Genomic DNA, 60,948 nt, shown 5'->3' on the forward strand with positions numbered 1-60,948 from the left:
TTATATACAGCGCCTTTACTCAGCATAAAGCCGTATAAAGAGGGCCTAGAGAATGTTTACATTTGCACTAAATGTTAGTTGGGTTTTCTTCTGGGCGTTGCAGTGAAATTGTTCGCGGAATGTGTGAAACCGAATTTGTTCCAGTATTTCAAAGTTTTCTATACAGATAGTTATGATAAAGGTGAGCTTATGGTAACGTATAATCGGTTAATCTATAAACTAAAATTATTTTTTGCAGTCCTGTTGTCAGCATCCGATGCTCTCTCGCAGTTTCCCGTGCGCATCTCGCTTTGTATTTCCATAAAAAAAATGTGGCATCAATCTCTTCAGCGGTCATGTCTCGTCAATATATTATGCTGTTTCATATTACTGATAAAATAAAGAAGAGTTTTCACGAAAGTCCATCTTCGTTGTTCTTGTTCCTTTCGAGAAAACAAGGCTCCAAGGAAAATAATCTGTGAACCGTACCTACAGTTTTTCGGTAAAGGATTACCGACAGTTCGGTTGTTTTGACAGCTGAGCTCAAAAATACAGATTCCCGAAAGATCTGTAATCTTCTCCTTTACCGAACTGATGACCGATCGTTCAGCTGTTGAGATTTCGGTAAATGAATTACCGGATTCGGTGATATGAGCTAATTGTGTATTTGACATTTCTTTCCTACCGATTTTAGAGCTATATCTTTGTAGGCTGTTATTTGAGAGTGCTGATTTAATTGTCAATTTTTTAAATCAAAAATGTATTCATGGTCCAGAGTATCTGCAAACGCCAAACGCCAAACGCCAAAATTCAAATAATTTAGTTGACTGAAAGTAATTTAATTGAGTTTGCAAAGTGTTCTGCTTTATCAACATATCGGATTCTACCCCATTACCCAGAATGCCGTTAACTCGAATGCCATTACCACGAATTCCAATATCATGCGGAAATATCATCAATGTCATCATGTCAAGATAATAGGGTCCTAAAGCCATGTCCCAATTTCAGTGCCAAACGCTTAAGTTTAGGCCAAGAACACATATTTACTCATTTTTTTTAATGTTTTCCGGTAGTTTTAAGTCCAAAAAACATTTTTTATGTTTATTTTAGATTTTGTCACACCCCTTGGCTTAAACTCAAATTTTGGGTGTATTTTGTTTTCCGTGTCCCTTCCGAAATGTCAGATAGGAACAACCCCAGTGTTAAAACTAAAAGCCCTGTGGTGTTTTGGTTAATTAAGCGAACGTCAAACATGATCTCAAGTGTCAAGGTTCATTTTTGGTCCCAATTTTTAAATAAAAGTTTAAATATGATATAGCCGTTATTTGAGCGGGAAAAATTGCTGAAGTAGTTGCAGTAACATTCTCTTTCGTGTTATTGAATAAAAACAAGATTTCATTAAACATTTAAGGACCCTATTGTGAATTCGGGAAAATTGTGGGATTCGGGGCAATACCCAACTAACAATTCAGAGCCACAAACAAGCATGCATGTTTAATTATTGTTCAATAATGGTAATGGCAGCTGAATAAAAAATTTGCTCTATAAAGAGCTGAGAAGGTGCTTTTTTAACACAAACTTAGATGAATGTTCAACGTTATGCATAAGCATAAACAAAAGTTGAATCGCCACTTATTAAACGTTTCCAAAGATTCTCATTCGACTAGTCAAAATTGTTTTACTAATGAGCTGAACAAGACATGTTTCCCCCAATTAAAAAGCCAATATTCCACTAAACAAATGTATATGTATAAAAGGATATTCAGAAGACGAACTAACGTTTTACTTGTGTCGCACTTCAGTTATTTCCACATGTTTAACACAAGCATGAATAAGAGCTGAATAAGAATCTTATAAAATCCTAACTCAGCTTCAGTATATTATAAGAATAGTTGATCTAATAGAGGCCAAAATGATGATTAACAAACACATTGTTCAGCAATAAATAAGCCTTGTAAAAGCGATCACACTATAGCTAAATTTCATAAAATGGACAAAATATCCGAAATTCGTGTTGAGTTCCGAATGCATTTCAAAGCTCATAACTTATACTTTCTCGAAACTTTTTAAATAGCTGTTCACAAAATATACATGGTCAGCCTCCAGAAATGTAGGATTAATTTGAAAAACAAAAAAAAATTAAGCTAAGTATTCCTAGTAGGAGCGAAGTACTGACAAACAAAGCGTGATTTTGACTTGATTGACATAAAAGATCTGAAGAAAACATCAAATTTTTTTTGTTCTTTGTATGTAGTTAATTTTAGATGTCATTTCCAGATCTTTTATATATTATATCTATAAAGTTAATATCACTTTTAGCTATCCATATTTTAATTTGCTATTGACAAGCTTTTTTCGCCTGCTCGGGATGTTGTTCCGTACAACAAAAGTTGAAAATTCTTTGACAAAATTGATTAAATAAATTTGGCCCTCAGAACACTTCAAATGATTTAAATATATTCATACAGAAGACTATTTATTTAATGCATAATAGGTTTATGAAAAATACAAATCAATAATATAATTAATAATTACAAAAATAATTTATAAAATAAATGAACTTCAATTTGAGTTGATGAATCATTCAAATTTAAGTTTTGAACAAACTGAAATTTATTATGAAATTAGATTGAGGTGAAGATGCATCGAAGCCAAACCTCAAATTTTCAAGAACACAAATCTAGAGAACTAAACATCCGTTCAAGCTGAAAACTTAATCGATTGGTTACCACCAGCGTGTGACCAATCGATTAGGTTTTCAGCTCGAACCACTGCGCTGTCTGGTTCTCTAGATTTGTGCTCTTGAAAATTTGAGGTTTGGCTTCGATGCATATGCACCTTAATCATTTCAGACTGATTTCACTTCGTGTAAAAAAAAAAGTTTTGACCATCATTGACATAAATTTTCTCACTGTGCGCTAAAAATAGCCGACTGAACTCAGCTTGGATCAGCACTAAACAGCAACTGAATAATATGCTTGTTCAGTTGTTAATTAGCATACCATGTGTTGATTAGACGATGTCGAATAGAAGTTCAAACATGATCAATATTCAGCTATGAGAGGTTTATATTTTGCACTGGACGATTTATCAATCAATTCTAGGATGGCGCAGATGGCAAGGCATACCGCTGACGATTGGAAGGTCTCGAGTTCGAATCCAGTATCCATGCGATTTTTAAAAATGGTTGTTATATCATGATGAATGTGTGCACTACATTTGAAGCGCCTAGAAAAATATCGTTTTGGTTTTTATTTGTTTTTAATTATTTTTGGACCAGTCGTATAAAAGCTGAACTAAGTTCTTGTAAAACGTTTTAAAAGCTGAAAAATAAAGTTGGAATTCAACGACATGCTTTAAAGTTTCTCCAAATTTGTGTGAACAACGCCTGAACAAAGGTTGGCCATGAAAATTATTAAAATGTTATTAAACATGATGCTGAATAAAACTGCTAAAATGGTGTTTGTTAAATGAGTGAATGTTAGTTGGGAGTTGATCAGCAGAAGTTTTCTCGTTTTATTTTGTATGAGGGAAGGCATATAACTTCAAATTTCTCGTAAATGAAAGTATTATTCGAAAAAAATATTATCATTGCGTACAACCGGTACCAAATATTTTTTCGAAATATGTTCCCAATTTTGAGAAATAATTCGTTAGATGCATTTCACCATACTTACAAATATTTTTCGCGGTAGGGTGATGTGCTAGTATCCATCGTATTTAGCATTGATCAGTGATAACTGCAATTTTCCCAGTATTGCAGTGAATGACACAAACCGATGCCAAACAATTCTTTCTCAAAACGGCTTAAGCATTGTACAATAACATTTTGATAAATCTTGATCTCTTTTTGGAAATAATGCAAAAAAAATGCATCTTACCGTATTCTCAGTCCGTCGTATAGTTTTCAACTCCGTCGCAATCAGTTTCCAGATTCGTCTCACAACTTACGGCTCACTGTGTGTATTGACTGGTTAAAACACAACATATCAACGCTATAATAAAATGTTTTACTAGAATATATAGATCTACTGGCATCTCCCTCCATTCCTTCAGCATGATGGAATATACTAATTTCCTTTAAAATTCATTGTTCGTTATCGAAATTCAGCCCAAACATATGAAAAAAGTAAGAGGTTGTTTCCGAGATACGACCGCCAAAGTGACGTTGGATAACTTTAGCTTCTTCTATTTCCTGGTTTGAGACCGTCACGAATTTATGAAAGATTTCTAAGAGAGCAGCACCAATTTTCGAACCAACACTAATTTTCGATCGATTTTCGACCAACCGATTTTCGATACGGTTTTGGCCTACTTTGTATGAAAATCCGAAAATTGGCACAGAATTCTTGTAGGTCGAAAATAAGTGCTCTTCTAATCAATTTTCACATTATTTGTTGCATGTCAATTCTGACCTATTAGGAACATTTTGTAATTGGTTCGATTAACACTTCAACCGGTCGATGGAAGAAGAAGCATGAGCGGTAACTTTTGCTCAACAAACAAATATTCCGCTTGAAGGTCCACGCATGATCCACTAAGATTGATTGCTTAAGTGGGTTCCGAAGCCTTTCGATACTCGTCGTATCAGTGGCGAACGCGCTTAAATTGCATTGAAGCACAATTTCAAACAACTGCCCTTTTCAGGGCCACAATTGGATAAATAATTTATTTAGTTATCAATTATAGTTTCGGATGATTAGTTTTCAACGGAAATAAATGGCAAACAAAGTTTAACATAGGCGGCGGTAGCATTTTCGCAGTCTTTTCTGTGTGCGTATTTCTATTCGATCGACAATGTCTTACCAAATCGAAACGTCAACAAAGCTGTTGCTGATTAGTTTTGCTCTATGTTCGACGAGTTGATATTGTGCATTCAGATTAACTTTAGACCGAAGTTCATAAGAGAAATGAAATATCACCAACAATAGTTCGCCGAAGTTCGGCGTCGGCATTCTACCGAAGTGCTACGCCAAAAAGGGCATTCCTCATGCGTCGGCGAAGCACTAAACTAGAACGCCGACGCCGAACTTCGCCGAAGTTTTGACTGCCGAACTTCTAATTGTCACTCGAATTGTCAATACTGATTGCTCTAGTATCATGTAGGTAGCGACGGCGACAACGGCATTATGCGATCATCTCTAAATGCGAAACAAACCGGGAGGGATTCTTCATTCAAGTGCCGTTCGCAATTTATCCGATTCATGCACACACTGTCGACGATTGCCCCGCGCGCGCACAATGGGAAATTTATTTCCCATTTATGGTTGCGTGCAAATGACTGACCAAAATCTGAATCAATCACATCCAATCATCAGTAATGTCGCTCTTCACGGTGGAAAATTCTCACAACTCTTTTAAAATGAAATTGACGTCCTGAAAAGGACGGTTGGTGGTAGTCACCGTCGATCAAACTGGGTTTTCATTCCATTGTTAGACAGAAACACACCAAAAGATCACCGAAGACGATTAAATTAAAATGCGGTCGGTAATTTTGTGCTTTCTTGTCTATCCTTGTATTCGATGGTTTGCTCACTCCTCCGACGGTAATTATCAAGGTTTCTGGACGCATTCTCCACGAATTCGATGGGCTAGCTGGATGCCAAGGGCCATGATGAGCGATTACACGGAACCCGCAGCTTTTAACTTGGGATCAAAAAGCAGCAGCAGCAGCGACGAACGTGTAAAATTTATTCCGATGTGAGTCCTTCTCTGGTTGCTGGTCAACAACTGACTGATGCGCGCGTGAAGTCGAAGTTGGCTTCGACTGAACACGAGATAGGGGCGTTTCCCTTTGAATGACGAAAGTGGCTAAGATATCGCGCAATGATGTCTGTGTTATGAATACACAAGAAAAATGTGCTTTTCTATGAAAAATAAGACATGCTTCGATATTTCCCAATTTTTTAATAGTTTAGTCATGAGAATCAATAGTTTTCATTATTGGAGTAGATTCGTAGAAAGATTTCCAATCGATTGGTGCAAGAATCTTGGAAATCTATCCGGGCGTTAGTAAGTTATTAACAGTCAAAATCTAACCACTTTTCGTGACGTGAGCGATTTTTCGTGTTTCGAAATTGTACCCCAGTATGTTGCCGTAAGACGTTATCCAACGTCAAAAAATTCATTTTGACCGTACAATTATGGCATTTGCTCACAGTACAGCGAAAACAACACAATCAAAGAAACCGTATTTTTACATCGAGCGTCGCGCACACATTGATGCGCACAACCTTTTTTTCTCAGTACGACGGATTGAACTTTGTTTACATTCTCAATTATAAGCGGCGGTTGAGGAAATTTCGTAAAATTTAATGATTTATTGAAGTTTTACGGAGTGTGATTGGAATGAAATCCTTCAGTGAAGAAGTACGAAGGTTTTCCATAGTGAAAATAAGTGCCCGGCGAAGTAAGTCACCCACGGGGGCGGGAAGAAACTTGTGTTGGAAAGTGGTGTGGCTCAGTCGATCGCTAAGCATTTCTCTCAAATCGTGTTCGTCCATGCGGTTTCGGTGAAAAAGTGCAAAGTGGATAATTGAACTGAAGTTATTTACCGAAATACAGTAGTTTTATTGCATTTTAGGTGTACAAGTGTACAAACCATAACTCAGTTCGCTTTCTTCTATAACCGAGTCAAGACGTGTGCGCGATGTGCTCCTTCAAGCTGCTTTTGCTCCAAAGATTTGATTTTACTTTTAACGCTGTAGTGTTGTGAGGGCATGAAAAGGGGTTGTGGAATATGACTAAGTGGAAAGGTGTAAAAATAAGTGAAACGTAAAAAAATAGCAAATTTTGTTCGAAAGGAATGGAAAACTGATTAATTTTATAACAGAGGAGATGTGTCGGTGTGAAGAAGAAACATAATTTTTCAATTATTGGTTCCGCAGATGCTACACATTCGAAAGCGATGTATGTGTATGAGTGTAAAACGATATATACAATTTTAAAACTACATAAATGTGTCGGTTGGGTTGCATGATGACAAGAAAAGTGATGTGATGTATCTGTACATGTTCATCGTACGTAGCGGCGTTGGTTTCAGCACCAGTGCCGATCGTGTAGAGGGTAAAACAGCAGGGCGACCAGTAGCGAGGGCATGAAGCTAAGTATAATCTTAGATGTTTTATTTTTAATAACCTTTCTCACAGATAAAGTTGTCAAATTATTTTCCTATTTTTTATGTGTGTTTTTTTATTATTTAAAATTTTAATTTATTGTGATTTATAGCAGTAATTACCGCAAGCAATAACCATTTGCCATTAAGTTGATTCCATGTTTATTTGAATTTGATGTTAATATTTGCGTTTTTGTGATTTCGATGTAAACTTCTTCCTTTATCAATAGTACATTTCAAATTGTTTCATTGCACGGTGGTTTAATATTTGAACAATCTAGGCAACTCGGACGAGAAACAGCAAAAAAAACTTTTTGGCATTCTTGGTGTGCTTCCCATCACCACCATCATTAGCGTCATCATCTTCATCGGCATTACTAAATCTACACAGCAGTACATACGCGGGAATGTAGTGGTGTGCGTGAAGCATTGCTATTTTCATTCAAATCGATGTAGGGTGAGGTTGTGACAAACGCCGTTTATTTTTTGTGCTGTATGTGTGCTTAGAGATATATTGGTCGTTGGTTATGGATTTTACTGAGGTGGCGCGGACCATTGATGCGTGTCACTGGTTCTCTCTTTTACTCTCCCGCTGTTCTTGTGTAGAGCAAATAGTTACGTCTCTATTTGCGTTGCATAGAAGCAGCGGGGGTGGGAGGGAGAGCTGGTGACATGCGTCAGTGGTCTGCGCCAGCTGAGTGAAATCCATAATGGACCAATGCACGAGTTCATTATTTGACGTTTGAGCGATGCCGTGTTATTTATGTGACCATGGAAATGAATGAATTTGGCACCGCTAAAACGTCAAATTCGTGAACTCGTGCATTGGTCCATAGGAATTGGCTTGAACCCAGTTGAAGTGATAGTGAAAGGGATTCACGGTGAAGTGAGGATGAGGGGTTCATTCACAAATTTCATACCGGCATATCATATACACCGTTCTTTTTATTTTCATACAAGGGCTACTTATTTAGAGCTAAATTCTAGTCATACATACTTTCTCAGGACGCATTGAAGGACATCATAATTATTGTATTTGCAGATTAAACTGAGTTAAATTAGAAGATTCAAGTATTCTAGGTTTTATATAACATAAGTACGTTCTTTAATATTGGGTTGTATAGCATTATATTATATTATAACAGTTCATACTCCAAATCTCGATATCGAAGGGACCAGCGAAGAAGATCGAGACAACAAAGTTTCAATGAAAGCTAGATTTAAAAACATTCCGTTCATCTGACAAATCATCATCAAATCGAAATTTGTGGATACTTCATTGACAGAATATTTCAATATTTCCACAGCAGTACAACGTTGGTGCCATTTTTTTGTTAACGATATATCAACTGCATATTATTTATTATATCATATTACCAACTGTCGGCTAAACACGGAAATCTATCACACGCTGTTCTACTGAGCGGCGCGATTTAGATAATCTTTTGGTGTGATAGTGAGAAATATCTTCTTGATTGCCCTTCTTTATATACATATACAGAGTTTACAGGGGAGGCGTCGAATGAAGCAGTATTGTACGGGACATTTGAATGAACCGATGCACGAGTTCACTAATTTATTGTTTATTTACTTATCATGGATTCATTCTTTATTTGTTACATATACAGTATAGACCTGATTTTGTAAGCCCCCTTCTCTGTTTTTTTTTTTGTTTTCGGCATAATATCAATCATATCAAACGTTTTGCACCTCTACAGTCTAGTTATCGCCCATATTGTGCAAATTGATGTGACTCGTGAAACCAATATTTATTAAAAATAAAATAAACAAGCCGGGCTGTCAAAATCTAGTTAACACTTTACTAAATATTATAGTTCGATTGCATATTGATTTGCACATTCAATTGCTAATTTTAACCATTAATTCAAAAATTGATTACAGATTTTCTAAAACATCTCCGCTGATCATCGAGAAGGACCTGTAAAAGTTATTTTTAATTCATGTTTTTTTTTCAGGATATATAAGCAAAATATAACTGCAGGAAGCCGTCGTAAACATTTAGTTTAAACATTGTCATTGTGTTTTTTTCAGTCTTGTTGGAACAATCTGTTATTATATATGTAATATTATTCATCTTTTATTCAGGGATTCTAGGTCAAATCATCGAGTTATTGCATGATTTCTTATATTTTAAATTATTGTATTTAATATTATTACATAATTATCATATAATTGAAAGGAGGGTGCATCAGGGCATCATTGAAGTTACAGCTGGACAATGGAGTGGAGTGCCAGCTGGATTCAAGGGTTGAAGCCACATCCCATTTTGCCCCTTAATACAATGGTATGTTGAATTCAGATTGATAATGAAAATTGACTGTACTGTTAAGTGGAACCGCATGCAGAGCAAGACTCAAGCTAGGATGGTGGCTACCTACCTACATACATACATACATACAGTATAGGAATACCCACATAACTTGACGAGAAAGTCGTTTTTACGTCATTGTTATTTTAAATTCTTACTATATGCCCTGTACAGCGTACGCTTCTAAATTTAGTCATTTTCAGTATACCAAAGTCGGCATATTATATAACGTAATGTTATATTTTATTTCATTACATATATCTATCTTATATTATATTATATTATATTATATTGTTTTACATTATTTCGTATTATACCATATACTACATAGCATAATGACTATATTGACAAAATACTGGGAAAAGAAGGAGCATCAAGGGAGTTCCTGAACGAGAAGCGAACTTCGTTTTTCAGCATTGTTATTTGGAATTATTACTATCGGCCCTGTCTAGCGTACACTTCTAGCTTTAATAATTTTCAAGATGCTAGGATTGGTGTATTGTATACTATTATATTATGTTTTCTATATCATATTACATTCAATTGTATTAAATTATTTCATATTTTAATACTATATACCATATAATATATGTACTATATTGCATGTAATATATTGGACAATATATATGGGACGGAACATCAGAGCATCATTGAAGGTGCAACTGGACAATGAAGTGGAGTTCCTGAACGTGACGTGAACTTTGTTTTTACAGGATTGTTACATGGAATTTTTGATATATGCCGTGCACAGCATAATTTACCTCGTTAGCCTGAGTCGAGAGTTTATAAATACTATATTATATTACATTATATTATGTGTCATTATATTACATTACATTTTATTATATTACATATTAAACTATATATTATATTACATACTATATTATATAACATTGTCAATATATTGGGACGGGAGGGAGCATCAGGGCATCATTGAACTTACAACTGGACAATGAAGTGGAGTGCCAATCGGAGTCAGGAGGAAAAGTGTTAGTCGCTCGCGATTAATACTTTTCTCTCCAACAGTTGTAATCGATTTGACGCGCCCTTCTTCTAATAAACCATCCCGTGGAAAGCTCGACAAGTACTGCAAATTCCAATACTCAATCTGTTGGATCATACTGTTGGAAGGAGATTCTCTACTTCCCGCGGGTTTCGCGTAAGTGTCTCTGCTTACGGGTCCGCCACCCCCTTTTTGGCCCTTCATACAGCAGTATGTTGAAATCAGGTTGGTAATGAAATTTGACTTCACTGTTGAGTGGAACCGCAAGCAGAGCAAGACTCAAGCAAGGATGGTGGCTACCTACATACATACATACATACAAGTGTACAAACCATAACAGCTTTCACAAAATTACACTTGGATAATGAATCTATGTTGCAGGTAAGTTTAAAAACCTGGAAAGTCAGGGAATGTCAGGGAATTTAGTTTTGACCTGGAAAGTCAGGGAAAATCAGGGAATTTCACTTGAGGTCAGGGAAAAAATATCAATAGTACAACATCAAACGAGTTTATTGTCTGCAAAATAATTGATCATGCTAAATCAATACTCCTTCAGCATGGCTTTGCTTTATAGCCGCGGACTCTAACCACTCGACTAAGGAACCAGGACCCAGAAAATTCTCCAGAAATTCTGAGCTTGTCCCTATGTTAATGCCAAACGCTTAACTTTAGGCCAAAAACACATGTTTACTCAATTTTTTAATGTTTTTCTTTTGTTTAAGTCCAAAAAACTTTTTTTTTTAGATATTGTCACACTCCTTGGCTTAAACTCAAATTTTGGGTGTTTTTTGCTTTCCGTGTCCCTTTCGAAATGTCAGATAGGACCAACCCCAGTGTTAAAACTAAAATCCCTGTGGTGTTTTTGTCGATTGAGCGAACGTCAAACAAGATCGAAAGTGTCAAGGTTCATTTATGGACACATTTTCTAAATTAAAGTTTAAATATGATGTAGCTGTTATTTGAGCGGGAAAAAATTGCTAAAATAGTTACAGTAACATGCTCTTTCGTGTCATTAAATAAAAACAAGATTTCATTAAACATTTTAGGACCCAATTGTTCAGTTTTATCACATCAACTTGAATAAACGTTCAAGAATGTCATCTGGCGAGTACATATATCTCAATAAAGTAAAAATTTTTGATCAGTTTATTCATACGACCTATAACATAAACATCATAAAAATCGTCGAATATGTATCTTGTAAAAATCGTACTTATTTCGGTTTAAATTAACCAACTCAGTGGTCTGGTACTTTTCTGGAAAATGACTGGAAGGTCAGGGAAAGTCAGGGAATTTTATTTTCAAAATTGAGTCGACACCCTGAAGAAGAACAAAACCCTACCTCTTAGCGATTTTTCGTGCATAGACACTAGCCAAATAACATAAGTGGAACTCGGGCTCAAAAAGTGGTACCCACTTTTCTGTATGCATGCTGGTATAAGGACATCGAAATGTCATAAGAGTTATACCACCAATACATCAATCGACGTTGTATTGAAATGAACCAAAGATAACATGTATCCAGAGTGGCAACGAAGGGAATGGAAATAACTTTTTTTGGTACAACTTTATAATTGGATTTACGCCACTCATATCCGAGATAATTGAGTCATTTTATAAGGTATTTATGTTATTTTTTGAATATTGTATTTTTTTAGGTGAACGAATGGAAGGATTTTGGAAGACAAACGCTTTTTAACGGGAAGTTTTTTTAATAGGAAATCATGTTCCCTTAACAAATCACACTCTATGGTTATGAAACATGGATATTGGAGAGTATGGCATAAAACATTAACATTTTATGTTAAAATAAATTTGTTTCATCTTCAGACATTGCTTCCCAACGTTGTCGAACGTCCACCGATCTTATAATGTCTGCAATCTCTGTAGCAACTGGTCTACTGCTCGAATCATTTGGTTTTTGTTTAGGGTAGATGTATTAGTTTTCGCCCTGCTTTAGTTTTCGCCCCCTTCATACAAATTTAGACTTTTTTGTATGAAGGGTCGAAGAATACTGCAAATTTCTTGGGGGGCGAAGAGTAGATTTTACCCTACCATTTGCAAAAACAGTTCGATGTCTTCTATACTAGATATACCACTTGCCAGCAGCTTGAAGTGGGTACAACTTTTCAACTCGCTTTCACTTCTAAGTTCCACATATGTTATGTGCACTAGCGCATGTGCGTTACTATGTGGCGAGTAGCGAATCAGGGCATGCATGTAACCCATTTTGCCAGCAGCTTGAAGTGGGTACAACTTTGGTAAAATGGGGTAGAATCCTGAAAAGATTCGCTGCTGCTTTATCAATCTTAAAAAAAAAACATTGCACAAATCAAAACAAAGTGCGCGTCGGCAAACTTGATACGAGGTCTCCTGCGTAAGAGGTGGGCATCTTACACAATTCCTCGCAAGTTAAATGTAAGTAGATTTGTGAGCATTACTTGAAGTCCCAAGTTACCACAAGCAATAAGGTATTACCGTATTTTAACTTTAATTCAACGAGTGCAATGCATCATTGCTTTTGTTCTGCAATATGCATGCAGTTATGCTGTAATTCCATTTTATGAATACAATGTAGCATTGCTTCATTGCAATGAAATTTGCATTAAGAGAGCAGGATCCATCATTGATTTCGGAATTTTCAAAAGCAGTTTTTTCGTTCAAAATCGTCGAAACTTCAAAAGCAGTTTTTCTGTTCAAAACTGAAAACTATTCGATGAAAATGTGTTCATTGAGTCTCGGTCGGAGATCAGAATACAGTGAACATATTTTCCTGTACATTTTCTTGATTGTGAACGGAAAAACTGCTCTTGAAAATTCCGAAATCAATGACGGATCCTGCCCCCTTAATGGGTGATGTACAGTTGCCATTCAATGCTTCATTGCATCATCTTACTCAACGCATCATTGCAACAAAAACGGCAAGATTGCAATGCTCTGTTTATCGCAAATCCTTCCCTCACTCAGGCAAATAGAATATAGATTTGCTTGAAAATAAAAAGGGGTTCAGTTCACAGTACCCGGGTTTTATCACAGATTTTTTCCCGTGTAGTTTTGGGTTTTAATATTTCTCCGTGTAATATGATAAATATCGAATTTTTTTTCAACTGGATTTAAAAAAAACATGGTTCTGCCAGCACTGGTCATCAAGATCGCCCTCGCGCTCGATGAGTTCTGAGTTCCGAGTGCAAAATAAACCAAAACAAACGGTTGAGTTGACTCTCTTCATAACGAAACTATTAGTTCTCGAATGTATTTCCGCCGGCTAGTAGAAATTTCGGAAAACTTTTAAGATTCCTCGCACCAGATTCGACGCAATGTTCGATAGTTTATGCCGGATTTGTATGGAAAATGTCGCTAACTTGGTATCGGTGTTTGCTCAGTGAGAAGAATATTGTCATTTTGACGCTCAAATCATAACCGAGTGCACTGCAGTGCAGGTGAGTGCTGAGCGTGCTGAGTGACTTGTTGGTAAATATTGGGTGGGGGAACGTGGGGCTGGATGGGCATTCGAAGGCAATCATACTATAAAATCATCTCTTTATTCAGGTGATTGAGAACGACGGTCTTCCAACAAATATATTGACAATTCGAGTGACAATTAGAAGTTTGGCATTAAAAACTTCGGCGAAGCGAACTTTCGGTGGTATTTCATTTCTCTTATGAACTTCGGTCTAAAGTTAATCTGAATGCCAGAATGTGTCGATCAGCTGAAAAAGGTGGACGAATTCATTAAACAAGCTAGACAATAAGCTTTTTATGATGAAATGAAATGACTTTTATAATAAAATAATACAGCATTCACTCTAGAATTTCAAAAAGATTTTCGAATAGAGTTTTCAAGCTACATTTCAAGTCAACACTCATCATGTTAAAAAGATGTTAAGCTTTGACCAAGGGGCGTTTAAATGGAGGTTCGTCAAGGCGCCATGGTGACACGCTACGCTACACGCTCTGGCTAGAATAAGCCCAGGAGGCAATATTGCATCGCAGTCATGCGCTCTGAACTGACAAAATGCAAACAAACTAAGGAATGATAAAAAAATCGATTGTGTTTCTTACGCCCTTATTCTAGCACACGATTGAGTTGTGCTTATTGGGCCATATCGAGATATCTCATCGCTTAAGTATAGCAGAATTCTGATATAGCCATCAAAAATAGGAACACATACAGCGTTGGGCAAATTTGACCAAACCGTTACTGAATCGAATTAAATTCGATACGACAGCATCCATTTTTACGTAATGCAATTGCATTTGATTTTTAAATTCCTTCAATTAAATAGCGTTTGAAACTAACAATAGGGTCCTAAAGGCCTGTCCCAATTTTAATGCCAAACGCTTAAGTTTAGGCCAAAAACACATGTTTACTCAATTTTTAAATGTTTTTCTTTTGTTTAAGTTCAAAAAACATTTTTTTAGAGTTTGCCACACTTCTTGGCTTAAACTCAAATTTTGGATGTATTTTACTTTCCGTGTCCCTTCCGAAATGTCAGATAGGAACAACCCCAGTGTTAAAACTAAAAGCCCTGTGGTGTTTTTGTCGATTAAGCGAACGTCAAACATGATCTTTAGTGTCAAGGTTCATTTATGGACCCAATTTTTAAATTAATGTTTAAATATGATGTACACGGAGAAAATCGAAAATGCTAGTTAGCGTGGTTTTTATTGCATTCTCAATATTTTTAGTTTTTAAGCATTACAAAGTATATTAGTTTATACATTTCAGTGCATTTCTGAAATATAATTTTCACAGTGCATTTTTGGCCGCATTGCTTACTTTCGGGACTTAATCAAATTTCTCTCAGTTTTAGTTGCAACATTTTCAATCTCAGCCGCTAACTTTTTGTTTTTTCTCAAAATACATTGCCACAAATTTGGATTGGTTGAATGCCGGTTGAAACTTGTTAATTTGTGATGAGATTCTTTGCAAGTTATTTATGTAGGGTAACTGGGTGTAATACGCCCCCCCTTAAGAAAAAATGGAAATATCTTTTTGTTAAACATTAGATACAATGCGATTTCCTTTTGAATTGATCAATAAATCAACACGAAAGTTAGAAGTGGACAATTGGTTCTCAAAAACTACGAAATTATTGAGAAATATTATCTTTTTTACCATGCTTCAAATCTTGAAATACGAAAAGAGGTAGGACAATATGCCCCTACTGCAGTATAATATGCCCCACAACAAATGGATAGTACGCCCCATAACAAATGGATAGTATGCCCCACAACACATGGGTTATATGCCCTAGTATTACTATCCACTGACATACAACACAAAGTTGTGAAGAATGTGCTCGGAAGCATGAAGAAATGAATGAAACGCATTGAATAAATAGTTTTATAACAATTTATATTCATTTTCGAAGATATTTTTTTAAATTTATCCATACGGACAATCAAACAATATTGTTTTAAACACAACTTTTTCTTTTTCAATTCAGTTCAATACGGAATTCAAAATAAAAACAAAAAAAAAAACGCGAAAAAACAACAAAACATTATTGGCAATTTTTAGAAGTCGAGTTGAGTAGAAAATGGGATTTATTTCACCCTCACTGAAAACAAGTAGTTGCCTCTATCACAGCATATATTCTACTTGCTCAGTTCAACAACAGCTGGGACTCAATTGACCACTCGACAAAACAGACCTTTAGATGCAGATATAGCAAGTCAGAGAATCAGCAATTGAACACTGACACTCGGCATGAAACCACTCGGTGCATTTAATACATCGTTTCCATCCAGCTCCGTTCAAAGAAGAACTAAATGACGAGCCACAAGTCGGACAGAGAGCATCTTCCTGCTTACTGTCTCCCTTCGATTTGCGTTTGCGACCGGGTTTCTTCTTGATGTTTTTTATGTCCTTGAGTGCCTGAGCTTGCTTCACCTGTTTCCGGTGCGGAGACGACGTCAGTTCAGCACACTCCTGCGTCCTATTAGTTGTCTTGCGTTTCCTCTTTTCTGGTATTCCGGTGGCAGGGTGAAGATCGGTCATCCGTGGAGGAATTTTGAAAGTAGTTGATTTGTCTTGCAGCTTCGGGAACCCATGATCCCATCGACAGCGCTTCGAGGCCGACGGTGTAACGGTTTTAGATGGTGGAACGTTTTCTTCGTTTTCGTTGAAGTCCTCGGAGATTTCCTGGTAGGTTTTCTTTGGCGCAGCAGTCGGTGGGTTGATGGTAGATTGTAGTTCATCCTTAACTAGGCTTTCATTGGCCGTCATCGATGTTTGAACCAGATTGTCAGAACATTGGTTTTCGTCCAGAGTATCCTCAAGATTTGCAAGGAAACTGTAATCCTGATCGTTTTCCTGTACAATAAGTGATGTAAGGGTTCCGTTCTCATCAAAGAAGTAAAAAGTTGAGTTGGCCTCCATTGTAATTACATCAGGGACAGTGATAAAATCTTCTGGGCTACCTGAATCACAAGCAAAGATACATTCTGTTGTGGTAAGTTATGAATAAACGAACAGAAGGGTTTAGGAATTGATGAATAGCTGAACCCAAGTACAGTATCGGACATATAAAATGCACCAAAGTCGTATTTGCATACAAAATGGTCAATTTTCGATCACTGTCATAAAAGATGTGATAAAACTTTTGATTCAAATGTCACAGATAGCTTGAGTTTTGACAAAACAAAGTACATCAAGACAAAAAATGATCCAGCAGAAAAACCTTGCGTCGAATTATCAACATGTCTTCAGCCCATTTGTTCATTATCACTTAATGAACTTTTGTGCTAAAGGCACCAAATTCATTCAACGCATAGTTTCTTCTAGATAGAATACTTTTTGTCTTGGTGCATTTTTATTTGTAAAAACCCGACATATAAAAATGAAAAGAATCGGTTGTGAAACGACAAAGATATTGCTATCTGCAGTTGACCATTTCATACAGGAAAACGGCTTTGGTGCATTTTATATGTCCGATACTGTATGATATCATAAACTTACCTGTTGACTGTTGTGGACCACCTGATGAATCTTCAACTGTTTCACAAGTTAATTTGTTGTTAACTGAGCATTCCGAGGTATTTTGGTTCACTGATTGAGCCAAGAAATCCGCCGGAGCGTAGTCACCTTCTTGGAAAACATGACGGTTGTATGGGGAGATCCCGGTTTTACGGAAACCATTCTGAGCTACACTTAGTGTAGCTGCTGCAGTAAAGGCTTCGTTTACCAAACCTGCAACGTGATAAGCCGTGATCGGGTTTCCATTCATCCGTTTCATGCGGCTGTTCAACGCTTTCCCATAATAGGTTTTTAGCGGACCCATGAATGACACGTCGAGAGGTTGCGTTTTGTGTGATGTGTGCGGTGGAATGGATATTATTCGGACATGGTTTAGCTTGGCTTTCTCCAGCACTTCTAAATTCTTCGTGTGGCTCGCGTGACCATCCAAAATAAGAAGTACTGGGTCCTCAACTGTCGGACGAGCAAACTTTAAAAAGTGGTCGAATGTTTGCCCAAATGTTTCGAAAGTGCTCCACCCAGTAGCGTTACATGTGAACGCCGATTCTGGGGGTGCACCAGTCTTCAGTCCATCGTTCATTCGCAGCCGCTGGAAAGTGAAAAATGGTGGCATGAACTGTCCTGCCGCTGACATGGCAAACGTTACTGTCGTATTGACACCGCGTTCTGCCGAAGCCATTTTTCCAACTTGATGTTGTCCCTTCCTCGCCAACACCTTCGAGTTCCGCGACTGAACCTACAATCAATAAATTATAGAAACGGTTTTAGTTCTGAAATTCTGTAATAAAAATGAATAAATAATAACTCGCTTACCGTACTGACACCAGTTTCGTCGAGATTCCAGATTCTGCTCGGTGGATAATCGTGCTCGTCGGTGATCCGTTCCAAAAGATCGAAAAACTTCCCGACACTTTCCCGATTGAAACCTCTTGCCCGCGCTAGCGAGGTGTTTTCCGGCGCTCGCAATGTGAGGCTCGGTTGTCGCTGAAGAAAGCCTTTCAGCCAATCTGGACCAGCTACCTGGAGCTTCGTGTCAAACGGGTGCGGGATTCCATTTTTTTGCGCCATCTGGAATGCCAGGCTGCGCATTTCTCTGGCGTTCAGTCCGTAGAAACATTCGCCCATATCGATGGCGTAGTCCACAAGCTGCTGCTCCTGCTCCTGCATGAAAACGGGTTTGAAGCTTCCCAGAGGGTTTAACTTTACCTGTTCCGGATTTCCAATTGCTTCCAATTGTCTTTCCAAATACCGACGAAGGGTACGTTTTGGAATGCCATAAATTCTCGCTGCCTGGTTCCGCGACATGCCGTGCTTTACCGACTTAATGGCCTGTGATAGTTTGTCAGCTGTCCACAAGCGCCTCTCGGGTTTCCGGCATCTTCCGCTGCATTTTCCGGTAACTTTTCGCGGCATCTGTAACCAGGAAATCAAAGAACCCAACAAAAAATGACATTAAGCATCACAAATGGGCCATATTGCCCGGTCGGCGGTGGGGCATTTTACCCAACTTTGAGTCGTTGTTTAAAAAGAGATATTTTGAGGATTTACCTTTATTTTTTCGCAGTACCAGAAGTTTGCACAGGTGAAAAACGTACTTTAGTTGGTGATCGAACACTGTTCTATGTTTCACGTTGACTTATTACTCTGTAAAAGCTTAAATCGAATGCTCCAAAAATTACATCCCGACAAGGTTTTTTACACTTTTTGTTTTGTTTTTGTTTTGCTGTACGCTACAGCTGTCAAACTTACATAGTAGGGTGGTCACATAATAAGCTAGGGTTCCCAATCATTTTATACCTCGAATTCAGTGTGGTTTGCAGGAAATCGAAAGGGGGCGTATTGTCCGGCTGGGGCGTATTAAACCGAGTTACCCTAAGCTTTTGATATGCGTACGCCCAGTCTGTTTTGGAGCGTCTTGCTGGGTAGTGCTTCGTGAAGCCCAAGCAGGACCGTTTTTACATTCAGAAATGGAATAGTGAAAAGTGAAAAATGAAAAAGTGATTTGTTTGATTTGTGTCCTCAGTACTGTTGGTTTTTGGCCGCCCGAAGTTCACCGAACCATCCGGAAGTGACATGCAGCACATAAATTTAGAGAATCAATCCGGTGAGTTTGTTCCAGTATGATACTTTTTCTTTTGTGAGCCTTCCGGATCGTTTTTGTTCGCGTCGTGGAACTTCTGATCATTTCTTGAACGGAAAATGTTATTTTCGGAGTTTGATAATTATGTTCAGATTGCGCATTCTGGGTAGTGCTTCGTGAAGCCCAAGCAGGACAGTTCGGTTTTGCGTCGTCCGATAGATTTAGCTCACAGTTTCGCGCATGTTTTCGTCGCCGGAGATTTTGTTTTTTCCTGTTTTGGAGCGTCTTGCTGGGTAGTGCTTCGAGAAGCCCAAGCAGGACAGTTCGGTTTTGCGTCGTCCGATAGATTTAGCTCACAGTTTCGCGCATGTTTTAGTCGCCGGAGATTTTGTTTTTTCCTGTTTTGGAGCGTCTTGCTGGGTAGTGCTTCGTGAAGCCCAAGCAGGACAGTTCGGTTTTGCGTCGTCCGATAGATTTAGCTCACAGTTTCGCGCATGTTTTAGTCGCCGGAGATTTTGTTTTTTCCTGTTTTGGAGCGTCTTGCTGGGTAGTGCTTCGTGAAGCCCAAGCAGGACAGTTCGGTTTTGCGTCGTCCAATAGATTTAGCTCACAGTTTCGTGCATGTTTTCGTCGCCGGAGATTTTTTTTCTTCTGTTTTGGAGCGTCTTGCTGGGTAGTGCTTCGTGAAGCCCAAGCAGGACCGTTTTTACATTCAGAAATGGAATAGTGAAAAGTGAAAAATGAAAAAGTGATTTGTTTGATTTGTGTCCTCAGTACTGTTGGTTTTTGGCCGCCCGAAGTTCACCGAACCATCCGGAAGTGACATGCAGCACATAAATTTAGAGAATCAATCCGGTGAGTTTGTTCCAGTATGATACTTTTTCTTTTGTGAGCCTTCCGGATCGTTTTTGTTCGCGTCGTGGAACTTCTGATCGTTTCTTGAACGGAGTTTGATAATTATATTCAGATTGCGCATTCTGTCCGGGCGGGTGTAACGCAACTAACAATCGGTTGTGGATGCTTTTTAACTGTTCGATGACCCTGGAGGGATCGATCCTGCTTTTCGTATAATTTTGAGCAGAAAAACCGACTGTGTCCTAGGGTGTTTAGTTCGAACGCGCTTCCTTTCGTTTTTCGATTATCTAAAAATACAGTACCACCCAGTACAGTTTTTCAATGAGCACAGTACAGTTTTTCAATAGGCGTGATTTTTTTTTTTTTTTACGCGTATCGTTACACAATCCGATGACCCTGGAGGGATCGGTTTTGCTTTTTACTGGTTGTTGAGCAAAAATATTACTGCACAATCGACAAGCATTTCGCGAAATACTATTTATACTATAAATAAGCTATTGTTTTCTCTTTTGATTGCCGGCATTCAAAAGATTAATTTGAAAACGCTTAAACAACAAATATTTATGGTCTATCGCCAGCTTTCTAGGCGAATCCTGACAATATACCTTCCCCAACCTCCAACTCCGTAGCACTTATGAGGGTGTCGCTGAGTCGGTGGCCTCTCATTAAGTAAGTGCTACATCAACATTTCCTTCCCCTATCCCAAGTTACGGTAAAGATGGGCGTGGCCGGGAATAGCGATATTCATGCTTTTAGTATTCTTGTTTATGATTTGAACAAGGTATACTCCCCTGCCTTGTTCTTGAAAGTAGTCAGGATGAGATTATTAAAAAGAAACATGAATGTTGCTAGTATCCAATCTACGAAGTATACCGTAACTACGCTAACGCTAACGCTAACGCTAACGCTTTTGATATGCGTACGCCCAATCCAGATTGAATAAACACTTTAACAGTGGCCGGATCGCTGGAAGATCGATGCAAACCAGCTTCTAGAAAGCAGAATCAGTACGGTTGTCAGGAGCGACTCCAATGAAAACTGAATATAAATGGTAAGTTCTGTAAAGTCATTTGAAGAACATTGCATTGATTTAGTCTTTCTCTGACATGACTGACTGATAATCTTGCCAAAAGCTGCGCGCATTAGACACCAGTGATCGCATCCGGATCTGTACGAAATGATCGGTGGCACTTTCGCCGGCAAGATGACCAAAATTCCGGCAGTCAAATAACGAGAACGTCCGTAACAGAACCTAGTGAAACATGGGAAGTGGAGTCCATATCCATGGATATTGTAACTAGCACCATCATTGTAGATACTGAAGTGGTGGAAATATCATAATTATCAATGTAATTGTTGTGAAAGTTTTAATAAACATAATGGAAAATTGTTTGAATTCATTTAGGAATGTTTTTGTATTTTTTCTGATTTTCAAATTAAAATGAAAATAACGGCAGTATAGAAAACATCATTCAATATGCATTTCGGTGAATAAACGCCTTTTATCCTTCAATAGTATAATTCAGAGATATGCAGGCCATGGGGTGAATAGACCGAATATGCTTTTAGTATAACTTTTAGGCTACTTAGCATATCTTTTTTTAAGCGTGTAGCCGTTATTTGAGCGGGAAAAATTGCTGAAGTATTTGCGATAACATACTCTTTCGTGTCATTAAATAAAAACAAGATTTCAATAAACATTTTAGGACCCAATTGTTCAAAACTACGGTTATGGTTCATCAACTCAAAAAAACACTGCTTGGTAAATATACTTTCATAGTGGCTTATTTGCCCTTCCTTGACGTTTATGCAAAAAGGGCTATTCAGAGGAGATGGATTCTACACTTCAATTTACCAGCCTTTTAGAAGTAGCAGAATTCCAGAATGTACACTTAATCAAATTCTTGTTTAAAACTCAAAGGCTTAGACTTTACAGTAGCCAACTGGTTACTCATGCTGATTTTGATTCTGATCATGTCCCTGTTACATTTCTCGCATAACTTGTGATCTCGCCCTAAAAGCCATTGGTAACCGAGTGTGTATATTGTTGCTACCGAGTAAAAGAATGGTTTTACACGTTATTTGATAATGCTACGATGAAGAGGAGAACCTCCTCTATCTTCCAGTGGTGATAGTTTTCATCCAGGTCCATTAATTTGCTTAGAAACGAGGAGCTACACACTCGGTTACCAATGGCTTTTAGGGCGTAATCTCAAGTTATGCGAGATTTCAAATATCCCATGAAGCGATTCTCAATCCTATCCGCTCCATTTTCAATTATTTTCGAGTTGACTAGAATCTATATGAAACATATATCGATAGTAATCTTGATGTTGACATTTCTTCAAAAACAAAACTCGATATTGACAATGCTCTTGAAACTTTAACAAATTCCATTATTGAAGCCAGGGGCATTGCAATTCCAAAATGTGAAGTAAAATTTTAATCCGTTATTATAGACGACTATCAAACTCTTTATCCGTCTTAAAAACGTGAGGAGATGGCAATCTGAACGCATTCGCGATCCTGTTATGAAAATTATATGACAGGAACTGCAGAAAGAAATTAGAAATTATTATCACAATTAAGGAACAAAAATTTTGGAAATAAAATTTCTCAATTGACCATTGGCTCGACCTTTTGAAAATTATCTAAATTTAAAAAAACAAACTATTACTAACTAACTAACTATTACTAACTAATTGCAAAAAAGCTCAAAAATCTGCTATGCAGTTTGAAAGCACGCACAATTTTAATTTAGGATTTACTAGTCCAATAGAAAATCAAGTTGCTCATGACTTCGAAAACATTCTCAATCAAGAGAGCGTTCGAATATTCCTGAGAGACTGATTTGGAAGAAGTGAGAACTATTATTAAAAAATCAAAAATATGAAAGCCCCTGGCGATGATGGAATTTTCTACATCCACATCAAGAAACTTCTAGAAAGTAGCTTATCATTCTTAGTTGATATATTTAGAAAATGTTTTCAGTTGACATATTTTTCCGACAAATGGAAAAATGCTAAGGTTGTACCAATTTTAAAACCAGGCAAAAATCCTGGAGTAGCTTCAAGCTATCGTCCAATCAGTTTGCTTTCCTCCATGAGTAAACTTTTTGAAAAGGTTATTTTGAACAGAATGATGGCCCACATCAACGAAAATTCAATTTTTGCCAATGAACAGTTCGGATTCCGCCATGGACATTCGACCACTCATCAACTTTTACGTGTAACAAATTTGATCCCTTCCAACAAATCTGAAGGCTACCCGCATAGAAAAATACAATTTGCCTTAGTTTACAAACAATAAGCTGCATGTAATTGATACGGTTAAAATATCACAAACTGTTGTATTTATGTCGAACAATTTGACACCTCAAACTCTAAACAATAAATAACGTTTTATCAAAGCCATTGCAAATTGTTACAATTCAGTATTTTGTTCTTATATTGTTGAATGATATGAAGTTGAAAATCGTGAGAAATAGTAACAACATAAATCTACCTTCTGGGGAATGGTTTTTGTTTCTTTTTGTGCAACACAAACACATGAATATTTAACTATAAACTACTTTTAAGCAACAGTTTGGCAAACAGTTGAAGCGATACACGCTAGAAAATTTACACTGTGATAAATTTCACAGTATATTTTATAGAAGTTCCATATTTTAAAGAAAAAAAATAGGTTTCTCCTCACCCTTGATAGCAATATTAAAACAAGCGCTGCTATTTTGTTTTTTTTTAAGATGTAAAATCCTTAAAAAAAAACAAAAAAATAACTACTGTGTAAAATTTTTATTATACACTCTGTTGAATTTTCCATGCGTGTTTGTTTTCACGCTATCTGAAAAATAGAAAAATAAAAAAACGTCGCGAGTTTGTTATTTCTGCTCCTGCTAGTTTACAGTCGTTTTTTCATTGAAATGAAAAACATACCATGTTATTAGAACCGGATCCGGAAGTGCTGGTAAGTAATCTGATCCCAAGTTTGATCCCATGAATCATCATGTAATGTGCGTCTCTTTGTTTCTCTCCAGAAAACAGCTGCCGTTTTTGCTTCGGTCGGAACGGTGATAAGCGGAAGAACCGGGACGGAACGATGATGATGCCGCGCAGCTTGGATTGCAACTTATCAAACCAGTGTCCCGAGCTCCTACATTTAAATGCTAGTGATTTAATTATGAATAATAATAGTTTAAGTTCTACAATTCTAGTTGATCATTTTCAATAGCGAATAATGAAACAAGTAGTGCGTGTGGGCTGAACTCATTTCAAACAAAAAAATTGATCGTAAAGTGATAACAAGTTATTCGTGATCAATCGTGATTCCATAGGTTTTAATTAAAACTAAGTTTTTCCACACTTATTTACTTGTTTCATTGCCTCTTCTAAGAAATATCCCCGTTCTTTTTAAAATGGTATAAATGTAATAGAACAGTTCAGCATACGTATTTTAACCATAAAGTACCATAAGCCAACAACTACACATACATTATTTGATTTCAATAAATAAATATGGTTTAACAATTTCTCAACTGTTTGCCCAACATTAGATTTGGCAAAAAATGGATGGTTTACCCACCCTTTGGCAAACCATCCACGACAAATTTTGTTCGAGAAAATCATCGTTTTTGAATGGTTACATAACTTAACCGCCTATTCCCCACATTGTTATTTGCCCATTTATCATTTACCGAACTGTAAAAGTCGTTTGCGGTAGTGTCGGATTATTGTTATTTTGGACTAGTGGTCCCGGCAAACTTCGTCTTGCCATCAAGTAGGCTGTTAAAAAATGCCCTGCAGTACCCCATACAATATGACAGTTTAGTTTTATCCAGTTTCTCCGACTTTAACGGCGTTTTTCCTAAACTTTTCTTACGCACGAACACGTCGCATCCCCTGTCGAATCCAACAGTGAAAGTATCAGGTGAGTCCGTAGACGCGTTATTTCGTCATTTCGTGACATACAAACAACATTTCATTTTTATTTATATAGATAGATGTTACAGGAAACGGGTTAGATATTGTCTTTAGTGGTTATGGATAGTTTGGTAAATTGTACCAGTACGGTTCTGGTTTATGCGGGTAATCTACTGGTCTTGCTAGAAAATAGAAAAAGCATTCGACAGTGTTTGGCATAAAGGTTTGATCGTTTGATTGTAAAATTAAAAAAAACTTTAATTTTCCAACATACATTGTTAGAATAATTCAAAGTTATCTGTCAAATCGTACATCAAGTTAATTATTAGAACTCCAGATCTGAAAGACTTCCTGTATGAGCTGGTATTCCCCAAGGCAGCATTTTGAGGCCAATATTATACAATATTTTCACATCTGACTTACCTACCTGAGTTATCTCAGGGATGTCAAAAGTCCTTGTTTGCGGATGACACAGGCCTCTCCGCCAAAGGACGAAGTCTGCGTGTCATCTGTAGTCGACTGCAAAAAAGTTGGGATATTTTTTCTCCATACTTGCAAAAATGGCAGATTTCCCCTAATGCTTCCAAAACTCAACTAATAATATTCCCACATAAACCAAAATCTCTTTATTTGAAACCTTCAAGTTGTCACGATGAGAGGGCTTCCAATAAATTGGTCAGATGAAGTTAAGTATCTACGGCTCATGCTAGATAAGAATTTAACTTTCAAAAATCACATTGAGGGCATTAAAAGCCAAATGTAATAAATATGTAAAATGTCTCCATCCCCTTATTAATAGAAAATCTAAACTTTGTCGTAAGAACAAGATTTTGATATTCAAATAAATTTTCAGGCCCGCCATGTTGTATGCTGTACCAATGCGGACTAGCTGTTGTAACACCAGGAAGAAAGCTCTGCAGAGAATTCAAAATAAAATTTTGAAAATGATTCTGAAGCTTCCTCCCTGGTATAGTACCAATGAGTTACATAGAATATCCAACGTTGAAACATTAAAACAAATGCCAAATAAAAAAATAATAATAATTTCAGGCAAAAATCGTTGCAATCTTCTATTGCCACGATTAATGCGTTGTATGTTTAGGTGAAGTTAGGTTAAGTAAATTAAAAACGTTATTTTTTTTCTCTTATAAGCAGGTAAAATCAACTCACCTGTAAAAATCTGAACCGCTACGACAAATGAAATGTAATATGTTATTAACAATGGGGCAGCAGGGACAACAGTCCAGGGGCTTAACGGACCCCCCCCCCAGGACCTCTGCGAGTTGGGGAGTTGCCCAGGATGTGGTGAAGTTCGCAGTGGGCTCTGATGAACCTTCATAAAAACCACAAAAATTCGAATGCAACTCTGTCACAGCGACCGGTGCCGCTTAAAGTACCCTAGCCCAAACTAACAGGAGTGCCAACCGGCACATCAGGATTGATACCAGTGAGATCCTGATTATGGCATACTGGTCGCGATACAAACGGACAAGGCATGGAATTACGAGTAGGAGTGCTTCGAGCACATTGGGACCAACGCCAGTACGGCCCCAATTATGTATACTGGCAGCGCACGACAAAGGACAAGTAACGGTATATGTACTGGATAATATGCTTTGAGGCTGACAGCGGCGACATTCTACTCCCTTAGTAGGGTCGGGTGACACTGGCCCGAAACGGCGAGTGGGTCAATGGCGCAGGCTGCCCCCGTCCCGTAAAACCGTGGCAGGCCTTAGAGTACGTTCCAAATCCGTCGCCTGGTTGTTCCAACTGGGCGGGAGTAGGCTCAGATGCCATTACCTGACCTGCGCCGATCCGGCTCTGAACATAGTACCCCATAAAGGACTATGTCAACCCTAGCATGGCCTCCCTGCTTGCATAGATAACCATGGGATTATAAAGGCGACTATTCCAGCGGAGATGGATAGCGGCTCTTAGGGGGACCCATAAGAGATGATCAACCAAAACAAACAACTAGCGGAATGTGAAGGAGAGGCTTCTGGACCTATCAGTAACCGGCTAAGGTTCCCGCCAAGGAAGGAGGCGACCAACTTTATTGAAAACAGTGTGGGCAAAAGCCTAGATACTGTGACGACGGCAGGCACTGGCCGCTCCAGTGCAACATGTGTGGTGACCGATGGCCCGGGACTAATCGAGGCCATGGATCGCAATAGGGAGTACCTCCCTAAAATGCAGGTAGCTGCTGAGCAACTTGATGTCATCATCGAATATGTTAAAAGCAAAACAAATATCAGCAAAGACTTGAAAACAAGTCTACTGAAATTGCGACAATCAGTCCTAGCTGCAAAGCAGGACTACGAGAAAGCCAAGGAACAACTGGGCAAGGTAGACGGCCAAAAAGACACTAGGTCGTGTCAGACCGAAGTGTTTTTCTTCACAGGCAACGCGAATATATCTGATGATATTATTCGATACGCGATGCGGAAGAGGGAAGCTTCCGGGGATGAATACGTGGCGAAAAGACGTATGGTTGCTAAGGGAAAAGTGACCTACGCGGCCGTCCTCCAAAGCGGAAAAGCTGGCACGAGCCAAGCCCCGCGATCAAGAGGACATGGCAACAACGGAGAGGCCAACACCAATCCTAAGGCCAAGAAAGCCAAGAAAAAGGAGCCACGGGCTAACCGGAACCAGGCAGTGCATCCACAGGAACCACGGGCGCAAGGCAACAGCAACCCGTGGATACGAGTTGGAAATAAGAAAAAACAGAGGAAACCGAAAACGGAGCCCAAGGAGAGCGCTAAACCGAAAACAGCGAAACGTAGGAATTTAGGCGAAGCCCTCGTTATCAAAACGGAGGAAGCAAAATACGCCGAGGTTCTGAAGGCGATGCGAAGCACAGAGAAGCTATCGCCATTGGGCGCAGACGTGCGAAGCATAAGGCGAACTAGGATTGGTGAAATGATCCTAGTCTTAAAGAAGGACGCCAAGGAAAAGGGTGCAGTCTATAAGCAACTGGCACAAGAAGTACTTGGTGACGAGGTTGATGTAAGATCCCTTACTGCTGAAGCGACTCTCCAGTGTAAAAATCTGGATGAGGTCACCGATGCAGCGGAGGTCTCGGCTGCCCTCAAAGAGCAGTGTGACATCGACGTAGCCAGTAAGGCCATCCACCTTAGAAAGGGCACGCAGGGCACCCAGGTGGCGGCGATCAGGCTGCCGGTCGCAGAGGCCAACAAAGCGAAGAACTTGGGCATACTCAAGGTAGGCTGGTCGGTTTGCCGGCTGAGCATACAACAGCCTCCTGAAGTTTGCTTCAAGTGTTTCGGGAAGGGCCATAAGTCGTGGAATTGCAATGGTCCCGACAGAAGTAAGATGTGCAGAAAATGCGGCGCTGAAGGCCATAGGGCAAGCGATTGTAAGCAAATCGCTAAGTGCCTAATATGTGTCGACAGAGCAGACAACGGACACTTAACGGGCGGACCCAAATGTCCGGGCACAAGCGGAGTATCAAAGCAGCCAAAACGGAAGTAACACAGTTAAATTTAAACCACTGTGATGCAGCCCAGCAGCTGCTTTGGCAGTCAGTCTCGGAAACCAAGACTGACGTGGTGTTATTATCGGACCCATACCGCATACCAGCCAACAACGGGAATTGGGTGGCGGATAGGTCTCAACAGCTAGCAGCTATAGGGACGACAGGACGATACCCAATCCAAGAAGTAGTCTCTAGCTCAAATGACGGTTTTGCGATAGCAAAAATCAACGGCGTGTTCTATTGCAGTTGTTACGCGCCCCCAAGGTGGTCGATTGAGGAATTTTCCCACATGGTTGACAGGATGATGGACGAACTAGCAAATCGGCAGCCAGTAGTGATAGCTGGCGACTTTAATGCATGGGCAGTGGAGTGGGGTAGCCGCTGCACCAATCAAAGAGGCCAGCTATTGTTGGAATCCCTGGCCGCATTAAATGTAGAGCTGGCAAATGTGGGTACAGTGAGTACCTTCCGCAGAAATGGTGCAGAATCGATCATCGACGTGACGTTTTGTAGTCCTAACCTTTTAGGTACCATGAACTGGCGCGTTGATGACGGTTATACTCATAGCGATCATCAATCGATTCGCTATAGTATAATACCAGGCGGGCAGAAGGCAGCGCGATGTAACTCGACCCAAGCCCGAGGATGGAAAACAGCGCGCTTCGACGGCGAAGTATTCACTGAAGCCCTGAGGCGCGAACGAAACACTCTGGACCTAAACGGTGAAGAGCTAGTTGCTATGATATCACGAGCGTGTGATGCTTCCATGCCGAGAAAAGCCCCTCCTAGAGAGAACAGGCCGCCAGTGTATTGGTGGTGCGAATCAATTGCAAATCTTCGAGCAATCTGCCTTCGGGCTAGACGAAGAATGCAACGCGCACGCACAGAAGCACAAAGAGAGGAACGCGGTGCAGCATTCAGAGAGGCAAAGTTGGCTCTCAAAAAGGAAATCAAGAGTCGAAAACGGGCATGCTTTGAAAGTCTATGCGAGAGTGCCAATTCTAGTCCATGGGGTGACGCCTACAGAGTGGTAATGGCTAAGACCAAAGGAGCCATAGCGCCCCAAGAGAAATCGCCCGAGTTGCTGCGATCGATAATCGATGTACTCTTCCCGCACCATCCCATAAGCCCATGGCCCCCAGCGCCGTATGCGGCAGATGAAGGAGAAGAAGTGGCGAGAGTGACGAACGAAGAGCTGGCAGAAGTCGTGAAATCATTCGCGTCAAACAAGGCACCGGGACCCGATGGTATCCCGAATGTTGCCTTAAAAGCGGCAGTGAACACGGATCCGGACATGTTCAGAACCACGATGCAACGCTGCATTGATCAAGGAATCTTCCCGGATGTATGGAAGCGACAGAAATTGGTGCTACTACCAAAGGCGGGGAAACCACCAGGTGACCCATCGGCGTATAGACCTATCTGTCTACTAGATACGACGGGCAAGTTATTGGAGAAGTTGATTCTCAACAGACTAGTACCGTATACGGAGAGTGCGGACGGCCTGTCCAACAACCAGTTTGGATTCAGAAAAGGTAAATCTACTCTGGACGCCATCCAGTCGGTCGTTCAAACAGCTGAGGTGGCAATCGAGCATAAAAGGAGCGGCATCCGTTACTGCGCGGTTGTCACTCTGGATGTGAAGAATGCGTTCAACAGCGCAAGCTGGGAAGCAATAGCACACGCGCTTCACCGCCTCAAGGTACCGGTGCAGTTGTGTAAGCTTCTAGAAAGCTATTTTGATGGTAGGATTCTACTGTATGACACAGAGGAGGGGCAGAAAAGCGTTCGAATTACCGCGGGAGTACCTCAAGGTTCAATCCTGGGCCCGCTGTTATGGAATGCGATGTACGATGACGTACTGAGGCTGCCCCTTCCGACGGGTGTTAAGATTGTTGGCTTCGCCGACGATATCACCCTAGTGGTCTATGGTGAATCGATGGAGGAAGTAGAGTTGACAGCAGCGCACTCTATTTCCCTGGTTGAGGAATGGATGAAATCTAGGAAACTAGGACTGGCCCGTCACAAGACTGAGGTGGTGGTGGTCAACAACCGCAAGTCCGAGCAACGGGCGCTTATCTCGGTAGGTGATTGCACCATAGAGTCCAAGCGATCCCTTAGGCATCTTGGGGTAATGATCGATGACAAGCTGAGCTTCGCTAGCCACGTTGAATATGCCTGTAAAAGGGCATCTACGGCTATAGCGGCGCTTTCGAGGATGATGTCTAACAGCTCTGCTGTAATTGCCAGCAAACGCAAGCTGCTGGCAAGCGTGGCGCTATCCATACTAAGGTATGGAGGACCAATCTGGTCAAAAGCGCTTAGAACGAACAGAAACCTAAAGCGGTTGGAAAGCACGTACAGGATAATGTGCTTAAGAGTAGCAAGTGCATACCGGACGGTATCTAAAGAGGTCGTGTGCATCATAGCCGGGATGACGCCCATCGGGCTCATCATCTAGGAAGATGTTCAATGCTTCAACCAAAGGGGTACCAGAGGAGTCCGCGACACGTGTAAAGAGGAGACGCTCAGAAGCTGGCAGCAGGAATGGGATAACTCCACTAAGGGTAGATGGACCCATCGACTAATACCAAATGTGTCAGATTGGTATGGTAGAAGTCATGGGGAAGTGAACTTCCACCGTTTCATTGTTGTGAGAGGTCGCATGCTCACTACATGCGGAGGGGACACGTCCCCCGACAATATTATAGAGAGAATGTGTGCGGATGCCGAGTGCTGGAATGCAGTAACTACGGCTGTCACTCACATTATGTTAGAATTGCAGCGTCTATGGCGCGCCGACCAAGAGTTGGCTGCAGAGGATTAGCCCTGCCGAGGCTGGTCCCTTGTAACATTGTTTAAGTCGGCTAGGAGAAGCAGTTTGCCTAGGCTACTTCTGCTACACGTGTTGTGCTATATGCACTGGTCCCTTCCCGAAGAAATACCGTAAGGTGGTTCCGGGGAGATGAGGGTCTGAGTCCAAGGGTCATGTCGATGCACTGTTCACCACTTGAGCAATTCTAAATGAATTGCTCATGCACAGTACATAGGCTGGTTTTAGCGGGTCGTCGTTGGTGCGTCATCCCCGCATTCCCTGAGTTATCTTCTCAGGGGATCTGTTTGCAGATTTCCCCCTTGTAAAAAAAAAAAAAAAATAAAAAAAAAAAAAATTTTATTAACAAAATGTAAATAAAATCTTAAATTTGTTTTACCAAAAAATAGTGTTAATAACACAGAACACCTAGATATAAGAAATGAATGTAATGTTTGGAATGATACTAATAAAGGAACTAAAAAAACAAAATCTACATGAGACAACCGGAAGGATACTCCATGGGAGGGCCAAACACAGTGTGCGGAGCATATACGGGCTCAATCAAACCGCATGTGTGTGGAATCATTGGCGGATCCCTTCCCTGTATGTACTAGCGAAGGAAAGGAAACATTTACACGTACGTTCTACTCTATCATGTTAGTAGTTTGCCGGACAGAGGAAGAATTCAAGGCTATTCACCGTCGGGAAATACGAAGGCGCATCATCAGCGGAAGTTGTGCCTACTATGGGCTCCAGAAGAAACTACGGTCAAGAAAGATTCACCCCCGCACCAAATGTATGATGTACAAAACGCTCATAAGACCGGTAGTCCTCTATGGGCATGAGGCGTGGACTACGCTCGAGGAGGACTTGCAAGCTCTTGGGGTTTTCGAACGCCGAGTGTTAGGAACGATCTTTGGCGGCTTGCAGGAGAACGGCGTGTGGCGGCGAAGGATGAACCACGAGCTCGCTCAACTCTACGGCGAACCCAGTATCGTGAAGGTAGCTTAAGCTGGAAGGATACGCTGGGCAGGGCATGTTGCAAGAATGCCGGACAATAACCCTGTAAAGATGGTGATCGCTACGAATCCGGTCGGAACAAGAAGGCGTGGGGCGCAGCGAGCTAGGTGGATTGACCAGGTGCACCAGGACCTGGAGAGCATGGGTCACAGTCGAGGATGGAGAGAAGCGGCCATGAACCGAATGAATTGGCGAATTATTGTTGGCGAGGCTTTATCAAGATAATTGATGTAAAGCCAAATAAGTAAGTAAGTAAGCACCAGATGAACATTTCAACAGGAAATGTTAAACATTTCCTAGGAATCAAAATCGAAAGGAATGGTATCAGATTCCAGTTCCATCAAGGACTGTACATCCTAAAGCTCCCGTAATGGGTCGATCTGGAAAATGCCAAGCCTTCGAAAGTACCGTTAGATCCTAGTAGATTCACCTGAAGGAGGAAGAGAAGGAACTACGTTTGCCGAAAAATATTCAATATCTGAGTCTCATCGGCGATCTGCTGTATGTAGCAGTTCATACTCGGCCTGACATAGCAGTGAGCGTTTTCATTCTGGCTTGAAAATCAAGCTGCCAGACATAACTGGACTGGCTTGAAGCCAAGATTGTGCTGAGGTACTTGAAATTGGCCAGTGACCACAAACTGCTTCTAGGGTCCACAGCTGACGGGCTGGAGATGCATGCAGATGCCGATTGCGTTGGTAACCATCGCGATAGGAAGTTCAATTTCGATTTCCTAATACGACAGGGAGGTGGCGTCGTCAGTTAGGTATCAAGGAAACAAACCTTTTTGGCGCTATAATTATTTGAGGCGGAACTTGTTGCCTTAACCAAGCCTGCTCAGCTGGCTGAAGAAGTTGATTATCGAATGGGTGTCAACGTTTCTTCGCCAGTTACCACAAACGAAGACAGTCTGGTCGAAAACGGCAGGATAGAGAAAAGATCGAAGCATATTGCCTCAAAATGCTTCTATGATCGTAATCTTCAACAGCAACAGCAAATCATTCTGAAGTTTTGTCCTACCGAATCCATGTTAGCTTACATACTGACGAAACCGCTGCAGCATCTACGATTGAAGACATTAAGAGATAAGTTAGAAGTATTGAACGATATTGTCGTGGAGGAGTGTCGTAGTAATGCGACACTCGTAGTAGACTGTACTGTCTAAATTTATTAAAAGGTGAGATTTTACCGACATTGAATACGAGAATGATACGATAAATGTGATACATAATTTTGCAATTAGAATCTCGAATGTAAGTTTTGTAACATGGCTCAGTTATGCGCCCGCCGCCAGTAAGGGACCCTTACGAAGTGGTAAAACGAAGCGTTCTCCACAAAGCATATCGTTATTATGTACGAACGAAAAATGGCAGCCATACTACGCCATACACTTAAAGGATGCTGAGATCATACACGCAAACAAATTTTGTTGTATAATCTACCGAATCCATGGTAGAATTAAGAACTGCACCAACGATTTTCAACCGACTACAAAAATCTGTTAAGTTTACTATAATCTGGTGAAAATCACTGAGCAGTGTAGTAAATTTTACTATGTCCATAGTAGCATACACTACAAAGCATTGTATTTCAATCCGTGACACCCACCGTACAACACAGTGTGGTCAAAAGAATGATGCTAAACTTCTCAAATCAAGAATGTTTCTAGTCAAAAATACTACAACTCTGGTTAAATCAACAGAAGAAATTTTCTTGTGTAGTGATGTTGACTATAACTATAACTACAACTATAACTATAACATATATGTTTTGGTAGAGTTAACAGATTAATGTAGTCGGTTGAAAATCGTTGGTGCAGTTCTTAATTTTACCATGGATTCAGTAGATTCTACAATAAAATTCATTTCAGTGTAGTTTCTGCACCAACGATCTCAGTATCCTTCAAATGTTTGGCGTAGTATGGCAGAGTAGATAAAATTGATCACAAGGCCTAGAACAAGCTATTCTAGAACAAGGATAGATGTTTTTCTGGCGTTACGCTCAAACTGGACAGAGTATACTTCCCAGTTTGGTGTTCGATGAGCACTTGAACAGTTATTAACTTTAAGCTTTTTTGCCATTTTGCTTGTTGCTTTTGTTAATCGTGTGACTCAAGACACTCTAAGCCAGCCCTGCCCAACCTTTTTGAACCGCGGGCCAAATAGCAGAAAAAAAATGTTTGGCGGGCCACATTTTTGGATGTTCAAATATTTGCATGAAGTCTGACAAAAGTCAGTAAACGAAGTTCATGAAATCTGACATAAATCAGCGAATGAAGCTAATTTGTTTTGGAGAATTCGAAAAACAGTTTATAGCAGTGTAAAAGGTCCAAATAGCATTCAAACGTAAAATGTGAAACCCACAGGGGCAAACTTGGTCGGAAAAGCAAAACGCAATCGTTGTGCGTCAAACCGTTTCCGTGCAGAGCTTTGTCGAGCAGGAAGTGTGAGGAAAAAGAAGCGCCTCGTTCATTCTCGATACGTCCGTCGGCGAATAAACACGGTTTTATTATCAAAAGCGAAGTTAGCGTGCGCGATCCGAAAAATTGCCACAACTTATTCAGAAGTGGGATCAGCCCTAGTCCGAAAAGTTTTCGCGTTCCGGCTGACCTGAAAAGTGCGACAAATCGTGTTTGCGAGTATCGAGTTGTTGGGTACGAAAAACCCGGATTCAAGCGTCGAAACGAATCCATCGAAAACCGCGTGGGAAGTTAGTGCCGACCAGTGAAAACGGGAGGCATAATACCAGCCCCGTCCGAAGACAGCGATTTTGGACCTTCCAGCGAGCAAGCGGAAATGCCGCGGCGAAAGGTTGGCCGAAAGTCTCTTGGACTGGAGGAGGACGAGGACGAGAGCAGGGAGGAAGAAGAGACAGCGAAGAAGCAGATTGCGGAAGATGAAACAAATGACGGCAACGTGCTGCTGCCATCTCGTGCTGCCGTAGGTTTCGAGCGATGTTTTCATCCGGAGGAGCTGAAGCAGCTAATTCCATTATTCAAGGAGGGCGGCGGAGTCTCGGATTGGCTCCAAACAATCGACCACTATCGTGGTATGTATTCGTGGTCATCTAAAACGACATTGTTGTACGCATCGTGCCGACTTTCGGGTGCGGCGTACCAGTGGTATCTCGGCGAGCGGCCATCGATTCTGGCGTGGGACGATTTCAAGGCGAAGATTTGTGTTGCTTTCCCGGATTACGAAGACGAGGCCGATGTGCACCGACGAATGGCGAAGTGCGTGAAGGATGGAAAGGAGTCGTACGACAACTATGTGTTCAGGATGAATGCCATCGGACAAAACGGAAAGTTGAGTAACTCAGCCATCATCAAATACATCATCAGCGGTCTGTCATTTGATCCGCTGTATGGGAGCATCGCTACACGGAAGTACGCAACCATCTACGAGCTGCTCGAACACATTCGTTACTGCGAGTCGAACCAGGAGATGTGCAAGCGGCGGAGTTATACAACGAAGGTAAACTTTGCCAAGGCTGTTACAGTGACGGGAGGTAGCAAGAAGCAACACGAAGATTCCCGTTCAAGCAACGACGGCGATGGACATCCGAAACGGAACTCGAAGGATGAATGTTTCAACTGCCACGGTTCCGGACATATATCGATAAATTGTCCGCAGCCCCAGCGGCGGCCCCGGTGCTCGGTGTGCTACAAAGTGGGTCATGGTGAGGAGACGTGTTACAAGCGACGAGGTGAACCGAATGCAAGATCTAGCGGCGAAGTAGCTGTACCGAAGCCGTCGGTGAGTACCAGCAACCAGGTGTACCTAATTGCGACCGGGAGCAGTGGCGACAGCGGTGGCGTTGGAAAGTTTTTGGAGGTTGATTGTCAGTCGTTGGTCCCAGTGGAGCTTGATATTGGAGACCAGCTGCAGACGATCGAAGCGCTTGCGGATTCCGGATGCCCGGTGAGTCTTATCAAAACTAGTTGTTTCCCAGACAAGCAAACGTATTGCAAAGATAATAATGAGGCTCTAGTAGGGGCGAACGATTCGCAAATTGAAATAGTAGGGTCATACTCGACGAGAGCGAAGATTCGATCAGATGTTTTTGTAGCTAATCTAACTGTGGTCGCTAACAATACGATGAAAATGGGCATGATCTTGGGTCGAAAGTTTTTCGAAGAGAACGATATTCGTGGTTTGATATTTGAGCGCGATCGAAGTGTTAAAGCAAGCTTCGATATTGAAGTGATGCAAGATGTTTTTGACGGCGAAGACGAATCGTTGTTCGTGAACGCAAACTGCACTCTTGATGTGGGTGACTCAGATGAAACCAGATCGTTAAGCGGTACAGTGTGTGAACTTTTCGAAACTGAGTACTTGTCTCGCGAGAAGCCGATCGAACCGTTAGTGAAACACTGTGTTGAGATAAAGCTCAAGGATAACCGTTATTTTAATTCAACTCCTCAACGATTAAGCGAGTATGAGCGAAAGGAACAAAACAAAATCATAGAGGATTTACTAGCAAAGGGTATTATTCGTGAGAGTGAATCGCCTTACACCAGTCGGGTAGTGTTAACGCGAAAGAAGAATGGAGAGTATCGTCTCTGCGTCAACTATAAACCGTTGAACAAACTTGTCGAACGTAACCATTTTCCGCTCCCAATAATTGAAGATCAGATTAGTAAGCTTCAAGGTCGAAAGTATTTTACCTCGCTTAATATGAAAAACGGCTTCTATCATGTCGATATCGAGGAGGACTCGAGAAAATACACGTCGTTCATAACGGAAAGCGGTCAATATGAGTTCAACAAACTACCGTTCGGTTACGCGAACTCGCCTGCCATATTTTCGCGGTACGTTTCCAAAGTTTTGGACCCGTTCATAAAAAGTGATGAAGTAGTAGTTTTTATCGATGATATTATGGCAAGCTCGGAGACTATTGAAGAGCATTTAGATTTACTGAAGAGGCTTTTCCGTGTGTTATCCGATAATCACATTCAGTTGAACATTAAGAAGTGCTCTTTTTTGAAGTTGAACGTTGTATTTCTTGGTTACGAGGTAACTTTCAATCAAATCCGGCCGTGTAATATGCATATCGAAAACGTCGAGAAGTATCCGATACCGACAAGCGAAAAAGCATTGCAAAGATTTCTCGGTTTAATGAGCTACTTTCGAAAGTTCATCTATCGGTATAATCAGATCGCGAATCCGCTGTATGAACTGGTGAACAGTCACGATAAGAACTTTAAGTTCGAGTCGCGACATTACGAAGCGTTTGAGAAGTTGAAAGACGCTCTAATTTCAAAACCCGTTTTGAGCATCTACTCGCCGGCGTTGGAAACACAGCTGCATACTGACGCGTCAGCTAGCGGTTTTGGTGGAATACTAATGCAGCGACAATTGGTCGATAATGAATTCCATCCGGTAATGTTCTATTCGCGTAAAACGACTGCGGCAGAGTCGGTTTTACACTCGTTTGAACTCGAAACATTGGCCATCGTGTACAGCGTTAAACGGTTCCGCGTTTATCTTTTCGGCATTCCGTTCAAGATCGTAACGGACTGCAATTCGTTAAAGGCGACATTGGCGAAGAAAGATGTTAACCTGAAAATTGCGCGATGGGCTTTGTATTTAGATCAATTCGATTTTGAAATTGAACATCGCGCCGGTACGAAGATGCAGCAAGTGGATGCATTATCTCGAATGCACTGCTACGCTATCGATCGCGAAAAGGATTCCATATTTCTCGATTACTTTTTCAAATCGACGTAAGTAACTTCCATACGGTTTTGAGAAAATTAATCCAGAAGAATCACAACCTGTCTTCCAAAACTGTTTTAAAATGAATCACCTTTTTAACATTTTTTCGACGTGTACATTGCTTAAATTTTGCATACAATGAGCTCGCGTTCAAAAACTATGGAGTTCCTATTATTTCACACAATAATTTTATGACAAAATGATAAGCCGTTTTATTCAGTTACTTGCGACGTTTTTCTACCAGTGTAAAATCGACCAAAGTAGTGTTTTGTTTTGATTCGTGGTTAAGTCACTTTGCCTCTCCATACAGCGGGGCGGCGAAAGTAGTGGTTGGGTTGCGAAAGTTGAAAATCTTACTTTCGTCATTTTGTAAATCCGAAAATTAAACGTTCTAAATGTGAAAAATTGAGTTGGTTCAGAGGGAAACGTGTGGAATTTCGTCTGCGAAACACGTAGGATCGATAAGGTAAGTTTGTATACTTTTTTGACTTGAGTCTATATGAATAAGTTTTCGAGATTTGATAATGCGCTTTATGTTAACCAGATACGGGACTCAAACATCGTCAGAATAAAAGCTGATTTAGAAAATCGTGAAAGCAAGTTCTATGAAGTCAGGGATAATCTGTTGTTCCGGAAATACAAAGACCGTCTTCTATTGTATGTTCCTGTTAGTATGGAGCAGTCGGTGATGTTCAAATATCACAATGGTTTAGGGCATTTCGGTATCGACAAAGTAAGTGAACTGATAAAGCGGTCGTATTGGTTTCCGCAAATGCAGTCAAAACTCAAGGACCATATTTCTAAATGTATTACATGTATCGCGTTCAATCCGAAGCTGAAGAAGTTGGATGGACCACTGCTTATCGTCGACAAGATAAGCATTCCATTCCATACGATTCACGCAGATCATCTCGGACCGTTAACATTGACCAAAGGAAAGAACGTACATATTCTCGCGATCGTAGATGCATTCACGAAGTTTTTGAAGCTTTATGCGACAAAGACAACGAACTCTCGCGAAGTAATGAAGCATCTTAAATCGTTTCACATTGCATATTCGGTACCCGAGGTTTTAGTAACCGACAGGGGAGCAGCGTTTACTTCTAAGCAATTCGCGTCGTTTGTGAAGGATCATGGTATACGTCAACAGCTCGTAGCAACCGCGTGCCCGCAGGCGAATGGGCAAATTGAGCGATACAACCGAACACTGATCCCGTTGTTGAGTAAGTTAGTCGAAGAACGTTCACAAGATTGGGACACGGTATTGGTTGAGGCGGAATATTTGCTAAACAATACGTTTAACCGATCGATTGGTGATGTACCCTCACGATTGTTGTTTGGTGTAGTTTAAAAACGAAATGTTCCGGAAGATCTTACGGCTCACGTTGATATGTTGAACGAGAAATTTGACCGGGATTTGCCTGCAATCAGAAATGCAGCATCGCGAAATATCCGTAAATTGCAAGAGTACAACAAAGACCAGTACGATATGCGGAGTAAAGCGGACACTCTGTATCGTGAAGGTGATCTCGTTTCTGTTCGGACCGTTAAGCAAGTAGGAGAGAGAAGTAAGTTGAACCCCAAATTTAAAGAGCCCTACGTAGTCAAGAAGGTATTGGATCGTAATCGGTACGTAATCTCGGACATTGAAGGTTATCAGGTTTCGAATCGTAAATTCGAAGGTATTTTCGATCCGAGTAACATGCGATTGTATCAGAAGAACCCAGAGGAGGAAATCTCTAAATTTTCAGATTCCGAAGAAGAGTACGAAGGCGTTGAGTATCTAGATCAGTCGGAGATAGGAAGTTATGTACATGAGGAGTATCTAGATGAAGAAAAAGCGACCTAAAATGTAAACAACACGAAAATGTAAACATTAGAAATAAGAGAGAAAAATGTAATTATTTTTGAACGAGAATGAGCGCAAACGATAGACAATCTGTCGAGGGCAACAGAAAGGTCAGGATGGACGAGCTATAGCAGTGTAAAAGGTCCAAATAGCATTCAAACGTAAAATGTGAAACCCACAGGGGCAAACTTGGTCGGAAAAGCAAAACGCAATCGTTGTGCGTCAAACCGTTTCCGTGCAGAGCTTTGTCGAGCAGGAAGTGTGAGGAAAAAGAAGCGCCACGTTCATTCTCGATACGTCCGTCGGCGAATAAACACGGTTTTATTATCAAAAGCGAAGTTAGCGTGCGCGATCCGAAAAATTGCCACAAGTTAATGCTTCCTGCTAGATATTGTAAAAGTGCCTTTCAAAATTATGAAATAATCTTTACCAGCATATTTTAAAGAATCTTCTCCAGAAATTTAAAACCCTGTGAGAATAATGCCCAGGATTTTATGATAATCATACTCCAAATTCTGCCAGAACCCGAATTAATATTATCAGAATGACCCAGAACGTTTTAAAACCCTGAACAAACTTTTACGAAAATCTTAGTTGGAATTTTCAGAATTTTACAAGAATCGTGTTTAGGATTTCTTCAGAATCTCGCCCAATATGTATTCCGGAATCGTTTCTTGAAAACTTTGTGAATGCTTACCACTATTTCAAAAGAAACCTGCTCAAAACTCTATTACTTTTACGCTTAAGATTCTGTCAAAATCATACATAGTGTTATATGGTAGCCTTTCTCAGGATTTTAGAATATTATGTTAAGAATCACGCCCAGGTGTTTTTAAAATTTACTCCCAATGTTCTGTGAAAATTTAAGCCTTAGATATAGTGAAATTATGTTTGAAAATTTAGCCTTTTGGCAATCAGTTATGTTCAGGCTTCATTCATCGAATGTTGTAATCCCAATAATATTTTCTCATAATGATCTTCAAATCGTTATCTCAAGTCAGATTCATACGTAGAACAATTTTAAATTTAATAAAAACTGCAATCGACAGTGCTAACATCTAACTGCAAATTGCCCAGATTCTAAAATTGAAAACTTAAATAATTCATAAAAACTTAAATTTAAAAAGTTTCAAAAAATAAACAATATAAACAATTACCGAGCTAACTAAACAGGTTGTGCTACTTTTCCCCGAATATCGTTTCCCCGAACGCCAGTTCCCCGAATATCCCGTTTCCCCGAATAACCCACTTCCCCGAAAAGTTTTTGGAACTCATAATTGTCATATTATTATACAATTTAGGGTGGTGAACGTACTGGTCATCTGATATGCAGCCTTCTTTATTTGATTAGCAGTTCTTACGAGTTTTACCGTCCTCAGCATTTAAGGCAACATGTGTATTGTGTATAGTCAAGGATGACCAAATACCTCCTTCTTTTGATTGCTTATCGTTCTTTCTAATTCACCATCCTGCCACTGAAAACTATTATTGAGCCAATTTGAACAGTTCCTTTTTTCGGGGAAACGGGTCATTCGAGGAAACGGGTCATTCGGGGAACCGACATTCGGGGAAAAGTAGTACAATCAACTAAACAAAATTGTAAATTAAAACGGTTTGTCTATGTAAGTTCTAACTTCGGATTGGTAAAAAAGTAAAGTGTAGAACTAGCCCTCGTGCGTTAAAATACACTCAAATAAAGGTTTAAAAAAAAAAAAAAAAAAAAAGGTAAAAAAGTCAACGGGCCAAATATAAGAAGAATCTTTGAACCCTCCGCAGGCCGCACAAAACGAGGTCGCGGTCCGGACGTGGCCCGCGGGTCGTACGTTGGGCAGGCCTGCTCTAAGCCCTTGAAAAATACGTAAATACAATACAATTATACCCTGTCCTTTGGTTCAGAAAGGGGTGTCATACATTGAAACATCAAGGTTCTCGCTCTTTCGGATTCATTTTTTGTTGTTTATCATTAGTTTCAGGCCTTCGGGTGTAAAGTGTCACTAATAAATGAAAAAAAAAAAATAGTTTCAGGGATTGTTAACGTGGGAATCCAAAGAGCGAATTTTGTATGACTTCAATGTAGGCAAGTACTGTAATAAAGCATGTAAAATTCCTTCTCTCTTTATCGTTGTTTTCATATCTAACCCGCTTTTCCTTCGAGGAATAATTCACCGGAGAGGAAAGGCATCTCTTATCATGGCAGCGTAATGGCCAAGATAACGTCGATTTGATGCCGCATCTCTCCATCCTCGGTTCTGCCCCACGCTTGCCAAATCGATACGCACTTGATCTGCCCACCTAGCTCGCTGCACTCCACGCCTTTGATAAGTATAAAATTTCAGTGATCATTCTTATTAATAATTGAAAGGTAAATCAAATTAACTTATTATTTTACTAATAACAAATTTGTTCCACAGAGCGATTTACAAAACCCCTCCTTTCACATATCCTTAGGCAAAACACTTCACTACCGTTATGTGTATGACTGATTCATGTTCTTTTGACCTTGCATCATTCATACGTGTAGGGGAAGTCTAGTGTCGAAGCAAAACTTAAAGAAATGATGACTTAATGACTTAAATGATGACTTAATGACAAAACTTAAAGTAAATGATGTGATTTCAAAAGCTGCAATTGAGAAGAAAGTAGTTCACATACTTTACACTTTTATTATTTTGTAAAACGAATTATTCAAAACACAATATCAAAGTTATTACTCTATCATAATGCTAGTTTCTGGCATTTGGTAGGAAGTCTGACCTCGACGTGAACTGTTGGTGTGTGTTCTCTCATGATCTCTCCTCAACCGCTTGGTGATGAATGTCTTCTCGCAGTATTCGCATTTGTATGGCTTAACACCTGGAATAATAATAATAATAATAATAATGTTATTCTAAAAAAACAATGAAAAGGCGAGAAAACCCCAACTAACCCGTGTGGGACATTTCGTGTCTCAGCCGGTTGGTACTGTCGGCGAATGCCTGCTCGCAATACCGACAAGGGAATGGCCGCTCGCCGGAATGAACCCGCTTGTGGTACATCAGTTTCGCTTTCACCCGGAAGGCTTTCTTGCAGATGTCACACTCGAAGGGCAGTTTGCCCTCGTGCTTCAACATGTGCGCCTGCAGACTGTGCCGCTGCATATACGACTGGCCACAAATGTTGCACATGAACTCCCGGGTAGCCGAGTGACGTTTGATGTGCGCTTTCAGCTGATCGCTGTGGATGTACGCTTTGGGGCATTGGTCACATTTGAACTTCTTTTCCACGACAAAGTGGTCTATTTCGTGGCGCTTGCATTCGCCGACCATAGCAAACTTGAGGCCACAAATTGAACAGACGTGTCGCTTGGGCATGTAGATTCGCTGCTGATGCTGTTTTAGGCCTTTCTCGTCCATGAACCGACGGTAGCAAACCTTGCACTGGACGGGTCGTCGGTTGTCGGGGTTTAGCTCAGCTTGCACTTTGTTCGCCACGTGTTCAAGTTCAGAATGTGCCAGAAGGTCTTCATCCGTATCGAACACTTGATTGCAGCCTTGGGCGCAGCAAATTTTGCCCATGTCCAGAGCATCAGCCGGAAGAGGAGCGATGTAGATTGCAGACTTAGAATCCACAGGAGGGTGTTTATGGGCATGCTGTTGGCGCTTTTGTGGAGATGCAAACCTTGCATGGCAAAGCTGACAGTCGAAGACTCGAGTTATTGAGGCAGCTTTCTTGGAATGTGCATGCAAAGCCACTTTCGAGGAGTATCTTCTGAAGCAGAGTTTGCAGACGTGCTTTTTGTCGGGATTGGAGGTTCTTCTGCCTTTATGTACCTCCTTGCCATGTTCTATGAGCTCCTCTTCATCATCGAACATTTTAAAACAGGTACAGCATAAACGTTGACTTCCGACTTCGACTACTTCGAAAATCTTCTCTTCGATCTCGTCCATTTCAATACCTTCTGATTTGGCAGCTTTTGTATAACGTTTCTTTCGTTTCGGCTTAGTTTCTTCGTCCGAGTCACTGCTGGGCAAATCGTTCGCATCAACGAAGCTCAACTCAGTTTTAAGGCTCTTTCGATCCCTAGTTTCCTCCGGATCGTAATCTTCATCCGAGTCGCTTTCATGCTCAACCCCAAAGTCACTCTCATGACCTTCGTAATACCTTGGCGGAGATTCTGACCCGGCCGTTTCCTCTTGATCTTCGACTTCGTACACATCATAGTCGTCTTCGATTTCCACTTTGGTTATGATCGTTTTCGGTTGGTCCAGAACAGAAATTTCTAGCTTATACAGCTGTTCGTCTTCTTCCTGTTTCACTTCGGCCTTAAATACATCCCTCAACGTGTGATCCGATTGCCGGGCTTTGTTCATGAAGCTTGCGACAAATTTCACTTCCTCCGTGCACTCGGAGCAGATCAATTCGGGCAGGCCGTCGTCTTCCTCAACCTAAAAATAATTAAACGTTAATATATCTCAAATGCAGAACTGGAAGCGAATGAATGTCTTTAAAATACGAACATTAGAGACGTCTTGTCACAGAAAAGAGACCAACCAGGAATTCATAAAATAAAAAGACCTGAACCAAGTGGTAAGAGTTAGAATTTATTCAAGAATTTCTTTTTAGAAATCAACATGAACAGTAACATCAAGAATTTAAACAATCATTTCTGCGAAAATGCCTCCAGGGTTTTCAAAAGATTACCTTCATTAAGGATCCAAGTTTCTTGAAGATGTCGACCAATAGTTTCTCTAAGGATACTTTAATATATTCATCCTAAAATTCAGGAATTCCTCTGCAGATTCTTTGAGAAATTTCACAAAGAAGCTTTCAAAGAATAATCGTCTAGGACCAGGATTCCACTCAGAGATTTTTATGGAATCTTTCACAATTTTTTAAAGAAGTTCTTGAAATAGCGGAAGTTTCTAGAAAATCTTGAAGTAAGAAAGCCCGGCCAGAGCCGTAGCATGATCTTATGGCGCCCTTGGCGAACCGTCATTTGAGCGCCCCTTATTTAAAGTTTTTTTTTTGCAAATTAACGTATAATTCTGAAAATTTTGAAGGATTCATAAAATTCTAGGGCGTTTTCTGTAAAAAAAATATCCATAGAAATTCTCAAAAAGTGTCGTGATAAAGCTCCAGTCATACTTAAAGCTTACATAAGTAAGACTTGTGCAAGAAGGCATAGTTTATAGCATGTTTATACACGTTAATGCAAGTTTATATGACCAGTGACGAATGTTAAGAAACTACTGGATTTACTACCCAGAACCTTGGACATACGCATATTAATGAAAAGATTATTGTAGACATTGTTGATTCATTTTTTTCTCCATATGTTTTTATCACATTTGTCCAATATTTCAAAAGAAATGTTCAGTAAATCTCTTCAATGCTATTTTTATTAGTCATATTTCATGGACTCGAAAACGAGGGAATATGTTCAACGAATTTCTTGATAAATTTGTCGAATATTGTTGGCTTGAATCATACAAAAATCATTTAAATAAATTTTTGTCAATGTAGCGCAATGATTTTTTTAAATAGTTTAAAGTTTAAATAACTAATTTGATTTGAGGTTTCATTTTTAAGGCCAAAAGATGATTTCTAAGGAAATCTTATCAAGATAACCTTCAGAAATTTCATAAAATGCATTTATACCGACTAATAAGATGCTTCCAAGATATTTTGTTAAAATGGTTCCAGAAATAGTTTCAATCTACCATGTTTATCAATAGGGGAAAGTGGGGCAGTTTGGCCACCTTAAGGAAAAGTCGATAAAAGTGTTGAAAATATTATTAATTTTCCAAATGTTTGTATGTATGTTTCCACCAATTTATAGATGAATACACTAGATCCGATTTCCTTTGTCCTATAAAATTAGCGAATGAATGATTGATTTTTCAAAATATGTCATTTTTATACTCGAACTTTTACTGATGGGGTGAAATGATCACCCCATTTTTGATTGATTATAATCTAAAAATTCAATTATTTTGTTACTACACTTGAAAATTATTAGTATTTATGAACACTCCGTGCAATGATGAAGTTTAAAAAGGCCATTCGGGGCAATATGGGCAGTTTTTTCGAACATCATTTATTTCTTTTTCTTTGAGTTTTGAACACTGACTTATAACATGCCTATTAGTTCATTTTCTCATCAGCTTTGGGGTTGCATATTATTTCGGATGAAATTTCAAGAATTTATGCAGTTTGCAAGGGGTGTCCATTCCACCCCATTGGCCAAACTGCCCCGACTACCCCTAGAGCTAATAAATTATATAGGAAGAATGAAGCGTCATTCAGTCTCCATAGTTTTGTAATCGCTATTTGTTTATGGCTTCAAAAACACCTTCACTAAACATGTATCTCTAAAAATTTTCCCAGGTGCGACATAATTTTGGCGCCCCCTGAAGCCTGGCGCCCTTGGCGGGTGCCAACCTTGCCAACCGCACGCTACGGCACTGGGCCCGGCAACTTTGGAAGAGCTCCATTGAACACTAAACTGAGAAGCAAACTCTGTCACAGTGGGGACGTTAAGTTTAAAAGAAGATATTCACGGTGTGCCAGATACCGTTATTAACAGAAAAAAATGTCCATGAATTCGGCACCTACCATTCGAAAGATATAGTATTCAAGCATCTTCTCCGTGAATTTGAAAATATTCTAACGAGGGTATCGAAAGTTATAGTGATTTGAAGGTTTCATGCTATGTTACATGGGATATTCACATGCTTATAAACATTCCTCAATGGTGCATCATTATTAACTTGTAAACAAGCCAAGTAACCATCAGCTTTGCATTAAGCATTCAAAACAGGTGATATCCAAGCATCTTCCCTGTAACTTTGAAATCATTATGTCGAGAAAATCAAAAGCTATAGTGATTAGTAAATGTACCATTATTTCTATGAAGTCTAAATTAGAGTTTTTTTTTGGCTTTTTTATATTAATGCACAGAATTTACAAATAAAAATGTCTATATGACTGACACTCGGCATTCAAAAGATGTATTATTCAAATATCTTCGCAGTTAGTTTGAGAATACTTTATCTAGAGACAACATAACTAAAGTATTTTGAAGTTTTGGACCTAAAATAAAGTGAATTTTGAGTATTAAATTACCACGTTCTATGTTTCTACCACTACTAATTGCAACAAATTCTTATCAATATGTTGATAAATGTGATTTAATAGTGTGATTGATCGCCTACTGTTGCTTCACCGTTATTACAAGAGCAACTATACATGCACAAGAAACCAACGGATGCTACTTAGGATTAGTCACAGCACTCTTAGTGTGTAAGTAATGGAATTCTCATTCCTTGTACTAAGCAATACCGCGTCCTGCTTCGTCCGAATACAGGTCAATTGGGGTTTTGGAATAAATATTTACGTGATACTATCTTTGAGGGAGCCGTTGGAATTCTCTGCACTTCCTCGAGAAACCAATGGGAGTTTGGAAAATTGGAACAGATACGTCTTGGTAAACAAAACGCTCTATTACCTACAATAGTCCTAGGGATCATCACATCATTTTCACTGATTATACTCTGTTATACCTCTCTCAAAACATAATGAAGTCATCAATATAATGAATAAAATAAAATAAAAAGTAATCCTTTTATATGCACAAAACATGACTGAAGAATCAATATGACGATACTATTGATGACGAACCATTCAAAGATTTCGAATGATGCAAATCATGCAGCATCAATTCAAAAAGTAATCTATCTGTATCTAAAGGAAAAGTCGACACTTATAGCATCTAATAATTGTAGGAACTAAACAAAATATAAGGCTTGTTGCATTTACATATTTAGCAAAACATGAAACAAGGTTAATTTCTACAATAGACTCCTACTAACTAATAATTGAACAAAAACATATATAAACTTCGGGGATACTTCGCTGTCATGATTAAAATGTGAACCATCATATTTAACTTATTTAAAACACTAGCATAAAACGATCTCACCAGTTGATAATCCAACCTCGACTGAGCAACATGGTGCCACTTTTAAATTGTTCAGGTTCACCAATATGCTTATTTGCGCCATAACGAAACACTGCCCCGCAAAACGCGCGGAAATAAAACAAAATTTACAAAAACGAACCATTTGCTTGTGATTTAACGAAACACTGCATTTCTCCAATGTAAGATATAAGTTGAATGCAATTCTGTTAAGTTAATTTGTGTCGCAATTATTAAATGCGTGTTGCTAACACTATTTTAGACAATTGAAAAAAAAAATCCTAATTACTCCAAAACTTCAAAGTACTCTATTTATGTTGTATTTTATGAAATATTCTCAAACTAACTGCGAAGATAATTGACTACTGTATCTTTTAAATGCCGAGGGTCAGTTCTATGGACATTGTTATTTGTAAATTATGTACACTTTCAAAACAAAGGCATATAAATCGGCTCTCATCTAAACATTACCGAAATAATCATAAAAATACAAATCACTGTAACTTCAGATTTTCTCGACGTAATGATTTCTAATTTGCAGAGAAGGTGCTTGGATATCACATGTTTCGAATGCTTAATGTAAAGCTGGTGATAACTTGGCTGGTTTACAAGTTAATAATAATGCACCGTTGGGGTATATTTAAGACTATGTGAATTTCCATACCAAAAGAGGTCAAAACTTTCAAATCTTGATAACTTTCGATTCCCTCGTTAGAATATTTTCAAATTCACGGAGAAGATGCGTGAATACTATATCTTTCGAATGGTAGGTGCCAAATTCTTGGACATTTTTTTCTGTTAATAACGGTCTCTGGCACACCGTGTATTACAATGATTTCATGCTGGAATATATTGAGAAATTCCTGTAAGATTTTGTAAAAGATTTACTAATAATCCCTGGAGGATTTTTGTGGGGCAATTCTTGGAAGAAACTGTGGATGACTTCTTGAAGGAACCTCCATATAAAAAGGACCGGAATAAACGAATTCTTGCATGGTGTGCTGAAAAATACCTAAACGAGTTTCTCCAAATACTCTAGAATAAACCTTTGTATATTATCTTTGAAGAACCCGTCGTAAAATCAATAGAAAATGCATATAAAAATCTTAGGATAATAGCTGGAAATGTTTTTAGAGTAATCCTTGTGAAAATTACAGGAGGTAAGACCGTTGGAGGGCTTCAACATTTCCTGGATAAATTCCTCTAAGAATCCCTTGAGAAAACGCTTTCAGATCCTAAAATCCTGAAGCTTTTCCTCGAGGCATTTGAATATCAATTAGGAATAAGAAGTGTGTAACTTTGCAACTATGAGTATCAAAATGAAAACGTGAAGCCTTAAAATTTATTTTATTAAAGCAAAATAAAGAAAAACGAATTCTGAGCATATGAACTAATAGCGAAACATTTTTTACCCGGGATCAGCTGTGTTTACATTTTTCCCTTACCTGAACGGCGGTGCTTTCCGTGATGACGCTCGCAATGATGGTTCCTCCTTCGATGGCGGAAAAAATCGAAAACATTTCGGGCCGATTATCCAAACACACGCGGCACACCGTTTCCGAACTCGACTGCTCCTCCATTGTGGCCATCCTTCGGTAGATGTTTCCCGATTAATTTGATGGAACGACTTGCGAATAATTCAGCTAAATTGGGAAAATGTTCGGCGAAAACATTTGCCTTCCGCCTTCTCGATAAATGCACTTTTTTGACAGATGGACTGAGTTTCTTCGATGCTTGGGGTTGGGAGTGAGTAACTGAGTGAAGTGAGTGATTTCACACACGGAAAATTTTTATCGCTCTCACTAGCGTTGGGCGATTTCGAATCGTTGTTTTCATTCCGATAAATCGACTTATTTCTAGAAAGATTCGCGAATCAGGCGAAACTGACAAAATGTACACAATTTAAGAAAATATAGCGTTGAAATTGTAGCTTGATTGTCTATTCACTGCACTTGAACTTTCCCCCTATCAATAATTTAACTATTCGAAAAACGCAAATTTGTATATAACTTCACCTCATGCAAAACCACACACTTTATTGATTACGCCTGTGTTTTTGTTTATCAAAGTGATGGGCGCATCTGAAATCGAAATCAAAACACGGCGAGAGTAAACGGCGACACTGCAAACAAAAAATAAACAAGGCGTACATGGCGGGCTTAATTGAAACCAGAATGTAAACACGGCGCAAATGTAATAGGCGACACTGAAAATAATATCGATTGCAGGCTCATAACATTGGGCGATACTGGCATTCTCGAGTACGTTTTAGGCGAAACCTTTAAAGATTTTTTGAGTACGAAATAGCTAGGGGATATTGTAGGAGATGTGTGTGGTATTGATGAGGATTTTAAAACTAGGTTAATGAAATATGTTTTAAAGTGAAAAGGTTTAAGTTTGAGTATATTTTCTCCAATTGGGATTTAAAATTGCACATGAGAATTTCATTGATTATTTTCTCATTGTTATTGATTTGTCAGATAGGCCCTAATCGCGAATTCCCCTAGATTTCATTCAAGGAGATTCAAAATCGAATGAATCGATTTCTTTATTCGATTTTTCGTATTGATTCAACATGGGGCCCATTCACAAATTTCATAACGCTTTAGGGAGTGGGTGGGTGTCCTAACGATGTTACGGCTCAATTGTAGAATATCAATACAAAAAGCGTCACGTGGGGGTGGGTGGGTGTCCAAAATGGCCAATATAAGCGTTATGAAATATATGAACCAGCCCATGATGAAATTGATGAGTAAAGGGTCAAACACATGCAACGGCATTACGGCAAAAACGACAAAACGGCAACACCGATTTGATTGACACGTCATAGTTTTGATCAATGTCGACTAAATCAGATTCAACAAGGACTTGACAAGTGAAGTGTAGATCTAGAAGCACAGAGAAACAGACGTAACACTTAGAACAAATCACTATCAAAATCATAGTCGCTAAAACATGTACGCCCAATGCTAAAAACACTGTAGGTGGCCGATAAACCAACAGGTGGCGGAAGTGTATAAACGTCAAACACGAACAAAAACGACGCGAGCGCTGCGGGTGGTCGATTGACCACCTACCATATATTCGAATCGAACGTTGAAAAGTTGGTCGATGGACAGCAGTGGGAGTGTGACGTCTGTTTGTCTGTGCTAGAAGGGTTCATTCACAAATTTCATAACGCCAAAAAATGGGCATTTTTTGATACCCACCCACCCCCTTGTAACGCTTCTTGTATGAATGTTTTACAAATTTTGTATGAGTTGTAACATTTTGAGGACACCCACCCACCCCCTTCAGCGTTATGAAATTTGTGAACAGGCCCGAAGGGCTTGCCGTTTTGCCGTTGTACCGTGCTGCCGTTCACATTGTGTTTGGGGCTTAACTGTTTGTCAATAACTGGACAGAGCATAAGTGGAATAAGCTTAATTTTGAATCAGACAAGGAATATTTTATGTGTTCTGGTGTTATGTTCAGGGCAGGCAATCGTCACCGTCAAATAGAAAAAGTCGTCGACGAAACTAAAAAAAATCAGAGGGGTTGTGTACAAGACACGACCACATGACGTTAACTACGCCAAGTGATTTTCTGCATTTGAATTTTAGTCGATTGTCATAGTTGCAGCCTTCCTTTAGTTCAAACTCTAACATAATATCGTAACGGTCGCAACATTAGGGCCCATTCACCAATTTCATAACGCTGGAGGGGGTGAGTGGGTGTCCTAACGATGTTACGGTTCGTACAAAAACAGAAAAATATCAATACGAAAAGCGTCACAAGGGGGTGGGTGGGTGTTCAAAATGGCCTATTTTAGCGTTATGAAATTTATGAACAAACCCTTATAGATTTTCAATTGACACCTAGTATATTGCCGTAAGACGTAGTTAACGTCAAAAGAAGAATGAGCGAAATTGGTCTGCTTTTATAACCCACGCGTTTGAACGTATTTGGTTGCGTAAGAAAGGGGACGACATTTTCACAATTTTTGACAATTTGAGTAAAATGTTGTATTAATTCCCGATCGATTGATGGAAAAATATTGAAAATCTACCGGTAAACGGCTGAATTATTACCCAAGCAACCACAAGTACGGATAAAATGACATACTTAGGCTAAATCAGCTATTTGAAAGTCAATGAAGAACTTTCTAAGCAGCTAACTTTTTAAGTAATTAACCGAACTTTGGTTCACAATTGGTTCGCTTACGCCACTGAAAATACTGTTGTTAAGCTTGAAACACAGACAAACAGACGTAGCACTTAGAACAAATCTCGATCAGAATCATAGTCACGATGACATGTACGCCCAATGCTAAAATCGGTGTGTTTCGCCGATGGACCAACGGATGGCGGTAGTGTGTAAACGTCAAACGCGAACAAAAACGATGCGAGCGCTGTGGGTGGTGGATTGGCCACCTACCATATATTTGAATCGGCCGTTAAAAAGGTGGTCGATGGACATCGGTGAGAGTGTGACGTCTGTTTGTCTGTGCTTGAAAGTAAACTTCGATGAACTGCCAAAAAATATTTTTACTGAGTAACCAGCTTTTGTGGGTCATTGCTAATTGGTACGGGATTTTATGAACCGTAGGCACACAGAGAAACAGACGTAACACTTAGAACAAATCGTGATCAAAATCATAGTCGAGAAAACATGTACGCCCAATGCTAAAATCGTTGTGTTTGGCCGATGGACCAACAGATGGCGGTAGTGTGTAAACGTCAAACGCGAACAAAAACTATGCGAGCGCTGCGGTTGGTGGATTGACCAACTACAATATATTTGAATTGACCGTTAAAAAGGTGGTCGATGGACAATGATGAGAGTGTGACGTCTGTTTGTCTGTGGTAGGCATATATGTATTTTTTTTAAGTTATATTTTTGTGTTGATACTTACGTCGAGACTCGATCTCGAGTTCCTTGCGTTGAAATCGGAGTGCATACCACTGCTACATGTACGCGTAGCGAAATGACACATTCTTTTACTCGATATGCTGATTTCCCCAAGTAACACAGAAAACATCTTCCCAGTCAGCTCTCTGAAAATTATGTTATATTCAGGTGTTAAAGATAGAATCCAATACATCTTCTGATTTAATACCGTTTTGATGATGTTTTAGGGAAACATATCTATTAGGCAAGCGCAGAAATCATATATACGTTATATTTCTGTACGATTCTTGTATGTATAACTTAGCTAAAACACTAACCATGACCAAAATTCAGCTCATGTTACTTAATTATAAAGCTGTTTACGAAAACAAATTGTATACATCTCTGTTTTGATTGTTGTGATTATGATGTTATAATAATGCTTTTTTCTGTCAAACGAAAAACAAATTTAGCATCTTAGTTTCTCTTCGGCATCTAAGTTTCTCTTCGAAGATTGATGCGGAGATTTATATTGTGAAGTAAAACAAAATATGCGAAGAAACGTTATGCGAAATGGTAATCAATGCAAGCGGTAAGGGGAAAATGAATGAAAGTGAATGTTTTAATAAATAATGCACGAAATAAAAAAGTTGTCAGATATTGTGATTTTTTCCGATGATAAAATTTTTTTGTCTCAATGACGATGTTCACATTTACCATGAGTAAAATAGTATGTTTATTTTTTTTTATTTCTGTTGTTTTAAACACATATTTGATACTTATTTAAGACATTCCAATACCTGTTTTTTCTATGGCTACAATCAAAGCAAGGCCATGCAACAGCACCGCTCAGGAAAATGATGACATATGAATTAATTTAAATACTTGCGGTTTTAAGCACGGCAAGTCAAGAATAAGTTCGACCCAGTCACTGTTTAATGTTTCTAGTATCACATACTCAAAATATACAAAACAATTAAATTATCATCGATTCATAAACAAATAACCACTTCAAATCTTTTTGACCCGCACTGTGCGCTGATGGTCAATTTCACCACGTTTCTTGGTTATTCGATCTGACGAAAATTTGACACGACCGTTTAGATTTTACGAAAAAATAAGTAGCAACTGCACATGAATAAGCGGCGCGTGAATAATCAGTAAGTATAACTCTCCGTTTCACCAGAAATCTGAAACCGCACATAAAAAACATTTACACTTTATGCACGAAGCTCACCTAATATTTTCCAATTCTGAAAATGATAAAAAAAAATCCCAATCAAATTTTATGCACCAAGACATTCCTTTTTGATCACGGGACTTGCACTTGAATTCATTGACGAATCTTTTTCATGTTTGTTTATTTTTTCCAGCTGTCAAAACATTTCCAACAATACACAATGTGCGCTTGTATTTTTGCATGTCAGATTACATCTTGATAATTTGATTATAACTTAATGGTTATAATGATGTATGATATAACTTTGATATAACAAATTTGAATGCTATGAGAAGTTTGAAAAAGGTATTGTAAAACATCCAGTTGAACTAAAAAGATGTTTTAAAAGCCTTCCGTTCTTGCGCTTTTTCGGTCATAGAGGTGTATGATATTCAGTATTGTACATTCGAACCAATACAGCGATGATGTACGAAAGGTGTATTTTGTGCTCATTTATGACCAATTGTGTTACTTGGGTCATAGATCTAGGCTTTATCTCTTCCCTTTTGGAACTTATTCTGAACTTGAAGTACTATTAAGAGTTCACTTATAACCAAAACGGGTTGGTAAATGGCTGGGCATGGCGTACCATTGGTACCTCGCGTACCTGAAGGAATAAAATAGACCCCTTTGTGCGGTCCTTTGCCTCTTGCCCAGCAACTCCTATCCCTACCTCCTCGCGGTACTGGCCGGGGTACGAGTAACCTTAGGGAAGATCGGGTAACCAACCCCCGGTGGGAACTTTGGTCGTATGCTGACAGGGAAGGGGGGGTTTGCTTTTGCTTTTGCTTCTGCAAACCTTGAGCGTCTGTACTCCATGTTAGGAGCGGCTCACAACAGCGTCTGTTCCCCATGTCAGGGGCGGCTGATCATCGTCCGAGTGCCAGAGAAGGACTCTAAGCTAAACTGCGCACTATGGTTCTCCGAACATTTAGGGGGAATGGTCCTCCGGAAATCTAGGGGGTTGGTGTCAGGCCCTGCAAGCCAGCAGTAAAAAAATCAAGCAACGATTAATCAACGAGAGAATACGAACCGGGACAATCGGCGAAGACCACAGCGACGTAAATCTCTCAACTTCATCGGGAGCACACGCATACTCGCCGACGTGCTGAAGGACCGTGGATTCGGCATCGTAGCGTTGCAGGAAGTGTGTTGAAAGGGATCAGTGGTGCGAACGTTTAGAGGTAACCATACCATCTACCAGAGCTGCGGCAACACACATGAGCTGGGAACAGCTTTTATAGTGATGGGTGATATGCAGAGGCGCGTGATCGGGTGGTGGCCGATCAATGAGAGAATGTGCAAGTTGAGGATCAAAGGCCGGTTCTTCAACTTCAGCATCATAAACGTGCACAGCTCTCACTCCGGAAGCACTGATGATGATAAAGACGCTCAGGTTGGCCAGGAGGAGGAATTCAGACCGACGATTGGAAAGTTCAGCGCCCACCGGCTGACGAACGAAAACGGCCTACGACTAATTGATTTTGTCACCTCCAAGAATATGGCCATTCGTAGCACCTACTTCCAGCACAGCCTTCCGTACCGATACACCTGGAGATCACCACAGCAGACAGAATCGCAAATCGACCACGTTCTGATTGATGGTCGGCACTTCTCCGACATTATCGACGTCAGGACCTATCGTGGCGCTAACATCGACTCCGACCACTATCTGGTGATGGTCAAACTGCGCCCAAAACTCTCCGTCGTTAACAACGTACGGTACCGACGGCCACCCCGGTATGACCTAGAGCGGCTCAAGCAACCGGATGTCGCAGCGGCATATGCGCAGCAACTCGAGGCTGCATTACCGGAAGAGGGTGAGCTGGACGAAGCCCCTCTTGAGGACTGCTGGAGAACAGTAAAAGCAGCCATCAACGATGCAGCTGAGAGCAACGTCGGGTACGTGGGACGGAGTCGACGGAACGATTGGTTCGACGAGGAGTGCCAGGAGGTTTTGAAGGAGAAGAATGCAGCGCGGGCGGTCATGCTGCAGCAAGGGACCCGGCAGAACGTGGAACGCTATAAACGGAAACGGCTACAGCAGACCCGCCTCTTTCGGGAGAAAAAACGCCGCCTGGAGGAGACGGAGTGCGAGGAGATGGAACAGCTGTGCCGGTCTCAGGAAACGCGTAGGTTCTATCAGAAGCTCAACGCATCCCGCAACGGCTTCGTGCCGCGAGCCGAGATGTGCAGGGATAAGGATGGGAGCATTCTGACGGACGAGCGTGAGGTGATCGAAAGGTGGAAGCAGCACTTTGACGAGCACCTGAATGGTGCTGAGAGCACAGGCAATGCAGGACGGGACAACGGAGGAAATGCCTTCGTCAGTACTGCGGAAGATGGAAACCAACCAGCCCCCACTTTGAGGGAGGTTAAGGATGCCATTCACCAGCTCAAGAACAATAAAGCTGCTGGTAAGGATGGTATCGGAGCTGAACTCATAAAGATGGGTCCGGAAAGGCTGGCCATTTGTCTGCACCGGCTGATAGGCACAATCTGGGAAACAGAACAGCTACCGGAGGAGTGGAAGGAAGGGGTAATCTGCCCCATCTACAAGAAAGGCGACAAGTTAGATTGTGAGAACTTTCGAGCGATCACCATTCTAAATGCGGCCTACAAAGTATTATCCCAGATCATCTTCCGTCGTCTGTCACCCGTAGTAAACGAGTTCGTGGGAAGTTATCAAGCCGGCTTCGTTGACGGCCGATCGACAACGGATCAGATCTTTACTGTACGGCAAATCCTCCAAAAATGTCGTGAATACCAGGTCCCAACGCATCACCTTTTCATCGATTTCAAGGCGGCATACGACAGTATCGACCGCGTAGAGCTATGGAAAATCATGGACGAGAACAGCTTTCCCGGGAAGCTCACGAGACTGATAAGAGCGACGATGGAAGGTGTGCAAAATTGTGTGAAGGTTTCAGGCGAACACTCCAGTTCGTTTGGATCCCACCGGGGACTACGACAAGGTGATGGACTTTCGTGCCTGTTGTTCAATATTGCCCTAGAAGGTGTTATGCGGAGAGCCGGGCTTAACAGCCGGGGTACGATTTTTACGAGATCCAGTCAATTTGTTTGCTTCGCGGATGATATGGACATCGTCGGCCGAACATTTGAAAAGGTGGCAGACCTGTACACCCACCTGAAAGGCGAGGCAGCAAAAGTTGGACTGGTGGTGAATGCGGCCAAGACAAAGTACATGCTAGCTGGTGGGGCCGAGCGCGACAGGGCTCGTCTAGGTAGCAGTGTTACGATAGACGGGGATACGTTCGAGGTGGTCGACGAGTTCGTCTACCTTGGATCCTTGCTGACGGCTGACAATAACGTTAGCCGTGAAATACGGAGGCGCATCATCAGTGGAAATCGGGCCTACTATGGCCTCCAGAAGAAGCTGCGGTCAAAAAAGATTCACGCCCGCACCAAATGTACCATGTACAAAACGCTCATAAGGCCGGTAGTCCTCTACGGGCATGAAACGTGGACGATGCTCGAGGAGGACTTGCAAGCACTTGGAGTTTTCGAACGTCGGGTGCTTAGGACGATCTTCGGCGGTGTGCAGGAGAACGGTGTGTGGCGGCGAAGGATGAACCACGAGCTCGCCCAACTCTACGGCGAACCCAGTATCCAGAAGGTGGCCAAAGCTGGAAGCACAGAGAAACAGACGTAACACTTAGAACAAATCGTGATCAAAATCATAGTCGAGAAAACATGTACGCCCAATGCTAAAATCGTTGTGTTTGGCCGATGGACCAACAGATGGCGGTAGTGTGTAAACGTCAAACGCGAACAAAAACTATGCGAGCGCTGCGGTTGGTGGATTGACCAACTACAATATATTTGAATTGACCGTTAAAAAGATGGTCGATGGACAATGATGAGAGTGTGACGTCTGTTTGTCTGTGCTGGAAGGATACGATGGGCAGGGCATATTGCAAGAATGCCGGACAGCAACCCTGCAAAGATGGTATTCGCTTCGGATCCGGTTGGTACAAGAAGGCGTGGAGCGCAGCGAGCTAGGTGGGCGGATCAAGTGCGTATCGATTTGGCGAGCGTGGGGCAGAACCGAGGATGGAGAGATGTGGCCACGAACCGAGTATTGTGGCGTGAAATTGTTGATTCAGTGTTATCTGTGTAGATGTTAACTAAATAAATGAAAATGAATTATAACCAAAACAGAACTTGAAAGTTTGAAAAAGTTCACGTGGTTCACGTGAACTTCACAACTTGACATTACTCAGTTTGTTTTGATTCTCAGTGGTGCAATAAATTTCATTACTTTTTTGATTAAAAATAAAACAAGTCGCAGTGAAAAAACATGTATGAACTCTGAATAGTTTTCAAAAAAGGACCCATAGCTACTTATTTATTGAATATATTGAATGGTGGATATCAATGAAGGTGTTGAATTCCCTTGACGTTTATTCCGAACTTGTAGTGATGGAACTTCACAAAGCTCTCAGTTGGTCGAAAATGAACCGATCGAAGAGTCTAAACTTAACAACTCAAAACAGGTATGTTGGAATGAATTATTATACAGAAGTGATCATTAGCTCAAAACTGGCTTGTGTTAAACAATTCGCTACAATTTCAGGCAGTGCGCTGCATATAAGGTATGGCCACAGAGAAACAGACGTAACACATGGCTGTTATATAGAGTAGATCCAGTGTTTTTGTAGGACAGTTACGGCCAAGTATTCATAGAATAGTGGAGTGGTGGTGATGTGCTTTAATTTAATTACCGACAGCAGATTAGAAGACTAGCGAACGCTTGAAGTAAATGTATCTACAAGTTTGAACTATTTTCTCTCATGTTGTAAAAAAGTTCACGTCAAGTTCGGTTTGTACTTTAAACGAACTTTGTGTTGAAGGTTCGATTAAAGTTCAGTTAGAAATTTATTTGAACTTTCTGGTTTCTAAAATTATAATTGGAACTTCTTTGAGCAGTAAGTACCATTGACATACATGCGATCTTATTATTCAGCAATAAAGTTCCACGGAACTAGATTTACACTAAATGTGAACTTCTGAGTTCGATTGTTAAGTCATATCAGAACTTTTGATTGCTTGGGTAGTACTCAAAATCTTACATAATTTCGTGACGGTCGCAACAACGCGGAATTGTATCCAATACGTTATATTGTACATTAATGGTTTATTCCATTCACTGAATGATACGTTTTTATCCGGCTCGTGTATGCACCGGTCCTCCACAGATGTAAACAAATGCACAGACGGATCTGTCACATGAAAAGGCCTATAAACGCCTCCTGCGTTTGAGAAAGGGGAGCGAACAGAATGAAGACAAAGTGGTTAGTTGACTACTTTCGCCGCCCCGCTGTATGGAGAGACAAAACCGTATGAAAGTTACTTACGTCGATTTGAAAAAGTAATCGAGATTTATTTCGTCATCGCACTGTGATGAATCTGACGATTGCCTGCCCTGTTCACTACAGTAAGGGCCCATTCACAAATTTCATAACGCTGAAGAGGGTGGGTGGGTGTTCTCGTGATGTTACGGCTCATACAAAATTTGTAAAATATTCATACAAAAAGCGTTACGAGGGGGTGGATGGGTGTCAAAAATGGCCATTTTTGACGTAATGAAATTTGTGAATAAACCCTAAATGGATTACCGGGTACCCCCGTTGGTTTGACCACATTTAATCTGAACACTTTTTAATCTTCTTCTTCTTCTTCTTTCGGGCGTTACGTCCCAACTGGGACAAAGCCTGCTTCTCAGCTTAGTGTTCTTATGAGCACTTCCACAGTTATTAACTGAGAGCTTTCTTTGCCAATTGACCATTTTGCATTTGTAAACCGTGTGGCAGGTACGATGATACTCTATGCCCTGGGAGTCGAGAAAGTTTCCAACCCGAAAAGATCCTCGACTGATGGGATTCGAACCCACGACCCTCAGCTTGGTCTTGCTGAATAGCTGCGCGTTTACCGCTACGGCTATCTGGGCCCCTAGATACGGCTATCTGGGTGACTAGATGTTCAAATTAAAAATTAATTCCGAAGGTTTGCATCAGGTACCGTTCAAATTAGCGAGAGTGCACGGTAATAGCCTTAATGAGGTCTCAAGCTCATCGTGATACAAGTTTTGTGCAGTCACTAATCTACTCATATGCAATGCGCAAATTATATTCGAAGTGCCTGATTTTGAATAAAAGGGATGGATTACTTCGCATCGACATGGTGTCATCACTCCAATTATTTGTCATAATGGGTCGTCAATAAATGACGTAGCATTTAAGGGGCCCGGATAAAAACGTATCATTCAGTGAATGGAATAAACCATTAATGTACAATATAACTTATTGGATACAATACAGCGTACTGTAATTGAATGTCGAAGCAATATTATTCTTGTTTGGATATACAATTCAAAAACAATATAATATATTGTAACAGAACACTGTATTGTTTTTAATTGGTTTTATACCTTACAATTTTGGTCAAATTCCTATTTTCGCGTAAACCAACTCTTGCTTTTTTCTATGTAGCTTTGCTGAAAAAAGTAAACAAAACAAGTTCAGAAAGCAAGAAATGTTGGGTGAAAAAAAAAACGTAAAAATAAATAGTTTTTTAGAAGTCACTTGACATAAGCTGTAACAACGAATGCAACCATGATAAATATCTTTACTTCTATAAAGTTAAAATTATTTTGCTACTTTTGGCACGCATATCCGGTAAGTTGGGGGACAATCCATACAAAATACAAATTCTGTACTTTTCA

General features: G+C 40.2%; 2 protein-coding genes and 1 long non-coding RNA gene across 3 annotated transcripts; 1 reads left to right on the forward strand and 2 right to left on the reverse strand.

Moving 5' to 3' along the window:
• Window positions 1-15,039: 15,039 nt before the first annotated feature.
• Window positions 15,040-19,297, reverse strand: LOC5578923. Its single transcript, XM_021847988.1, has 3 exons — window positions 18,956-19,297; window positions 18,221-18,820; window positions 15,040-18,143 (listed from the first exon to the last, which is right to left on the reverse strand). The coding sequence occupies exons 2-3, from the start codon at window positions 18,818-18,820 to the stop codon at window positions 17,307-17,309; spliced, it is 1,437 nt and encodes a 478-aa protein (XP_021703680.1). The 5' UTR covers window positions 18,956-19,297; the 3' UTR covers window positions 15,040-17,306.
• A 4,364-nt stretch (window positions 19,298-23,661) lies between these two features.
• On the forward strand, window positions 23,662-24,630 carry LOC110677162. The gene is made up of 2 exons (XR_002500995.1): window positions 23,662-24,308; window positions 24,379-24,630. It is a non-coding gene; the product is annotated as an uncharacterized LOC110677162 (long non-coding RNA).
• An 18,171-nt stretch (window positions 24,631-42,801) lies between these two features.
• On the reverse strand, window positions 42,802-49,840 carry LOC5569824 (zinc finger protein 25). The gene is made up of 3 exons (XM_001652994.2): window positions 49,561-49,840; window positions 43,085-44,582; window positions 42,802-43,011 (listed from the first exon to the last, which is right to left on the reverse strand). The coding sequence occupies exons 1-3, from the start codon at window positions 49,702-49,704 to the stop codon at window positions 42,866-42,868; spliced, it is 1,788 nt and encodes a 595-aa protein (XP_001653044.1). The 5' UTR covers window positions 49,705-49,840; the 3' UTR covers window positions 42,802-42,865.
• Window positions 49,841-60,948: the final 11,108 nt, after the last annotated feature.

The sequence above is a fragment of the Aedes aegypti genome, chromosome 2, assembly GCF_002204515.2.
Source record: "Aedes aegypti strain LVP_AGWG chromosome 2, AaegL5.0 Primary Assembly, whole genome shotgun sequence".
In the NCBI taxonomy this organism is placed as follows: Eukaryota; Metazoa; Arthropoda; class Insecta; order Diptera; family Culicidae; genus Aedes; species Aedes aegypti.

What these genes read in the sequence shown, in the direction of transcription:
- LOC5578923 (XM_021847988.1), bottom strand. Translation starts at nt 18,820, where the DNA reads ATGCCGCGAAAAGTTACCGGAAAATGCAGCGGAAGATGCCGGAAACCC. An exon ending in ACGAAACTGGTGTCAGTACG is followed by an intron (nt 18,144 to 18,220) that starts GTAAGCGAGTTA and finishes TATTGATTGTAG; the next exon opens with GTTCAGTCGCGGAACTCGAA.
- LOC5569824 (XM_001652994.2), bottom strand. Translation starts at nt 49,704, where the DNA reads ATGGCCACAATGGAGGAGCAGTCGAGTTCGGAAACGGTGTGCCGCGTG. An exon ending in CGGAAAGCACCGCCGTTCAG is followed by an intron (nt 44,583 to 49,560) that starts GTAAGGGAAAAA and finishes AATTATTTTTAG; the next exon opens with GTTGAGGAAGACGACGGCCT. An exon ending in ACACGAAATGTCCCACACGG is followed by an intron (nt 43,012 to 43,084) that starts GTTAGTTGGGGT and finishes TTATTATTCCAG; the next exon opens with GTGTTAAGCCATACAAATGC.